The sequence below is a fragment of the Saccostrea echinata genome, unplaced genomic scaffold, assembly GCF_033153115.1.
Source record: "Saccostrea echinata isolate AGI-Se365-2 ecotype Australia unplaced genomic scaffold, CSIRO_AGI_Sech_v1 ptg000033l, whole genome shotgun sequence".
Taxonomy (NCBI): Eukaryota; Metazoa; Mollusca; class Bivalvia; order Ostreida; family Ostreidae; genus Saccostrea; species Saccostrea echinata.
In genome coordinates, this window is record NW_026889782.1 from 30584929 (window position 1) to 30643671 (window position 58743).

The following is a 58743-nucleotide window of genomic DNA, read 5'->3' on the forward strand; positions in this document are numbered from 1 at the left end:
ATTTGATCCTACATAATGGTAACACGTTTACAAATATAAAAGATAAAACTCTCACAATGTAATAGAAACACAAAATTCGAATGAATATTAAAGTATTTTTTTAGGTTCCTTCAAGAGATGATCTTTCCTTTTCATTTCCGTTTAAAATATGTTCCCTAAATTAATATGAATACAATAACTTGTAAAATGGATTGCCAAAGACCAGTTCTAAAAATACTAGCCAGAAGACTTTTCACATATGTATTGACTTTTGTACGAACAGGGCCTATCATTCCATTTTCCATTTGTTAATAGGTCAATACAATCTTTTTCCTCTGCCTGATTAGGATATCCAATGCTTGGTTCACCTTTAGCCCAGTTTGTGAAGGTCATGGACAGGTTACCATCCTTCCATTGATATTTACCTTCAATTCTTCTGTCGTTACCACCAGTCCAAGCGACGCAGACATAAATGTAACTTGGACACGTTTCTGGAATAAATATTTCTTTACAAATGAATTCACGTATATAATGAAATTTAACAAACCAAGTGATTTCAACACATTCAATAAACAGCATATAGATCCTTGTATATAAATCTGGAATTTACGGTCTTGAGTTACACAAGAAAGTCTGCGATCAAAGTTTGTTTGTGTAATGCCATTTTTCATTGAGTAGTTTTTAAAAGATTTTGAGGGTTTACCCGATTTAATTTGTAAATATGTAACTCTCAATTGTATGTGTGAACCAAACACTATGGGATGGACTCAAAAGTAATAACTATGTATATTACAAAAATTGCTAAATTCATTGAATTTTATCCATTATTGCATAAGTTTAAAGCTAGGGGAACCGTCTGATTATTATTTATAAATGTTTTTTTTATAAATTAGCACAAGACTAAATTGGTCTGTTATCTAAAACACTTTTACTCTTTATTGAGGCGATATATTTTGAAAACATAAAAAATGAAAAATCTTCAACAACATTTTGGAATTGAAAAAATGCTTTGGTTGCTGCTTATTATTATAAATAAACTCCTGACTTACTTTTAAGCAGAAATATCTTAGCCAGTCAATCAGACTCTGATTTTACACACAAGTACTCTGGTATTGATATTAAAAGGATGCTTGATATTCATAGACAACATCTTTGTAGTCTTTGGGAGTCTTCCAACATACGGTTGAAATTTCGATGGACACTAAATGTGCTCCATTATTAGCCGATATGTTTTTATATTCCTATGAAGATTGATTGATTGATTGTGTGTTGTTTTACGTCCCGTTCGATTTTTTTTACACATATAGAGACGTAACTATATACCAATGAATGGACTCAAATTTAGACCTTTACTCAGCACTCAGGACCATTGAGCAGTTAGGGTTCTTTATCGTGCAAACGTCTTACTTGACATGGGGCCTAGTTTTTTAAGGTCTCATCCGAAGGACCCGCAACTTTCACTTCAAAGCGCCGAGCACTTGGAGAAAGAACAATTACTACCTATTTTTTATCGACTTAGGTCAGTCTTGATTCGAACACACGACCTTCCGATCACGGAGCGAGCACTCTACCGATCGAGCTTCCCTGCCGACTATTTCTATGAAGAAGAGTTAACTCAAAAACTTCTACAGAAGAAGAAGACATGATGTTTCTTTCAACTCGACATTCAGATCTATATGTTTCGACGTCGTTTAATCAATTAACATTTGTTACATCCATTCCAATTTTGCCTCGACATATCTCATTAAATTTGAAGTACAAGACACCGCAGGGTCTGCCACATCTGCTTCAAAAATTGATATTTTTACTGATGATAGACGATAAAGGTCCAACTAAAAGCTCAACTGTATGACAAACGATATGACTTCAGTCTTTCATCGTCAACTCTTCTTATTACATTTATGTAGAAATATTTCACTATCACCTGCATATGGTGTTTACACATGTATGTCTCCAAACTTACTCGATACTTAAAAGCATGCTCTGATTACAATAAATTTCTCAACCAAGGCGGCCTACTAATAGGTAACTTGATGTTACGGGGATTTCAATAAACTGGTAAAAGGTCGGCATTTCGTTAATTCTGTGGTCGCTATGATGATCTTGTTAGCAAATACAACCTATAATTAGCTCACATGTTGACTGACATATGTCATACCATTGTTAGGCCTTCATTTTTATACAAAATTTGACTACGGGTTACCATGTCTATTTGATCGAAGGACAAATATCCTGGCGGGTGGTGGGCATGGAATGCTTACGCCTCCTTGGCACCAGATCCCACCTCTGAAATTTCAGGGTTCCGTGATTTATGCCCTATCCCAGGATTTGTTTTATTTGTAGGTTTAGTTGAGACCGATCACCGCTAGTTATCTTCACTTTTTTAATTCTTCTGAAGTAAGGAAGGACTTACCTTCAAATGCATACATATATAATCGTCACGGCAGCTCAGTCGGTGGAGCGCTCGCTCCTTGATCGGAAGGTCGTATGTTCGAATCACGGCCGCGACTGACCTAGGTCAATAAAAAAAATAGGTAGCAACTGTTCCTTCGCCAAGCTCTCAGCACATTGGAGTGAAAGTTGCGGGTCTTTCGGATGAGACCTTAAAAACCTAGGCCCAGTGTCACGGTAGGTGTCGGCACGATAAAGATCCCTCACGGCTCAATGACCCTGAGTGCCGATTAAAAGTCTGAATTTGAAGCCCTTCACCGGTTTATGGTAACGTCTCTCTTTGAGTGTAAAATTCTCGAAGGGGACATTAAACAACAAACAATTAATCAAACAATCAATCGAAAGCATATGTTTCAGCCGGTCAGTCAGATTCTTCTTATTTAACAAAGTCATGACTTGCCTTCATGGAGAAAGGGCGGCAAGCAAATAAATAAGTTGATTCACAAAGATTTTAACAATCTTGTTTAAAGTCAGCTTTTAGCAAATTATACGGTTGTTAAAATGACATTGTTTTTAAATACAACTTATGGCTAGCTCGTATTTTCTCTGACATATTTCATACCTTTTCCTGGGTCACTGGTTTTATACTTAATTTGACTCCGGAGTAAACTTCATCAATAATTTGGGCTTACGATTATGTGCCTTGTTGTCAGGGTATGCCTACTCCTCCTTGATATTTGATCCCACGTCTGAGGTGTCCAGAGGTTGATGTTTCTGCCCTATTCACGATTTGTTTTGTTACGCGGATTTATGAGATTGAACATTGTTTGTTATCTTTACTTTTACCTTTAAAGACAACTGTTTCAACCAGTCAATCAGATTCTTCTTTAATAATATATAACTAGCCTTTAAAGAGAAATGTCTCAGCCCGCCAATCAGATTAGTCTTCAGTAACATATGAATAACCTTTTAAAAGGAATGTCTGAGCCAGCCAATCAGATTCTTCTTTAGTTTCTATTTCCACCAGATTTGAACATCTTGTCTCACACTCAGACTACAAAAGAAATTTCTCTTAAATTAAATTTTCTTTTTGTAAAACACTTATTTGCTTTTTTCACACAAGGTTAAGACTTTTTCTTCCTAAAATTAGAAATGGTTGAGTAGCAGTTTGTATGGTAGCCCTCGTGGCACTCTGGTAAGAGCGTTTGTTCTATAGTCGTGAAGAAAAGAGTTGATCCTTACGTCGCAGATTCAAATCCTACTGTGGGACGTGGAGTCCGGTTCTTCGCAGGTGCTGGCACGAAAAAAATCCTTCACAGCTCAATGGCCCTGAGTGTCCAGTATAGGATTAAAATTTGCAACCCTCCAATGCAATGTGTCTTTTTCTTTTCTTTTTTTAAATATATATATATATATATATATATATATATATATATATATATATATATATATATATATATATATATATATATATATATATATATATATATATATATATATATATATATATTAGGGATGTCAATTTGTAACCGGTTAACCGATTAATCGGTCGGAACGATGGTAATCGGTTAGAAAATCTGTAATTGGATAGTCGGAAAAAATAAAATACATGTAGTTTTGAACGCAGTTTTCTTTTTTTTTTAATTTATTTTTTATTTTTAGAACGGTAACCTATGCATCAAAGTTGATAAATTAGTGTTTTTACTCATCTTATTATACAGCTAATTTAGAGGTAATTATGGCTCTCGGATTGAGATCGCGGGGTAATTGGTCAGTTTGTGAAGTGTAAATTAACTTTGTCGTTACCCCGACTGTCCTGTAAATGATGTTCAATAAATCACCATTGAGCACTATTAATTAGTATGTCCGGCTTTTGCCGTTATCTTTTAAATTATATCATTAGAAAAACATTGTAAATAAGTGAATGTTCAAGAACAGTTTTGATTATGGTGACAATGCAGAATGAACTTGTATGATATCTGCACTGGAAAATCCGTGTCGGATTTTTCATGCAAAATTCATGGTTTTCTCAATTTTTTCTTGTCTTTTAAAATTGGAAAAAAAAGGGTACAATATAGTTTCCTGATCAAAGTAATAAACAAAATGTTTCTAACTTCTAAAGTCCTTTTAGCATTCTTGTGAATATGAAACGAGTCATTAAAAATGTGAAACATATGAGTATTTTGATACGATTAACCGGTTAATCGGTCGGAACGTCTTGCGGTTAACCGATTAGCAATTCTGTAATCGATTGCCATCCCTAATATATATATATATATATATATATATATATATATATATATATATATATATATATATATATATATATATATATATATATATATATATATATTACTTGGAAAATATTTTTGGTAAAGGACAGAAAGAGTGGAGATAGAAGAGAAGAAGAAGGGAGATATATAAAGAGAAAAAAAGAAGTATATTTACATTGTTTTAACAATAAAAATTCTCAATCATAATTCTTTCAAAAAAATATTGCTTTTAAAGCCATTGCACTTAAAACTGGGTGGTTTTTATATTAACTTGCAAAAATAAAATGATTGATTATCAGCGAAATTAAATTCTGTACTTTACGAGGGGTTAAATTTTAGCTTGACACGTTGATAATTTGCCAAATTATTCTAAAATTCTGACAACGTGGGTTATTCTGATATCAAATATATGTACATGCATGTTAGTTATTGTAATCATTTATACTTGCGTATAACTTAATGGTTTTCAATACCGGTACCATTGTCATTTATGAATGTTGAAAATGTTTGACACTTTTATGTATAATGACATCTAAATGTTAGCACACCTTTTACGTGAGGATTGATTTTTTACAAATTGTTTTTGAATTTCAGGGACCGTTGAAATATTAATTGGAAATGTATTGAAATAACGTACAAGAATGGCGTAATGTTTTATTCATTTTTACCCGAGGTATAACTAAACGCATGATGCGATATCTTTTATGAAAAAATGATGTTGAAATCCAATGCTATTCTTCATGGTAAATGTGAGGTTATTGGCTATTGATGTGTAAAGAGGATTGCTTATTGACAGATTTGAAAATCCATGGAAGGAACATTTGGGAAAAGAACAGGTTTCCATGAGGCTGTTTTTTTTTTTTTTGCCCCTCAATGAATTTCAAATTGATTTGTTCAGTAATGGCTAGTTATGTGTCCTCTGTTACATTTCATAATTTATTTGCTTAACTAACGTATTATAGTCACGTGACTAAGGAGTATCTAAAGGGCTCTCTTAAAGCGTCCATGAAGGTTATGACGATTAAATTACATATATTAAACTATTCATCGTGAGAAACCAAAGAATTTTTTAACAATAAATCATCAGGGAACATAGAACAGGGCTTAAGTATCACAAAACGCTCATTGTTTCAATAGTTATATGAAACGAAAAATCTTGCATTGTACAGACCCTGAAACGTGCTACTACTGTCCTTCCTGATATACTTTATTTTGACAAATAAAATATAAACATGACTATCTTTAAATTTACATTGAATGGGAAGATGGTTCTAAGACTTGGAAACCAGATCAATGTTTTGACACTAAGGTCTTAGAGATGATAAATCGCAAGTTTACCAAACCTGGCACAGTTAGGAAATTTTGTTTTAAGAGGAATTATTAAGTCTTTAATAAAAAGAGGACAAAGAAAACATTTCAATAAAAAACAAAAGTAATATTTTTTTTTTAATTGCTCAATGCTACTTTACAATACCAAAACTTTTTGTACTGCATTAAGTATTGAGGTAACACTATGTCAAAACTTTTTTTTACTACATAGTGGTTTATATTCTTATTTACGGGCTGGTGTCATTAAAAAAACAACATATGATAAGTTACTGTAAATCAGTTGGTAAAACATGTAGGATTAGCAATTTTTTTTTGTCTCACCATGATAAGCTCCAGATATCTTCTTTTTGTCCCCCGCTTTCACTGAAAGTGGGGGATATTAATTTGGGTCTGTCTGTCCGTCCGCCTGTCCGTCCGTCCGTCCGTCTGTATTTCTGTCTGTCTGTAACACTTTCGTTTCCGCGCGATATCTCGAGAACTCTTTAAGCTTTCGCAATGAAATTTTGCATAGCAACTCCCTATTGCCTAAAGAAGAACTGTATTGATTTTGAGGTCAAAGGTCGAAGGTCAAGGTCATAACTTTATAAATTCTGTCTGTTTTAACACTTTCGTTTCCGCGCGATATCTCGCGAATTCTTTGAGCTTTTGTAATGAAATTTTACATGACAACTCCCTGTGGCCTAAGGAAGACCTCTATAGATTTTGAGGTCAAAAGGTCAAAGTTCAAGGTCATAAATTCATAAATTCCGTCTGTGTGTAACACTTTTGTTTCCGGGCCATATCTGAAGAAGCTTTTGAGCTTTTGCAATGAAATTTTATACCATAACTCCCTATAGCCTCTCTCGCCCCTCTCGAAGTGTCCCACCTCTAGACAGAAAATGATAAATGTCCTACGGACCCGGTTTAACGATAGAATGCGTTTCGTGTATTGTCAATGTAGCAGAAGAAAATACGGGAGATAACTCTAAATCAGTTCATTTACTATGAAAAATCCCAAGTGTTCCGAATGTCAACATGGTGTGTAAATTTGAAACGAGTAAAAAATGTCGGTGAAAAAGTGTTGAATTCTTCCATAATATGGATTAAATTTTTAGATGAAAGGTATTTACAGTCTCAAAAAGGTTTGTTATGATTAATTTGACTGTTATTTTCAATGCAACTTTATTAATTTTCTCCAAAATCGTTTCGGAGCGATTCTGCAATTTTCTGCTACATTACGGGTATATGGAGGGCATTCTAACTGTGGTGAGGGTCATCCCGAGACACAGTTAGATTATTCTAACTACGCACCCCGTTTTTTTTATTTTATTTATTTATTGTATTAAAAGTCGCTTGGAACTATTTTTAGCACAGGGGCATGTGGAGTGTAATAATAATTACGTATAATACAGGTTGTCGGCGGACTTTATATTCTAATTACATATATTAGTTTAGTAAAGGCTAAATAAGACACCATGTATTGACTAAAATTTTGACAATATCGAACGTGAAAATAAACATTATATGTGTATAATCAAGTGTCTCTGTGGTCTAATGGTATGATGTTCGCTTAGCAAGCGAGAGGCCAGGGTTCAATCCCCGGACGATTCTCTTTCTTTTTTAAATGGTTTTTTTTTCCTTTTTTTTCTTTTTTTGGATTTACTCAATGATACTATTCAACATGTGAAATGAAAAAGTTATGATGTCTGGCGTGTACAAACTCATAAAATCATTATTACAGTGTGATAAATATTCTGTATATATTAAAAAATAATCTTCTATGTACACATATTAAAGAATAAGCAATTAAATCTTTATATCCATATTGGCTTTTTTTAAATTTGCTTCAATATACATGTATACATCTAATAATTCTACAAATACGGGGGGGGGGGGGGGGCAGTGTGACCCCCCCCCCCCCCAACTGCGCTTGCTCTTCTTTTTTCCCTAAGTGGGGGACACAAATTCTCTGAATTAGCTTCTTTTTTTTTTTGGTTGGGATTAAACATGTGATGGTCAAATATGTGTGTTGAATTCCTAACGGCTAGCCATAAATTAAATTTTTAATTATTTTGATTAATTTTTTTCTAAATTATTTTCAAAAATTTCGAACAAAGTATTACTGATGTGATGTAGTCACCCCTTTTTTTTTTTTTTTTTTTTTTTTTTTTTTTTTTTTTTTTTTTTGTAAATTTCATTCAGTAATATTAGTGCTAGAAAATTTGAATAACGATCGGTTCATCTTTTCATGACATAATCATCACACCTTTAATAGTCTTTTTTCCATTTTCATGACTTTGTCGGGAGCTTTGGAATTCAACATTATATGATTGGGATATTCATGATGTTATCCTTGTGTATGGTAATGGGCCAAGCAAGTCAAGTGGATCCATCTTCTACCAATGTGGTACAGCGAATTAGCTATGGTGTAATTTTTGAAGAACAGTCGAAAATCATGTTATCTCAAGAATACTGGCTGCATACATTTCATATTCCTTTGCCAAAAAGATTTAAGTTCAAAAAGGTTCCTTTTTATTCACTTAGTAATACTCATAGAATCTCTTCTTGCTTGTTACTAAATGGCTAACTTTATCCATGGTCTGCATGATGAAACTCTTTTACATTTTAATAAAACTATGCAATCTATTCGGAACATGATCCCTCAAACCAAGCTTACAAATAGTCAACGAAAAACACGTGTCCTTTTGCCTTCTATTGGATCTTTGTCAAAAAGTATATTTGGTAAAGCGACCATGGATGACGTTAATATTTTAGTTGGTCATATCAATGCTTTAAATAGGAAAACCGAAACATAAGCTTAAGCGTTAAAACAGCATGATTCCCATCTTTCCTCTTTTATCTCGCTAACAGATAAACGGATGAAAAATTTAGTACATGGAATAAAATCCAAATCTGAATATATAACTAATGTAGCAACTGCCTTTAACAACAAATTGTTCAATCTTGAAGCTGCTTTTACAAATGTCTCAGAAATTCTTGTGAATCAGGTGAATCAAGCTACATTACTTAGATCCAAATTCACTAAGTTAGAAAATGCAGTAGAAAGTCTCTTAGAAGGAAAAATTAGTCCATTTTTAATTCCAAAACACATTTTGTCAAAAGTGATTTCTAATATTCGGCACAAACTTCGAAAGTCATACCAGAAATTTTATTTGGTTCAACTCGATGCCTCATTTTACTATTCAGGTGGATTTTTTTTTTTTTTTTTTTTTGCTAGACATAAAAAATAACCTGTTTATCACAGTAAAATTTCCAATTTCTTCTCAGAGACTTCCACTAAATATATATAAAGTAATCAGTCTGCCTGTACCGACCTCAGAAAATGCTACCTCTAAGATGCAAGCTACACAACTTCTGTCCTTGTCAGATTATTTTGCAATCACTCCTCATCATGATTATTTTTTGTCTTTAATTTCAAAGGATTTGACAGATTGTGTACATGGCACCTCTATTGTGTGTTATTCTAATTGGCCTCAGTCCCCTATTACTGTTCCTGACTGTTCCATAGCCTTATTTGCAAACGATATTCGAAAAATTAAAGAGTTGTACAATTTTAGATATGAGGGGTGATCAAAAAGTTCGCGAACTAATTGAATAACGTCCTTAAAAGAAACAAAATGAGGTTTCATTTTATTTCATTTCTGTGTTTATTATTTTTTAAAGTAGTACTCTCCGATTTTAATGCACATATAATGCATCTGCCATTGTTCTGCCCATGCGCGAATCACGTGATCCAGGCAGTCACGTGACATGCTCCGTAGCAGTCTGTTCAAAGAAGCTAAGAGACTTTTCCGAGTCTTATATTTCTTACCATGCAAGTTATTTTTTATAACAAGAACAGTCCATCTGTCAGAAATGGCCAAATCTCGCAATAGGATGGATGGATAAGGATATCCCTTCCCACGATTAGTATGGTGACCAATCACAATCCGAGTTCTCTGTCTCAGGAGCGTGGTTTATCCAATGTGGATAAAGTATGGGCGCATTCTTTTAATTACAAGAAAACTTTACAGGGCCTGGATATCGAATATCTGAAACATAATCCTTCATCGTGTCCATGTTCTTCTTCGCCCTATAACTATAGTCCTGCTGGACACGTTATTACTGGTGACGTTAATATAGTTAATAATGAGGACCTTAGATCACAAATTTTAAAAGGTCCTAAATTTAGGAAACCCCGATCCTTTAACTGGCGTCGGAATTTCATAAATATTATGGATTCTGTAGAGGACTACGCCAGGCGATTGGCCAGACATGAAAAAGAAGACCTTGACACTTTGTCAGAATGGATTAAATGCATCAGATGTATGTTAAAATCACGCATTAAAAGATTGAGGGGCAATATGAGAACCATCTATCCTTCTGTATTCAATAATCCAGAAGTGAAAAAAGAATTAGATAGATTACATGATCAGTACGTACTGGTCCCTGCTGACAAAGCAGGTAACAACATTGTCTTTGTTTGTAAGGCTCATTATATTAAATGTATTTTAGAGGAACTTGGATTTAATACTACAAGTGGTAATCCAACTTATACTCATAGTTACCTTTCTAAGGAAGAAATTCTTCAAAATCATATGTCAGTTTTGAATACTTTTAATTTTCCAAACAACCAAAATGAATTTGAATTACCATATTTATATTGGATTCCGAAACTTCATAAAATTCCTTAGAAACAAAGATACATAGCGGGTTCCAGAAAATGTTCAACCAAGCCTCTTGCTTTACTCCTCACTAAGATATTAACAGTGGTGAAGGAGAAACTTCAAGAGTACTGTGCAACAATATATTCGAGAAGTGGTGTAAATCAGATGTGGATACTTAATAATTCCAAGGAACTTTTGGAAAATTTGAAATCGCAAGATTTTACAAAAAAATCAACAGCTTAAAAACTTATGACTTTTCTACTGTATACACAACCATTCCCCACGATAAATTAAAGTCCAGGCTTTTTGATATAATTGACAGCTGCTTTTTCAATAAAAATGGAACGCGTAAATATACTTACCTTGTCATTGGTCATTTGCAAAATTATTTTGTTAAAAAACATTCTGATTGTACACACAAGTACTCTGAAGTTGACATTAAAAAGATGCTTGAGTTTCTGATTGACAATATCTATGTGGTTTTTGGAGACCAGGTCTTCCAACAATCTATTGGAAATCCCATAAGTACCAATTGCGCCCCGTTATTAGCAGACCTTTTTTTGTATTCATATGAAGCAGAATTTGTCCAAAATCTTGTACGTGAAAAGAAGAAAACACTTGCTGTGGCCTTCAACTCGACATTTAGATATATCGACGATGTATTGTCAATTAACAATGGCTATTTTCATTCTTATGTCGATACGATATATCCTGGTGAGCTTGAGATAAAAGATACCACAGAGTCTGACACATCTGTTTCATATTTGGATATTTTACTTGAAAAAGACGTTAATGGTAATCTAACAACCAAGCTTTATGATAAACGTGATGACTTTCACTTTTCAATCGTCAACTTCCCTTACTTATGCAGCAATATACCTTCATCACCTGCATACGGGGTATACATCTCTCAGTTGATTCGATACGCAAGAGCATGCTCTACGTATGAACAATTTCTTAAACGAGGTAAATTATTGACAAACAAGTTGATGAAACAAGAATATCAGCTGTCTCGTTTAAAGTCATCATTTCGTACGTTCTGTGGTCGATACAATGACCTTGTCAGCGAATACAATTTATCATTGAGTCAAATGCTGACTGACGTTTTTCATACCAATTGTTAGGCCATTATTTACACACTGAATTGTCGACGGATTTTTCCGTTATTTACCGATCATGACAAGGAGCACACGGCGGGTGGGACCGGTCGGCAGGGGATGCTCACTCCTCCATGGCACCTGATCCCACCTCTGATGTTTAGAGGTCCGTGTTTGCTCTGCTCCTATTTTGTATTGTTTAATGGACTTTTGAGCTTGAATACTGTTCGTTATCTCCATATATTTCATTTTATCATGTCTCATATGTTTTAAGTCTTAAGTAAACGATATTTTTGGGATTTAATTATTAGTATTGTTAAGATATTCAACCATTTTTCTAATTGTAACTTGACGATGTTTAATAATAAATTGCTCAGCTAAGGACACATCTTTTCCCCGGCTTGCTTTCGCTGGGCAACATAACAAACATCATTTTTAACCATCTCCCAGCCTTCATTAAAACAGTCCACCCAGTTAATGATTGAACGTATGGTAAGTCTTTTGTCTTCATAAACCTTGTACAAATTATCATATTCTACAGCAAAGGAATTTCCAAGATATACGTTAAACTTTACAGCCGTTCGTTGCTCGAGTACGACTGAGTCAACCATTTTTTGTCACAAGTGACGTCATTTTCACATTGTCACGTTACAAACACGGAACAAAACATTATTTAACATCTGTTTTTTATAGAACATGTGTATGACTATATGTGTGCCAAATTTGATTCTGATCTGAATTGTGGTTTTGTAAATATATAGCGATAGTTCGCAAACTTTTTGATCACCCCTCGTATCTTCAAAATCTGTGAAAATCTAATATTATGAAATTATCTCCAACTGCTATTCTATTATATAATACCCCCACTGTAGTGCTGGATTGTCCAAAAGAAAAAAAAATTGAAAGGGTGTGCTTTTTGTGTGTTGCATATTCCATGTTATAAAGCATCATCAAATTCCTCTGTTTTTCACCCTGTAAATTTAGCACTGTTACAAGAATTCTTTGATGAGTAAAAATTAAGTCATGTTTTCGGAAATACTTATTTCCCCGCACCTATAAACATGTCCATTCCTGAATTTGTATTCTACAACTATACCATGCATGATGTTTTAGCAAATGATCAAAAGGCTCACTTGAATTTGAAGAAAATAGCCAAAGCTGTGAAAAATGATTAGAATTTTTTTTGAAATCCCTTGCTGAACCTCTGTTAGATGGTCAAATTGAAATTCCTCAAGAATGGCCCAATACCTCTGATATCATAACCTTAGTTCTTTATGCTTAGCAGGTTTATGCTTAGAAGTATGTAACATATTATGTGTCAAGGTCAGAAACATTTGTACCACCTTGTTAATTTTGAAAGAGGTTCAACGGGCATCCTCAAAAGAGATTCCCTCCTTTATCTATAGGAAGCCTATCACTGTGACACCTCCTAATGATACTAGTGACTGGTTGAGAGAGTTCACATTGATACATGCTTCTGTTATAATGTCAGTCATTGTTTTAGTGATTCTTATTATTGTTATGTATTTCCTGTATAAAGCTAGGTCAAAAAAAGGGTCAGTTGTAACACTTGAGTTAACCTCAGGGGGAGACTCTGTGATCATTCCAATTACACAATAATCATTATGTCCATCATACTATACCATCACCAAACCCACCATTACAGATATCTCAGTGTCAAGCTTTCCAACATGCAAAGTATACGCAACATGGTCCAATTTTTCAGTCACAGATACACAAACACAAACAACCATACAAATTCCTTCCAAATTTTTAATAAACTTTTGGTTACATTATAAGTTAAGCCAAATTCTCAAACAACCTTTTAGAGCACATGTCATAATTGTACACAACCAGTATGCATTTCACTTGCAGAAAACAGAGTAAATGCAAAGCTTCTTTCAATGACATAAAAAGAAAAGATTAATGTGACATTTTTTTTGGTTTCATTTGTGATAAAATTTCATTTTTCAAAATTCTAGAAGAAAGCAAACCAGAATCACACAGCTTTGCCAATATGTTTCTAATCATACAACAAGTTTTTTTTTTATTTATCTATTTATTAACATAAATGTTCTTAGGTTCATTCTAACTTTTCATAATTTCATTTGCTTATTTTTTTCTGTCCTGTATTATATTAATGTAGATATCTTTCAAGTAAACACTGTACATATTTTGGTTGTCACAACTAATGTGACTATTAATTCATGAAATTGTTTTTTTTATTTATTTTTTTTTTACTATTTTGATACAATAATGTTTCTTGTACATACTTTACGTAAATGTATTTTTTTTCTTTTCTACCTTTTTTTTATTGTGTTCAATATTGTACATTTGATAAAAGTAGTTTCTATGAATAGAAAATTGAGCTTTCAGGGACGAAGTAATTGGAGCAAGGGGGAAGATAGTCATGTTGTATATTTGTCAAAATGAAGTATATCAGGAAGGACAGTTATGTAGAATGACTAAGTAAATACTATGTTTTTCTTTATTATTCATCAAAATAGTGTAGAACGAGAAAGTAGTAATGTAGTTTTTCGTGTTTGATTATTTTCATTTTCTATATAGTACAGCGGTTTATTTATGTATATTCATGTTTACGAGGTTAGATATTTAAGCTACCACAGTTAAAATAATTTTTGCATTTACGTAAATAAATTGATGCCGATTCAGTTTGCTAAAGCAATGTTGTTGTTTTTTTTTTTTGTTTTTTTTGTTTTTTTTTTTTCAGGACAAATAATTAAATCTGATCAATTTACTTATCAAAACTCAACCTGTTAGGTATGTTTTGTAAGAATGGCACAAAAATGTACAATGGTGTAATTTTTTTTTATTCAGAGATTCAAGTTAATTTGCAGATAGGTGTTAGGTTGTTTGCATTTGTCCTTAAGGGTTTCCTTTCAGTTTTTTTACCTATAGTGTCAAAATCAAGATATACTCAGGTGTCAGTAGATTTTTCTTTGTTAGGGGATTACCCTTGCTAGAGTCAATCAATTGATAATGGTCAGTGTCCGGAGATCATGGTCACGTGATCAGTCAAATTTTAAATTAACGAAGTTATTCAAGAACAAAGAAACTGAATTTTGATTGGCCGAAATCGACCATGGAAGCCCGGGTCTCCGATTAAGGTTGCGTACCCTACCTCGGTCATTCTTATCGGAGACCTGAATAAAGTTGTATCGTTTATTTAGCGCTTCCCTGTGTCTAATTTCAGGTAAAATTATTTGTATGTTTTCTTAATGTTATTGTAAAAGTTTTTTTTTTATTTCTTAAAGTTAGTTAAAGTTTATATTTTGTTTTCTGGAAATTTGAGCTTTCACTTAAAGTATCATTCTATTAAAATTATTAGTTACACAATAATCAGTTTATTCAGTTTTAAGGTTTTTATTGTTTAACCTTATTATCAAACTTGTTCTGGGTCATTATTCATAACTAAACTTGTGTTTATATATATTCATATTATTTGGTTTTAATATTTGGTGATAAACCAGCGAAGTTCGGAAACAATTTGTTCAGTTTAGGTTTTATGTTTTATTGTTATTAAACTGGTTTTTACAACGAATCAACCATCATGCGGCAAGTAACTTTGAGGTTGCACAACAGTATTAAATTTTGCTATATATTCTTACCAAAAATGCGCAACTTTGAGTAGGTGGTATTGATTGAAAACAAACTTTTGAGAAGTTTCCTTTTCAGATCTTGTAAAACTATTCTTTATAAAGATTTTAGTACCAAAAAATACATAGCCATCCAGCAAGACGCGCAAGTTTGTTTCGGTCGAAGTCGAGCAGGTGCTTGAAAATCAAGTCCAGGACCTAATCACTCCCCACTCAAACACAGTACATAGAAAAAATCAGCACGCCCTAAATTACAATGAATCTAGTCAATACAGGAAGTTAACGTATTGTTTTTCATGTCATAGAAAATTCAGCTCCAGTATCGTGTTAAAGAGGGAAGATTCAGGAATTATTTTGCGTCAGCCATGATTTTACGTGAACCTAACCTCAAGTGAAATACTGTTATGACACCTTGATATTGTAAGTTTTGTTAGAGTATTTCTTTGATTGATTAATGTAGTAAGGATGTTTTAGGTAAAATAATTGGTTTTATGATTTTTCATATTCTGAGTTAAAGTTATTCATATTGATAAGGTTAACGTAACCTTGTCTACACTTTTTCAGTTCGAATTTCCTTACTAAATGTTTACAGTATTTTTGTATAGTTTGATCACTCTATCAGTCACCAGAGTTAGGTAAGTTAGGGTACCGACCTTTGTAACGTTTATGCAGTTGTAATAAAAATTTAATTATGCCTGGTGACTAAATATATTGTACATTCTTATCGGAGACCTGAATAAAGTAGTATCGTTTATTTAGCGCTTCCCTGTGTCTAATTTCAGAGTAATCGTCCCAAACCTATTTGGACCATACATTACTTCATTAAAGGGTCCTCTCCACTGCGAGCGAGTCAAATCCCCAAACTCAGATCGTACCAAAAAGGCGACAAGATACTACCCCAAAAAAGAGAGTAACTTTCGTGCGCTTTTTGTTTCGTGCAAACCGTGTAGCGTTTCATGTAAACCGTGCAGCGTTTCGTGCAAACCGTGTAGCGTTTCTTGTAAACCGTGTAGCATTTCTTGTAAGATCCAAAGCTTTTCGTGCAAGCCGTGTAGCGAGCGTGCGAGAAGCGTGTGAGAAACGTGTGACTCTCCTGTAAGAAGCGTGTGAGAAACGTGAGACTTTCGTGCAAGAATCGTGTGAGAAACGTGTAGGATTCATTCCGAAGTCATTTCATTTTAAATATGGATATCGATCGATCAGGATGTCAAATAGTATTGTTTATAGCTGATATTATTCGGATATATTACACTAGAAGTATTTTAAGAGTGAAAATAAAAAAAAAAGGATGTGAGTAGCAAAATAAAATTACAGGGTAATGTATATATAATTTGTTTTTCTTTTCTTCTCAAAATAAAGACGGACAGTGAATTTATTCAAGTTAATTGATTACAGTGTATGGACAACAATTTTAATGAATTGATTTATGTGTACTATCGGAGTGATTACAGCTTCTTTTTTTTTAATTTTCCAAAGAAAGCAACAAATGTATGTTCAAACTAAATTTTATCGAGACTCTGCTCTTGTCTATTTGTTACCAGATTGCATTGAATAATTTTAATTAAAACGGTGTGTCATTAATAGTCTTGTAATACATAGCATTGGTTGATTAATAATTGAAAAATATATGAGTTATAATTCACCTGCATTTACGAACGCACGATTAGATAATTCCAAGGGGGCGCATTTTAAAAAGGCAAGCTTTAAATTTCAATTTTTGTCGGTACCGGATGTTAAAAAGCATAATTAATTTTCTTTTGTATAAAGAAATGAATACTTTATTTATGTGGTGCATATCGGATGTACCACCTAAAATATATTATTGGAATATTTAAACCTTCAACTTCCTTCTTGCAATGTAGGACTGTGATCAAAGTGATTTACAACAGCAACCAGGGGGGGCGTGTGGAGGGAACTGAATATCTTTTTATAATCATGGTTAAAATACACCCGAGAAAAACGATTGAGTTTAAATTTGTGATATTAAATACGTATTTTTTATTATTATTATTATTATTATTAAATGGGTACACATAATACCCGTGGATTCTATTTTTAATCGATCCAATTTCCGTGAACAGTGGATTGTTTTGCAGTCAGAAAAAAAAGAGTTTAGATATAAATTATAAATAATTACATATTAGTTGTTTTATAAATCAAGCAGCATTGATTTGTAATTTTTAAAATATTTGAGTTTTCATGTAATGTACTGGACATGTATACACGAACATTGCATGGATAGCAGAGTGCCGTGACTATTTGTAAATTACATAAAATTTCCCTTCTAGCCGAGTTTTATAATGTAGGAATTAACAAGGTGATGGGTATATTGTTGTTATTTTATGTACATGTAGAGATGTAGACATGTAGAGCTAAAGAATTTAATCGCTTATTTCTTTATCGTTTATATCTCCCCCGGGAGATGGGGGGGGGGGGAGGGGGGTTTCTTCCATTCTTCCATATAGAATTCTAATGTTAAATCAAACTCTGTAATAGAACGTTAATGTAACTTAATAAAATATCTTCATTTACAGTCGGCGGCTTACTTTTACACTGGGATAATATACAGTAGCTGCAATAATGTAGCCCTCTCCGATTTTTTTTTAATCTAATATTTTCATGAGAGGGCTACAATTCCACTGCATCTCCGTAATGGTGCAAATATATTTTTTTAGATACGGGCGACTGCAGGCATTCAACTTGCTTCCAATGAGACAGAATTTTCATTCACTATCAACATCATAGCCCTTTATACGCGAAAACCAAGTAAAATAAATCTGCTTGTTTACCAGTCGTTCTCCTCAGCAGCCATGACAGTTCTCGCGTGATGTACTGAGACTCACGCTTGAAATTTAGAATCACTTGATAAAGTAAATGTCGGTGTTGATAAATGTTTGTGTTGTATGATATCACTAAACATCGATAAATAAAAGCATTCCGTGGGATATTTTCGTCATAAACAGTGATATTTATGCTTAAAATAAGGGAAATCCTAAACGATCCGCTCCCTTAGATCCCGAACTCTCATTGGTTGTTCCAAAATAAAATGATCAAGGTCAGTAAACATGGCGGATAAATTCAAGTTGTGATGTTGACATACACGAAAAATAACCGATATACGGATTGTTCTGTATATTTGTGGAATAATTCATGTCTTGCATAACTACATTTTATAAGTTCAGGTAAGATATGTTAATAAAATATCCACTTACTGATAATTTAAGCCGAAATTTGTGCGGTAGTAAATCACTCCCGCACTTGCACCATTACGGAGATCCTAAGGAGTTGTAGCCCTCTCCAAAAAAAAAAAAAAAAAAACAAAAAAAAAAATCGGAGAGGGCTACATTATTGCAGCTAAATATACAGAAGCTCTTTTGTGATATAAATATTTAGCTGAACAGTTAATTAAAAGATAATAATAGGTCGTTTTAAAACACATAGGAAGGGAACTGCAACCACCCTATCCTCAACTTTTAAGTTATGTTATTCTGCCTCCCATCATACCTTGTGTTGAGAGTATAATCGTGTTATAATTACACGGTAAATCGTGTTAGAGTCCCTAACACCTATAAGTATTAATGTTTTTATTCTGCCTGGTGCAGGCAGATAGCTAACCATTGACATTGTAAAACACATGAGAAGTCAAAGTCACATGAAATAAATCTATTCTTATTGTTGTGTGGATCATGAGTGTACACAGTATGAGTATGAGTGCGCGAGTTTGTTTGGTAAAAAGCTACAAAAAAATATAAACAAATGCTTACAAATAAAGTACAAAAAATAGTTCAAACAGATAGAGTATTTAAACACAAGTAAAAAAAAAAGTATTACAAAATTAGTGACCAAAATGGCATGCCATACTTTAGAGAATGTTCTAACCTTAAGAAAAACTTTTTATCTAGATAGAAACTTTATAAAATACGTTCAAATAATGTGAAAATATAGCTCAAAAATAATATAAAAAGACTTACATAGTGGTTTTAGGCACTCAAAATATCTGATGCATTAGAATTTCTAATAAAGAAATAGCCACACCAGGGCTGGTCAAGCAGGTCAACAGGAAGTGAGTAACATTGGAGTTAACTCATACCAAAAATAGATACATAATCATAGTAGTTAAGTTGTACCAGAGATTTTCCATGTAAGTTTCAACAACAATATGATAATAGACAACACAGTTTTCTTATCTATTATTAATTCTGTACCTCTGTACACAACGCAGGTTTAAATGTCAAAGTAAGCCGTCGACTGTAAAAGTCAGCGCTTCTCGCAAAAGTCAATTAGAATGATGGTAAATCTTTTCTATAGAATTCTAACTTTCATTAACAAAATAGAATGATCAGGTAAATTAAAAAACGGCCTTTTCCTATGGATGTAATGATAATGTCGATAGTGTTGCAAATCGTTCCAGTCCACAGTGTAACAATGTAAATGTGATGGGACTTTTTAACCATACACAGAGACGTAAGCGTAGTCATGGGCATCGGTCTTACAATAAACCTTTAATACATGATGTCTCTTTTGATTCATTACTACCTTACGTATATCAACAGTTAGGTCTACATCATATTCGCACCAAACTTTACTCTGTCCCTTTGAAACTTTTGAATAGTCTTCTTGAAAAGGTCAAGGAAAATCCATTTTTTGATTCCTCGACACCAGGATATAGGCTCGGATCTGTGATTATGGATATTGCAAATCATAGGCTTTTTAAACTCCCACGTTTTACTGAAGAAAATGCAGCTAAAACAATCCGTTTTTTCCCTTAAACTTCAATATGCCAACAAAGGAATTGACGCGGTTAATATAAGTAATATTCTTAATCACAAAAGGGTCCAGTCTTTTATTCCACCATATTTCAAGTTAAAGACTACACCTTGTATTTCCTACAAATATACATCGACTATTTCTTCCAAACTTTTTAATTACAAGAAAACTTTACAGGGCTTGGATATCGAATATCTGCAACATAATCCTCCATCGTGTTCATGTTCTTCTTCACCCTATAACCTTAGTTCTGCTGGACTCGTTATTACTGGTGACGTAAACATAGTTAATAATGAAGACCTTAGATCACTAATTTTAAAGGTCCTAAATATAGGGAACCCCGATCCTTCAACTGGCGTTGGAATTTCATAAATATTATGGATTCTGTAGAGGATTACGCCAGGCGATAGGCCAGACATGAAAAAGAAGACCTTGACACTTTGTCAGAATGGATTAAATGTATCAGATGTATGTTAAAATCGCGCATTAAAAGATTGAGGGGCAATATGAGAACCATCTATCCTTCTGTATTCAATAATCCAGAAGTGAAAAAAGAATTAGATAGATTACATGATCAGTACGTACTGGTCCCTGCTGACAAAGCAGGTAACAACATTGTCTTTGTTTGTAAGGCTCATTATATTAAATGAATTTTAGAGGAACTTGGATTTAATTCTACAACTGGTAATCCAACTTATTCTCATAGTTCCCTTTGTAAGGAAGAAATTCTTCAAAATCATATGTCAGTTTTGAATATTTTTAATATTCCAAACAACCAAAATGAATTTGAATTACCATATCTATATTGGATTCCGAAACTTCATAAAAATCCTTACAAGCAAAGATACATAGCGGGTTCCAGTAAATGTTCAACCAAGCCTCTTTCTTTACTCTTCACTAAGATATTAACAGTAGTGAAGGAGAAACTTCAAGAGTACTGTGCAACAATATATTCAAGAAGTGGTGTAAATCAGATGTGGATACTTAAAAATTCCAAGGAACTTTTGGAAAATTTGAAATCACAAGATTTTACCAAAATCAACAGCTTAAAAACTTACGACTTTTCAACTCTATACACAACCATTCCCCACTATTAATTAAAGTCCAGGCTTTTTGATATTATTGACAGCTGTTTCTTCAATAAAAATGGAACGCGTAAATTTACTTACCTTGTCATTGATCATTTGCAAAATTATTTTGTTAAAAAACATTCTGATTGTACACACAAGTACAAGTACATTAAAAAGATGCATGAGTTTCTGATTGACAATATCTATGTGGTTTTTGGAGACCAGGTCTTCCAACAATCTATTGGAATTTCCATAAGTACCAATTGCGCCCCGTTATTAGCAGACCTTTTTTTGTATTCATAAAGAGCGAATTTGTCCAAAATCTTATACGTGAAAAGAAGAAAACACTTGCTGTGGCCTTCAAATCGACATTTAGATATATCGGCGACGTATTGTCAATTAACAATGGTTATTTCCATTCTTATATCGATACGATATATCCCGGTGAGCTTGAGATAAAAGATACCACAGAGTCTGACACATCTGTTTCATATTTGGATATTTTACTTGAAAAAGACGTTAATGGTAATCTAACAACCAAGCTTTATGATAAACGTGATGACTTTAACTTTTCAATCGTCAACTTCCCTTACTTATGCAGCAATATACCTTCATCACCTACATACGGGATTTATATCTCCCAGTTGATTCGATACGCGAGAGCATGCTCTACGTATGTACAATTTCTAAAATGAGCTAAATTATTGACAAACAAGTTGATCAAACAAGAATATCAGCTGTCTCGTTTGAAGTCATCATTTCGTAAGTTCTATGGTCGATACAATGACCTTGTCAGCAAATACAATTTATCATTGAGTCAAATGCTGACTGACGTTTTTCATACTAATTGTTAGGCCATTATTTACACAATGAATTGTCGACGGATTTTTCGTTATTTCCCGATCATGACAAGGAGCACACGGCGAGTGTGACCGGTCGGCAGGGGATGCTCACTCCTCCATGGCACCTGATCCCACATCTGATGTTTTGGAGGTCCGTGTTTGCTCTTCTCCTATTTTGTATTGTTTAATGGGCTTTTGAGATTGAATACTGTTCGTTATCTCCATATATTTCATGTATAAGGTTTAGGAGGAGAAAGTGAAAAACAGTCACAGTACAGTTAAGGTGCCAAATGGAAACATCGGCGAATTTTTTAGATAGAAAATACATTCTTTACAAGGATGGACGGGTTTCTTTTTTGGACTTTACTATTATCGGACAAATGTAATGTGGTTGAAAACTACATGTTGAGGACGATTAGATTTCTTATGTAGACTTGTCACGTGATGTGGCAGTCACGTGATTTTAGCAAATGTACCTGAAGTATTGAGGTCATCTATAAATTCTAATATTACAAGGGCATAACCAAGTTAAAAATCTAAGTTTAACAAATAATTATTTTCAACACTCTTTGTAGTTTGTGAAAAGTGCTGCGAACCTATATAGATTCTACTATCTAATTGATAAAATTACATTTGTTAGAGCGTATGTTGAATATTTTGCTGGTCAAGCACATTAAATATAGATATAATTAATTCATTTGCAAGATTTCAACAGGTTCGCAGCACTTTTCAAATATCTTCATACTTCTTGAGTTTAGGTGTAAAAGCTTGTCTTAATTCATTGAGGGTATGCCCTTGCAATATATCGATTTATTACGACCCTTCTATTACCCTTCAATGAATCTGCATACAAATATACGACAGTATCGCTTGTCTAGGGAATGTACGGGAAGTATATGAATAAAATCATAAAATAGACATCACATCCAAGTTAATGGCCTCTTATATATCTACAATTTATATTTAATTCAATTACAAAATACATTTTTCATTGTATGAATATAACTTGATCCGCCTCTCACTGCTTACAAACTGCGTCAAATTTTCCGATATGACGTCATATTGACAAGTGCATTGCGATCAGTGAATTGTTTATATATTGCTGTGTGGGATTTAACCAACGACAATAATGCATGCACTAGTTAGTATTGATGTAGTTTAAAGCTATTCAACAGTTTAAAATAACAAATCATTTCATTTTGTGGTAATTTGAAGAACTTATAATTTTGTGTGATGTCATAGTAAGCATTTCCCGTATAAATTAGGCCCCGCCTACTTACTACATCCTTAACTGTGCTGCGGTATTTATTATTTTTGACTACATAAGAAATGTGGATGGTGTGAGTGAGTGAGCTTTTGGGTATCTCATAAATGTAAAGATGTTTATTTACAATTACTTTGTTTCCTATGAGAAAAAATATAATAAATAAAAGTGAGGGTCCCACAGGTTTTCAAATAAAAGTGAGGGTCCCACAGGTTTTCACAAATCAAACTGAATTGTACATTTTAGCTCTGGAATAGAAATAGGACAATTTATATATTTAAGAACTTTGAAAACAATTTTAGTTTGCCTCTATAGTGTAATGATAACTATCATTTTTTCATTAGGCGTAAACTATATTGCAGTCTATTCATATCTATTGAAAAATCTGTACTTGAATGTGTAGTGTAAAATTAATTCCAATTTATTTCTCATATCATTTTTTTTTCAATTTGACAGGGTGTTTTTCTAAGTTTTCTTTATAATAAAAAAATGATGCTGAAATTTACTACTTATTTATAAGTAATTGGAGACTGCCTTCTAGTATATCGAGAATAATTATTGATCAAATCATATGTGGACAATTGTTCACGTTGTGGTCAACAGAGGATGCTTATTTCTCAATGGCACCTGATCCTACCCCTGATGTTTTCAGAGCTCTGTGTTTGCTTTGCTCAAAACTTCTATAGTTCCAATGCATGGACTTAAAATTTGAGCTTGATTTCTGTTCGTTATCTTTATATTTCACTTTCCGTGCAAGGACAGAAGGGATGAACATATTATATGATGTCTAGATTTCATTTTCTTACGCCTTGAATATAATTTTCACCTTTCGACATTTTGTTTAGAACTTATAAGCATAAATATTGTCGTCCTGAACATACTGCCCTGTATTTGCCCCTAACCGCTGAAAAAATACTCATGTACATATTCATGATATTGTCGCCGGCGACAATATGTGTCTGCTCTTATTGCATATATTGTCGCCAGAAATTTAGGGTTGTTCAGATTTTTTGGTAGTTTTGTGAAGGTAATTGGTTTGTTAATCACACAGACTTGTTACAAAAGCACATTTCATGAAGTGCGATATAGCGCAATAGTCTGACCTTCTATGCGTATATTGATATACGTGAGTTTAGACAAAATTATCTTCAAATCATAAAAGGAAAAAAATGGTTTTAACATAAAACTGTCATTTTTAGATCACCTGAGCCGAAGGCTCAGTTGAGCTTTTCTGATTAAAGAGTGTCCGGAGTCCGTCTGTCGTCTGTAAACTTTTCACATTTTCGACTTCTTCTCAAGAACCACTGGGCCAATTTCAACCAAACTTGCCACGAAGCGCCCTAGGGTGAATGGGGATTTAAGTTTGTTCACAGGAAGTGCTGCGCCCTCTTTCAAGGAGAGATAATTAAGAATTCGTGAAAATTTTGGTGGCATCTTTTAAAAATCTTCTTCTCAAGAACCACTGGGCAAGAAAAGATGAAACTTTTTGTGAAAGCTTCATTACATACTCTAGATTCAAATTAGTTCATATCATAACCCCCGGGGTGGGCGGGGACACAAGAGGGGGTCGAAATTTTACATAGGAATATATAGGAAATGTCTTTAAAAATCTTCTCGAGAACAGCAAAGCCATGATTAGTCATATTATAATAGATGTATCCTCAGGTAGTGTGGATTCAAGTTTGTTCCAATCATGACCCCTGGGGGTAGGACAGGGGCACAACAGGGGGGGGTCAAAGTCTACATAGGAATATATAGGAAATATCTTTAAAAAATCTTCTCAAGAACAGCTAGCCATTATTAGTCATGTTAATATAGAAGTATCCTCAGGTAGTGAAGATTCAAGTTTGTTCAAATCATGACCCCCGGAGATAGGGCAGGGCCAAAACAGACCTGACAATGACAACCTGATAAAAATGACGTGACAACCCTTGAAATGGACTAGCCAAATCAAAGGGTATATATAAGGCCAAGCTTTCGGAAAGTCAGGCATTCAGAAACAAGCTGAAGAAGTTGAATTAGCAATAAAGAAGTTAAGATATTCCTTCCCTAATAGTAAAAGATTCAATGAAATTAAATACATAAGAGATATGTAGGGGGTTGAGAGACATAATTCCCATTTATTACTATTAACATGTATGGGTGGGATGTGTCCTAATTTATTATCTTGAATTTTGGTAGGAGTTGTCTCCCTCTGTTTTTAATTAATAAAAAAATTAATTTAATAAAAACCTCCGGTAAAAAAAAATCGTTTTCAATTGTCATTCTATTTCTAATGTTTTAGTGCATCTTTCCACCACAGGATTTATTGATATTATTATTTGAATTTTGATTTTTTAAAAAATCGCTTTTCCCCATAGACTTCAAAACAATCTTTGTTAATTAATTACTGCTTAGTTAATTACATTTTTTAAACTTTCTCTTGGTAAACATTTTTCTACTGTAAAATGCTTTAACTTAATATCAGAGTATAATGTACGTGATGCACATTTAAGGATAGAGAATTTGGTCCTATTAGGGATGGAAAACCTTAAAGGTAAGAGCAAAATAAGTATAAACTTTATAAACACCAGTTTCAAGGATCCTAAGGAATCGATAAGTTCTTGTTGAAGTAAATCTGAAGAAGATTGAGACATCCGATTCTTACTTATCAATGGAAACCTAGGGGAGAAACACGGTGCAAGTAGTACCTAACCCCAGTCCCCGTCTCTAGATAAGAGAAAATGTAAGTACCGTGTGATATATCCTCAGACATAGATGTCCTAATAATCACTCCAATCATTATATCTTTTAAATCTTTTTCTCTAGAACAACTAAGCCACTATTAGTCATATTTATACAGAAGCAACCTTAGGTATTGTAGAATCAATTTAATTGTTCAAACTATGACCCTCAGGGGTTTAGGGGAGGGGGGTGTAACAGAGGGTCAAATTTTTGCATAAGAATATATAGGAATCATCTTGAAAAAATCTTCTGCTCAAGAACAGCAAAGCCATGATTGGTCATATTATTATAGAAGCATCCTCAGGTAGTGTAGATTCAAATTTATTCAAATTTAGGTAGGTATGTGGGTAGGGTGGGACCACAATGAGAGATCAGAGTTTTACATTGGAAAACATAAGAAAAAATATCTTTAAAATTCTTCTGTTTAAGAACAGCAAAGCCATGATTTGTACTATTGATATGAAAGCATCCTGAGCAGGGGATGCTTACTCCTCCATGACACCTGATCCCTCCTCTAAATTTTGAGGTCCGTGTTTGCTCTGCTACAAAATTGTATAGTTTCATTGGACTTTCCAGATTGAATACTGTTCGTTATCTTCAGATTTCATTAGTGTGAATTACCCCCCCCCCCCCCCCCGTTCAATACTGAACTGATTTCTGCTTTTTCCTAGCAAATGTGCTCAGGTGAGCAATGTGGCCCATGGTCCTCTTGTTAATTCTAATGAAAGAATTGCAATGAAATACAATCTTTAAAACACGATTAATATCAATTCATTTAAAATACTATCATAACAAAAATCGCACAAGATTATGCAAAAAGCTCAACATGATTTTAGAAGTGCAATCAAAAATTAAAGAGTGAAGACGGAATAATAAAACAAATTTAGATCTGTACTCGGCACTTACGGCCTTTGAGCAACTATGGATCTCTTTAGTGCTAGCACCTACTGCAACGTTGGACCTCAGTTTATACGGTCTCATCCGAAGGACCAGTCTCCACGTCACACAGTGGGTTCGAACCCGCAACGTTAGGATCAACTTAATCGCGACTCTAAACGCCACTGCACCACGCGGGCACCCAAACACAGGGTGAAATAAATAATTAATAAGAACGAATCTTTATCAGCCCATAACATTTTCTTTTAAAGTGAAGTTTCCCAAGTATTTAAGGACCCAGCGCTTGGGGGGGGGGGGGGGGGGGGGTAATTAGTTGTCAACTTGGTCAGAAAGCAACCTCATTTATTAAGGTCTTCCGAAATCAGGGTCAAGGGAGATACAATTTGGCCACGCGACTTGTGTCCCAAAACTTAAAACTATGACGTGTCTGAAGGTCAAATACAAGTCCTCAAAGGATAAAGCAGGAAATAGACTCTAAATTTGTTTGTAATGCAGAGGTCAAACATTCCGACTTTTTTTCCAAGATAACTTCAACAGAGTGCCTTTACTTTCAAATTTGAATATCAGTCGACCGACCATATATATTTTACGATGACTGAGCCTTGACTTTGTCCATTTCATCCCATGGGAATGATTTTGTTTTCCATTTTTGATACAAAAAAATTATAAAACAGTATACATTGTATTGTTTTATTGTGTTTGTTCTGTTTCAATCATAAAAAGGTGGTTTTATTGCACATATAAGAAGACACAGTGAATTTGAGGAAATTTTGAATTTGTATTTTAAACAGAAAAAAATAATAAACACACAACTATAAGAAGTCCTACACAAATGCTGAACTTATGAAATTATTCACCAATCATGAGTTTTCCTAAAGAAATGAAAGAGGAAAAATCATACCGTGTTTATTTCAACCACCTACCATAATATCCTGTTTTAAAAAGTTTGCATTTCCTGTCAAAAATAAAACACCTTTCTTTGGGAGGGGGATATGTCAGTACCAAAATGAGGTTCAAATTAGAATGCAGGAAAATTAGTGTGTAGCAAAATTTTTTCCCCCATATTCTTGGACAATTTAATTTAATACAAAAAGTAACCCTTCTTTCTATATGGAAATGAACATCCTTAACAGGTAAATTATAATCCATCATACCTGTGTGATTATTTACCTGTTTGACTTTTATATCTATCTGACTTTTTTTATCTACAGGACTTTCTGTCTTAAATATTGACAATCTTATTAAGCAATAGCCACTGTGCATAACTTCAGGTAAAAGTGTTATCCCTGATTCTGACAAAAAATAAAGTTAACAAAATAAATAAGGAATTCAAATACATAAATACTAGAACTTATGCATTAAATGGGACTATACATTAGCAATCATTTAAATTCATCATTTACATTATTAATGATAAAGACGGAAATAATTTTCATATGATGACTTTGTAATTCTAAACTTAGTCTATTTTAATCCTAATATTTAATCCAACAAAATACTTCCTGAATTGTCAAAAGACGTAGAATTGATTATAACAAAACAAACTCTCGTCTTTTTTTTTTTAAATTTCTCTCATTTGGGTGTACTATTCTCCACAAACAAAATCTTACAGAAATGTTAACTTTCAAAGATAAAATTAAAAGCCACTCTAGTCCTTTGTTCAATATCATAGCTGCTAGGCTAGAAATCCAGTTCTGTTGAATGCTCTAACATAATTTTTATGGCTAGGCAAGCATACTGTTCAACATCAAACCTTAATGTAGAGCTATGTAGCCACTATGAACTTTAACACATCCCACGACTCTATGACAATGCAACATCTATATGCAATAAAATAATTTCACCATTTTATTTGAAGTGCATTAACATTTGCAAAATACATTCTGAGCACCATTTTATTAATATAAAAAAATTCAAACATTACACAGAGAGAGAAAAAAATTGAAGCACTGTGAAATTAAATAGGACAATACAATAATAAAAAAATCATATTAATGAATGTTTACCCACATTTCTTGAACTGGATAAAAGAAATCTTTCTAGATGGGACTTCAGTGCAAAAAAAAAGCATGTCAAAAACAAATTCCTGAACTAGGTAAAACACAATCTATGTGTCAAAAAACAAAACCAAAAATAACAAACAAACACATTCACACGTGTATAATTTAACACCAATCATACAATAGACTAGGAAGAGAAGTCTGGGAAAATCCCTGTCCAGTATTAAATGCCATTTTAAACAGTGATTTCTAATCCGGAAAAGGCTACTAATATTATAATCAAAATTCAAACGGGTTTCCATTTTGCCATCATGATTTATCTACATGCCATGTTTGGATTATCTCTCTTTAAGTTAAGGTAGATAGATACTCTCGTTTATACGTTTTAAATAGAAATGATATGCCATTTTCAAACAATTTCTTCTCCTGAACTTTATGGAGATAAAAATAAATTTGAATACCTCTTAAAGGGAAGTCAATGAGAAGTAACTCCTGTTGTGAAAAGCTCCTCAAGCACTACAAAGTTATTGATACAAGTTATTGTGTTGGATACTTTTCCCATTCTCTTCTATATATAAAAAAAGTTCTGTCAAGGTAGGTAATTCAAAAAATGACCCATTCCCTGTCATATTATCTGCTATATTTACACAAATCCAAACACAATACCTTTTTATAATTTGATGAATACTTCTGATATATATGAACTAATAGGTTTAGCTAAGTTTTGTAAAACTGTTCTTAAATTATTTCATGCCTGAACTTCGTACAATGTAAACATTTAACGATTTTTTTTATACAACCATCAGTACTGTCCAAATCAAAGTTCTCTTTGTGGTTCATTATGTTAACTGTTCACATGTTGATTTCTTCAATTGTTAAACTCTTATTGTACTAACATACCCCATGATGGGGCTTAATTGAAAATAAAAGTTTCAAGTATACTGTATATTACAAAAGTCACCCCCTCTAAACAAAAAAAAAGTTAACATCTTAAGATTATCATCCCCGGTTCTTGGTATGAGGCAATGATTATTACCTACTTTTAATATATTTTTCCCCAAAACCCAAAAAACTGCCTGTTTATTATATAAAATGCAAATAATTTGAAGATAAAACAAATTACTCTTCATTACCCATGTTATCACACATTCACACAAAATGAAAATAAATACAAACACACTGACTATCAAATCACATAGGCAAACACCTCTCTTTGATCCTCCCCAGTACTTTCACTTTCAGAGACTACTATATATAGCCTCCTACTGTATCTCTGTCTAACACCTTACTATATATTTTTTTTATTTTCTTACTCCAGCATCTGAAAAACTGCCCACAGTAGTTTTTCAGCTTTAGAAATTACAAATTGCTGCCATTTTATTCCTTCTTGACTTTAAGTCCTGACTTTACACCCTCCCTTTCTTCAGACTCTATCCTTTCTTTTAACCTAAGTTTACCTATGCCTTAGGGAGGTACGGTGAACATAGATCTGTTTATATACTCCACAACATTTGGTAGCCAGTCCCGCAGAAAGGTCATGACCCTCATACTGAGGTAGGGATGATAGATTTCTCTCTGTCTCCTGGCCCCTCCTTTTATTATAGCCAAGGCTGTGTCACTGGGGGTTTCCGCTGGTAACTTGGCTAGAAGGAAGTGTTGTCCATAGTCACGGAGGCCACGAATCGCATTCTCTGTACCTGTTATCAAATGAAGTATAAAACATTACCAGTGTAATTACAGTAAAACTTGTCTAATTCTGACATATAAATATTTAATTATGCTGATTTTTTAAAATGTAATAGTGAAACCACAAAATCTGTTCTTTGATTTTAGAAAAGAGAGGTCAAGGTCAAAGGGAAAGTCAAAGCAGACGATGTTAATGCAGTGAATAGCCATCATTAATATTTTTGAGCTTAAGAAGCTTGTTAAAAATGTCTTTAAACTTAGCTAAATGCAAAGTGTGATGGACAAACAGACAGAAAACTAGAAAGAAGGAAGACTGCTTGTTTGTTTGCACATTTCAACAAAATAAATATTTTTCATGTGCAATTTTTTTCTGATTCATTGCACAAAATGTCTGCTTATTTCTTTTATTGAATGAAAAAAATGCATTTTCTATCAAGAGGCCCATGGGCCACATCGCTCACCTGAGTAACTTTTGCCCTGCTGTTCTTCACCAGATTTTCCCCCTTGTAATACCTATTGTGGCCCCATCCTACTGCCGGGGGTCATGATTTGAACAATTTAGAATCTATACTATCCCAGGATGCTTCCATTTAAGTTTCAGCTTTTCTGGCCAAGTGGTTCTTGAGAAGAAGATTTTCTAATGACCCCATCCTATTTTTGTCTTTTCCTGATTATCTCCCCTTTTAAGGGGATTAAGCCCTTCTTTTTTATAATTTTAACCCCCCTTCAGCTAAGGTTGCTTTGTACTAAGTTTGATTAAAATTGGCCCAGTGGTTCTTAAGAAGAAGTTGAAAATGTGAAAAGTTTACAGACGGACAGATGGATAATGGGTGATCAGAAAAACTCACTTGAGCTTTCAGCTCAGTTGAGCTAAAAAAAAAACTGAAAAAATTGATTAATATCAGCTAGATCAAATGAAACTTGAAATATATCCAAGTAAAATATAAAGTTAAATCAAACTATTTCATCCTTTGAACAAATTTAATTTAAATTTAATAAGATCAATAAGAATAAAATAAAGTTGTTTTTTTTTAAGAAAAAAAGATTTCTGTTCAACTGAATGTAAAATATTATATAAAAAATCATTATTGTACAGGTTGACAATAATATAATTTTGCTTCAATTAAAGGCTTATAAATAGTTCTTCCATAATTGCAAATATGAACAACGAAAGATTATAAATGTTCCTTTTTCTGTCATTGAAATAGTTTACTTACAATATTGCAACAAAAATTTCCAACATCAGAGTTGCAGCTCATATTGCTTTTACAAGTTTAATAATTCTTATTTTTTTTTCAAAATGACTTACCAACAAGACCAATTACACACAGAGTAATGGAGACATCACATCCCTTGAGTTTAAATTCCTGACGGAGAGCACCAAAGAATCCGTCCAGAGCAAATTTAGTAGCGGAGTATACAGCGGTGAAGGGCTGTCCTATCTTCCCTAAAAATAAGACAAACAGTATTGTACCATTATTTATTACAGAAAAAAAGTCAAGAGTGCCTAAACACTGAATTCCTTTAGCTGACAAAACTAATATGTGCTCCAACTAGAATTCTCCTAATGGAAACTAATAATCATAATGCAAACTGGAAATTATCTTTAAAAACAACACGTTTATCTGATATTAAAAATTATATTGCAAATTCCTGTGACCCTTAAAATATTAATTCTAAAATTATTTGGTTAAAGTTTGTCTATGACCTCTGACACCTAGACATAAGTTTACAGAAGGAGGGTAGGAACTTTCACAATCATAGGATTAAAAATGTCTTAGTAGAAGCAAGGTTAACATTTCTGAACAATGTGACCTTGACCATATACAACTAGACAGATGTTTGGTCAAGGGTTATCTTTGTGCCAAGTATGATCCTCTCACGAACCTACAGAGCACTGTTTTTAGACTTTTAACCTTTGGAGCCTTTAGAATTTAACATTTCTGAGCTAATGACCTTGACTAAATACTTCTTAAAAACAGGTGAGAACCTTCTTCTACCTTTCAGCTTATCACAGTTATTTCTTTACATGCTAAATAAATTAATTCGCATAGCATTTGGAGTACTTTTTATAAATGGCCTTAGCTGCCACAAAGAGGATGCCGTTTGTGGCTGATATGATGTAGAGAAAAAAGGTGAGATCTTTACTTGACAGTGAAGACACCACAATGGGGCTGCCATTAGAGGCCACCAGATGAGGTGAAACATGAGAGGTGAGGCCCTTACCTGGCACCTGATGACGCAGAGCCTGAGAGGTAAGTTTCTTACCTGCCAGAAAAGACACCAGCCTTTTGAGGTCACCAGGTGAGGAAGAACATGAAGGGTGATGACCTTGCTAGTGAAGACACCACAATGTTGCTGCCATTAGAGGCCACCAAATGAGGTAGGACTCATACCTGCGAGTGAGGACACCACAGACAGATTGCCATTAGAGGCCACCAGATGAGGTAGGACCCTTACCTGCCAGTGAAGACACCACAATGAGGCTGCCATTAGAAGCCACGAGATGAGGTAGAGCATGAGAGGTGAGGTGGACGTAAGCCTTGAAGTTGACGTCCACAATTTTATCCGTCAGGGAGAGGTTTTGTGGGGACCCGTCCCACATACCCAGGGGGATGGGCAGTATGTGGTTCAGAATCAGAATGTCTATACCACCAAGTCTGTCATAAGCTTCCTAATTAAGAAATAAAAACAAAAATGGATCCTTCATTCACATTAATTGGCAGTTAAGCATTATTTTCTCTATACCAGTTAAAAAGAAACATTTCAATTTCCAACATGAGAACATCTTTTTTCAATACAGTAGAACATATTTTATTAGTGAGAACAATGTCAAAGACTCTGAGACCATTTCTTCAGAGCCGTAATGTTAGAGGGTGCAGGGTGTTACAATTCATTATCCCAAATGCCTGACTAAAGTCCTTAATAAAGTCACCAAATATTAAACATGAATTCAAATGGGTTTTTCTTAACTTTTCCATTTTTCTTTTCAATAAATAATACAATAAAATTATAGAACATTGCTGATTTTCTTATGTAGTGATTATAAATAACTATATTTTTGACTGTAAAATCTTTTTAATACACTACTATGGAGATGACAATACAAGAGGCCCATGGGCCACAGCGCTCACCTGAGTAACTTTGGCCTTGCTGTTTTTCACCCGATTTCTCTCTCCCCCCCCCCCCCCCCCCCCGTAGTACTTATTGTGGCCCCACCCTATCCCCAGAGGTCATAATTTGAACAATTGGAATCTACACTACCCCAGCATGCTTCCAAGTAAGTTTCAGCTTATCTGGTCCAGTGGTTCTTGAGAAGAAGATTTTTCCTATATATTTCAATGTAAAATTTGGATTCCCTATTGTGGTCCCGCCCTACCCCCGGGGGTCATGATTTGAACAATTTAGAATCTACACTACCCCAGCATGCTTCCACATAAGTTTCAGCTTTTCTGGCTCAGTGGTTCTTGAGAAGAAGATTTTAAAAGATTTTTCCTATATATTTCAATGTAAAATTTGGATTCCCTATTATGGCCCCGCCCTACCCCCTGGGGTCATGATTTGAACAATTTAGAATCTACACTACCCCAGCATGCTTCCACATAAGTTTCAGCTTTTCTGGCTCAGTGGTTCTTGAGAAGAAGATTTTTAAAGATTTTTCCTATATATTTCAATGTAAAATTTGGATTCCCTATTGTGGCCCCGCCCTACCCCCAGGGGTCATGATTTGAACAATTTAGAATCTACACTACCCCAGCATGCTTCCAGATAAGTTTCAGCTTTTCTGGCTCAGTGGTTCTTGAGAAGAAGATTTTAAAAGATTTTTCCTATGTATTTCAATGTAAAACTTGGATTCCCTATTATGGCCCCGCCCTACCCCCGGGGGTCATGATTTGAACAATTTAGAATCTACACTACCCCAGCATGCTTCCACATAAGTTTCAGCTTTTCAGGTCCAGTGGTTCTTGAGAAGAAGATTTTTAAAGATTTTTCCTATATATTTCAATGTAAAACTTGGATTCCCTATTGTGGCCCCGCCCTACCCCCAGGGGTCATGATTTGAACAATTTAGAATCTACACTACCCCAGCATGCTTCCAGATAAGTTTCAGCTTTTCTGGCTCAGTGGTTCTTGAGAAGAAGATTTTAAAAGATTTTTCCTATGTATTTCAATGTAAAACTTGGATTCCCTATTATGGCCCCGCCCTACCCCCGGGGGTCATGATTTGAACAATTTAGAATCTACACTACCCCAGCATGCTTCCACATAAGTTTCAGCTTTTCAGGTCCAGTGGTTCTTGAGAAGAAGATTTTTAAAGATTTTTCCTATATATTTCAATGTAAAACTTGGATTTTCTATTGTGGCCCCGCCCTACCCCCAGGGGTCATGATTTGAACAATTTAGAATCTACACTACCCCAGCATGCTTCCACATAAGTTTCAGCTTTTCAGGCCCAGTTGTTCTTGAGGAGAAGATTTTAAAAGATTTTTCCTATATATTTCAATGTAAAACTTGGATTCCCTATTATGGCCCCGCCCTACCCCCGGGGGTCATGATTTGAACAATTTAGAATCTACACTACCCCAGGATGCTTCCATATAATTTTCAGCTTTACTGGCCCTGTGGTTCTTGAGAAGAAGATTTTTTAATGACCCCACCCTATTTTTGTCTTCTCTTGATTATCTCCCCTTGTGAGGGGACTTGGCCCTTCATTTAAAAATTTAAATTCCCCTTCACCCAAGGATGCTTTGTACCAAGTTTGGTCAAAATTGGCCCAGTGGCTCTTGAGAAGAAGTCAAAAATGTGAAAAGTTTACAGACGGACGGACAGACAGACAGACGGACAGACAGACGGATGGACGACGGACAAAATGTGATCAGAAAGCTCACTTGAGCCTTCTGCTCAGGTGAGCTAAAAAATGATAGTGATAAATAGTGTTACAGGTATTTAAAGTTACTTAGTATTGGTGAATTATATAGGTACTTTAGATTTGAAACCTGTATAACATCTTTTGTTGCGGACATGTTGACCATGTCTGCTGCTTTGTAGAAATATTTGCCATCCTTGGGTCCGAGTTCTTTACAGCGAGCCACAACCTGAAACAGATGTCATTGAATAATAATTATGTAGAAAGTCGATCACCTTGTATAATGCCACAATCTAGAAACATGTACAGATACGGTAATAATTAATGAAGAAAGTTTGTCATGTTCTATGTACCCAGTTTTGAGGTTTTTAATCTCAGTGGAAATTCAATTGGCTGATTATTGTTCACATACCTCAGAATCAGACATTGTTAGTAGCAACCTAAAGGGTGTACACCTATTGAAACATTACAGAGTCAGACACTGTAGCAACCTAAAGGGTGTACACCTATTGAAACATTACAGAGTCAGACTCTGTAGCAACCTAAAGGGTGTACATCTATTGAAACATTACAGAGTCAGACTCTGTAGCAACCTTAAGGGTGTACACCTACTGAAACATTACAGAGTCAGACTCTGTAGCAACCTAAAGGGTGTACACCTACTGAAACATTACAGAGTCAGACACTGTAGCAACCTAAAGGGTGTACACCTATTGAAACATTACAGAGTCAGACCTCTGTAGCAACCTAAAGGATGTACACCTATTGAAACATTACAGAGTCAGACTCTGTAGCAACCTAAAGTGTGTACACCTACTGGAACATTACAGAGTCAGACTCTGTAGCAACCTGAAGTGTGTACACCTATTGAAACATTACAGAGTCAGACTCTGTAGCAACCTAAAGTGTGTACACCTACTGAAACATTACAGAGTCAGACACTGTAGCAACCTAAAGGGTGTACACCTACTGAAACATTACAGAGTCAGACTCTGTAGCAACCTAAAGGGTGTACACCTATTGAAACATTACAGAGTCAGACACTGTAGCAACCTAAAGGGTGTACACCTACTGAAACATTACAGGGTCAGACACTGTAGCAACCTAAAGAGTGTACACCTACTGAAACATTACAGAGTCAGACACTGTAGCAACCTAAAGGGTGTACACCTACTGAAACATTACAGAGTCAGACTCTGTACCTACCCCAAGCTTGTACTCCAGTTCAAACATTTCATAGTCAGACATTAGTTACCAATCACAAACATCACAAAATCAAATATTGTTGCAACATAGATGGCCTACTCCTGTTCAAACACCACAGATTCTCATGTTATTTAGGTGGTGCCATGTTGTTTAGGTGGTGTTATGTTGTTTAGGTGGTGTCATGTTTAAATGGTGTCATGTTGTTTAAGTGGTGTCACGTTGTTTAGGTGGTGTCATGTTGTTTAGGTGGTGTTATTCCTTGTGCTAGCTTTGGAACTGTAGCTCTCTAGTTTGTCTGTCTGAACATTCTCAGAGAGCTACAGTTCTACAGCTCTCCCTGTCCCACCATATATTCATTACGTCCAAATTTTCTCTGACTTTAAAATCATTCAAACAGTTGTAGGCACAAAATAAAACTTACTTACATATGTAAATACAAATTAATTAATATCGGATGAATTATACTATTTGATAAAAATCTTTTTCATGTAAAAATTGTAAGAATTGAAGGAAGTTGGGAATGAAAGCAATTTTGGTTTGATTTGAAAGTTTAGACATTATATATTTAATTTAGATTTAATGACAGTGTTTGGCAGAAACAACTGTCCGAGACTATAATGAATTTGGAACGATTCAACTTCAAAATCTGTGTGCATGGTGTCCAAGTATCTTCTAAATCAATGGGAAACACAGTACATCTAACAGCACTCTAATTACATTTTTCAGATTTTCTTGCCACTTAACAAATTTGGCATAAAACTTGCAGACAAGGCAAACCCAGAGATCCTTTTCCACTTAAGGTAGCTAACCACAGGAAATTAACAGTTATTAGACAACAATGCTAAGAGGGTCAAATATTAAGTAAAGTACATTCTTCAGATTATGTTGAAGGTGTAGACAGTTTTTTCATGACTTGACAATTCACACAGTTCCGGAAGACCAAAGCATGTTCTACTCTAAATGAATTACAAGACTTGTGGGCATATATGCTTTATCATGATAAAATCATATTTTTCAATATTTAATATAATTTACTTTCATGAAGCATTACCCAGAATTCTTTTCTCAAAGAAAATGGGATTGGGCAGCAGACACAGCTTATTGAAGGTTCAATTGATCCCTTTCGTCACTCAAATATTTTTTTTCTTTAAACACTAATGAAAAACATAAGTAATCAGAGATTACAGAGCTCACCTCAATGTAGTCACACACTAGACTAATATTCTAGTAGTGTGCATCCTAGATACAACATTTATGCAATTTTGGTCTGATAGGGCTTGCAGTTACTTGGGAATGGACTTACCTAAAAATTTTAAACTAGTCACTCATCTGGAAAATGTAAGTCTGATCCAGCATCCCAAGCACGTCCAGTAGAGTGTATTCTTAGATGTATTATCCATTCAAGTTTGTCTATATAGGGCTTAGAGTTGCTTGGAAGTGAGACCTACTCCTAAAACTTTAACCTGGTCACTTGTCTGGAAAATGTAGGTCAGATCCAGCATCTGAAGCATGCCTGGTAGTGTGCATCCTTAGATGTATCATCCATGCAAGTTTGGTCAATGTAGGGCTTTATAGCTACTTGGAAATGAGACCCGCTCCAAAAAAACTTTAACCTGCTCCTAAAACATTACCTGGTCATTCTTTAGCTGAAATTGCAGCATCTGAAACCTTGACTGGTACAATGAAACTTACTAGGAGATTCTTTTATGCATCTCCGAATAATTTAATTTTAGTTGTTACACGTCATTTGATTGGATAAAAGATTTAATTCATATTGTATAACATAAGTTGCCTACGTTACAATGAGTTACCTCAAACACGTATTACTCCGCTTGATGTCACTTTTAAATTATGCTAAATTTGAAGCCATTTTTGGAGGAAAATTGTCTTATTGTCTACACTGAAATTAAATTATAAGGAACGAAGCTTATTTAAACCTATGTTATACAATATAACATAACTTGGGGCAGTTTACGCTTTTTTTATAAACGCGAAATAAAGCGTTAACTGTCCCAAGTTATTTTATATCATATAACATAGGTTAAAATAAGCTTCATTCCTTAATTAAAATAGGGCATAGAAGTAACTAAAAAGAAATCTGCTACAAAAGCTTAACCCTAGGACACCAACACCAACGCTGAGGGTATTACATAAGTACTTGTACTCATATTACCCGTACTTTGTTGAGTTGAGCTAAAAATTCTAATTTATTATTGAAAAGCATGAAATTTCAGCAAACACTTGCGAGTTAAATTTGACAGAAATGACATTCTAACTTGGGGATTTCATTAAAGAAATATTAGACATATATCCTAGTCAGAGTTATCTCTCTTATCAGAGTACCCATGAACCTTAAACACTCTCTCTAACAAAAGTTTTCAAAAACTCTACTGAGTATTCTATTGTATCATGTTTATGACTGATCGAGACGTCACAAATGTACCTGTTTAAGTATGTTCTCCCTTCGTGCTGTTACCAGTACCTGGGCCCCCATACGCGCATAGTGATACGCAATCTGTTCCCCAATTCCTGTGGAGGAGCCTGTCACAACAACTCTCTTTCCCTTTAGTACATCTAGATGAAACACAATTGTTCTGTACGTTTGATAAATAAATAAATATTTGTCAATTTAAATTCAAATTGTCTACTATTCACACATTACTGATGGGGTGGTGATCAATTTAAGTAAAAACTTGGATCATTCTGTCAATTCTGATTCTTAGAATCAATTACAAATTTTTACAATCAAAAGTAAAACTTAATGCAAAAAATTCTTAAAATGCCTTGAAAGTCCCCTTTGTACCCTAGTTTGGCAAACGAACCCCAAAATCTTGAACCTATATTTTGTGATTTCCAGAAGTTGGTAGAGGACTATTGTTCTTTTCCATATTGCAATAAGACTGTCTCCTAGATGTTCTAGGCAATAGCAGATTTTTTAATAGATAAAATCTATTTCCAGTATGTGATAAATGATAAACTGTGATCCCAAGCATTATGGGTCTGAACCGTCTGGACCAGAATTTTACAATTTGGTATAGGTCTCACAGTTTATTGTCATCATGCTTAGAATGTCCTGTTCAGGAGTAAAAAAAAAATTGAATGCATAAATTTTCAATATTTTACACAAATTAATAGCCTCAGCTTTAGGGCCTGCACCATGACATCAACATGCATGGATGTCAAGGAGCAATTAAAAGGGGGGCAGAAAACATCAAGAGGGATAAAAGTAAAAACAAACAATGGCATAGATAAAAATTTTTGAAGATGACACGGTTTTTGAGGTTATTGGCCCCTGAAGCTTTGGGGATGGTGGGAGCCATGACATTCATTTTTTTACCTCCTTCATTCTGAAACAGCCATTTCATTTCAGAAATTGAAAATGCTTCAAACCTAGCACACAGCGATGTACAGGAACATGTAGTTACAATTAAGTCACCGTTGTGACTAAGGTGAAATGATGAGAGAAATCAAATCTTACCTGGATTAAAGTCATCAATCAACCAGTACCCTACCAGGACCCCAATAAACAGGGCAAAGATCTTTTTCCACATAGTACCACCGCGTCACTCTGGAATATAAAAGCTTTAATGTTAGTACTCCAGTCACAATTTTACAGAGTACCACCAAGTCACTCTGGAATACAAAAGCTTTAATGTTAGTACACCAGTCACAATTTTACATAGTACCACCATGTCACTCTGGAATATAAAAGCTTTAAGGTTAGTACACCAGTCACAATTTTACATAGTACCACCATGTCACTCTGGAATATAAAAGCTTTAAGGTTAGTACACCAGTCACAATTTTACTGCACTGCAAGGTTACTTCATAACCAAACTAAACTTTTAACCACCATTTTTTTTCTCCTTAATTGCAGAGCATTTTACTGTCTTAATTAAGTCATACTAGCAGATCAGATCATAATTTAATCCCAAACCTGTACCCATCAATGGAAAAATAATTATTGCTTGTAAATTAAAGACCAAAATGTACTTAAAATCTAAAATAATGCCCATCCAATCCAAAATATGGTAAATTTTAAAGGTTGCAAAGTTTGTACTTGACCTTTAGACATGTAAGAATAACTGTGCCCTTGACCTGATGTGAATTTGCACTTCAATTAAACATCATACAACTAAATCAAAGAAGGTCACCTGAACAAAATACAGTCTAAATATTGTGTAGAAAACAGCATCATTATATCAAAGCTGTAAAAATAAAAACCAATGAAATAAACGCGTGGAAAAAAAAATTCTAGTCCCAAGTCTTCAATAGTATGGTCAATAAAAAATACAACCAAACCTGTTATTTAATGCTTCAGTCCACCAAAGTCCCTTTGATATAAAGTTTATCAGTCAGAAATTCAATATTCAGGAGACGTCTTAATTCAGTATGTGTGTTCGCATTGTTTATTGGAGAGGGGTAGACATAAATAGATATGAAGCATGGTAAATGTACAGTGTAGATATACATAAGTAAATTTAGACACCTAGACGAAAACTGTGTCATCATCTGATCCTGGATGTTTACCCTGAAGTCCATGAGAGAGGTTCAATTTACTGATAAAAACTAAATCCACCATTTAAACACGACATCGTCAAGGACAGACTGATATTGACTGTTCTTTTACAAGTAGTTCTTCAGGGCCTTAGTAACTTACACACAGATTGTCTATTCCTCAGATTTTAGACAAGAGTTCTTCTGAACTTACAAGTTGAGGGATCTAGGTCCTGGATATTGCTGATTTATTTAAAACAAAGTCCATATCTAGTCATGGATGAGAACCATATCCTACTGTCCATGATCATGATTTTTCCTTAAATTTTTTTAACCTTGGTTAAAGTAATAAGAGAGATTTTATTTTTTCTATCTACAGCAAAAATTATATCTATGATAACGTTAACAATCTGCAATTGTATCCACTTGAAGGTTTAGTTAGCCTAGCAGAATTATGTGCTATAAACCTTTTACATATTGAACAGGAAGTAAAGTCTGTTTTAAGTCTTAATATTTAATCACAGGTAAAAATAAATTACAGGTAAAAAATGAAATAATCCTTTACATAAGTAATCTGAGACTTAGACATTCTTAGGTAAAGAACAAATTTAATTCAAAACATACCACTTGTTCAGTCAAGGTCATAACCTTGATTAAGGTTACAACCTTGACCTGTAAAAGTTTTTAAGATTTGAAATACTCACTTATGAATTTTAATCTCCTCTTTAGCTTTCTCAAAAATTCCATAAATCATTCCATAAATCAGCATAAGAAATATCTAAATTCACAAAATTCCTTTACCTGGGCAAAATTTATATCAAGGACACTTTTTACTGTGTATCAAGGTCACTTCTTTCTATCCTAAAGAAAAACTGCTCACATTCAGACTTGGAGGTTTCCAGAACTTTTTTGGAGAACAATTCTCAAAACTTTCAATTATTAATATAGACATGTAATTCAAAAATTCTTCCTCCACAGAGGAACAAATCCTTGGGGCCCATTAAATTTTTACAGTGTCAATCAAAGGCAATCTGCTACTAAAACGATCATAAAACTAACATAAAAAAATTCCACTCCAAATCTGACAATTTCTGGAATTATTGAAACACTTAATTCCCTGTTTAATGAGGCATTAACAAGAATTCTTAAGGAGTCTAAACACATTCCTGTCCTACAGTTGTTAGATCCACCTATTCACAGCCAGTTCTGCAGTCATACAAATTTACCGCAGTGTTTCCACATGCGACTTCATTGAAAATATTACAAAATTTATTGTCCTTTTTTCTAATGTAGATATCTATTGTTTAAATACTTCCTCTTTGATGAAATGAGTATTTTATCATGTCATTTTTAAATGTGGCAATTAAGCTTTGACTGGAGACCCCTCTTAAAGCAAGAATAAAGGAGAAGTGGTGGGTAAGGAATCCAGTTATTTTTGTTTATGAATCTTAATTTCCTACACAGGATTTTTTTAAAGCATAATATGTATCTTTATAATGATCTTTCAAATTGAACTGTTATTGGAAAAAAAATGTCCCAGTTGATGATTTATTAAATAAACAATGAACAGGTAAATACACCTCTCGTTTGTCAACATAACACGGATTTTTGACAATATTTGAAGGACTTTCACACAGGTAGGTATATGACTTACCGGAGTTACCTGTATCAATATTTGTCAGACTTCATCAATGTTCATGTGTCCGGATCTTTAAATTTCATACTTGTGTTTATAACCAGTTTAAGTGTTAACAACAATTTATATTACATATCAGAAATTGGTCTTCATTTTTCCTAGTAAGTAAAAACAAAAATCCCACTGCTTCAGAGAGTCTCTGAGACTATTTATATTAATGTTTTACTGTAACACACAGTCAAACCTTGATATTCGGAACTCAATGGGACAGAGAAAAAAAATTGAGATATCCATGAATTCATTATATCAGGGGTAAAACACTTAAAGAATTAGTGGTTGGGAATTTCAAATCACTTAAACATTATCCATGGTGTTCGAGATCAGTGTCGAGATTCGGTATCAGTGTTTGAGAAACCAAAGTACTGTATAACAGCATATATGTCACAGTTGTAACTTAATTATTATTATTATTAAATAATTATACACTTTGTGCATTATTAAGTACTGTATTCTGGTTGGCGTGCTTAACCAGTGGAATACGACTGGTTTTTCACTTAGAGGACAAGTAGCATAAAAGATGCTCAAATATGATAACTTCAAAAACAAGTACTTTTACAGTGAATTATTTTTTCTAAAAGGTTTCTGAATCTCATTAAATATGTGTAATTCAGACTGAAGGAACACATTGGTTGGTCACTTCTACTTTAAACTTAAACAAAATATCAATCTCATCTTCTAATTAATCAATTCTTTTTCTCATAAAACACTTCTTCAATGTAAGAAAATAGAAATCAGTCGAGTACAACTCCACCATATTAAAGATTAGAATGAACTTTCTGGTCAAGCAATAAGTCATTACTTAAAATTCCAAAATGCCAGAGTCAGCACCATGGCCACCTGATCAAAGTATATAAGAAGCTGGCTTTGAAGTTATAAAACATTTTCTTCTAATGAAACAATTATTTACTTTTCAAAAATTATTGGAGAGATTGACAGCAAAAATTTTATAGGAGAGAATGATAGACTGAGATCTTCAGAGAGTGAGACATGTACAGAGAAATGAAGAGGAAGAAACGGAAAAACATAAAAAAGGAAGAGGGAGACAGATTGATACAGAGTGGGAGTTGAAATAGACAAAGAGGACGAGATACAGAAATATATATAGATATATAGAGAGAGAGAGAGAGAGAGAGAGAGAGAGAGAAAATGGCATACATAAGAAAATACAAGGAAGGAAAGAGAGATTGATAGAGTGACACACAGAAAGATTGAGCGTGTGTGTGTGTGTGTGAGAGAAAAACAGAGGCATTGACAGAGAGAGGGGGGGGAGTGACTGGACAGATAAAGAGAATGACAGAAATATGACAGAGAGAGAGAGAGAGGGGCAAAAAGGAAAAAGTGACAGCTAGGACAGAGAGAATGACATAAAAATAAGAGAGAGAGAGATTTTAATAACTTCATATAAGTAAACAGCATACCAGTCAAACAGAAAATCTCCATACACTGCTATATCTCACATTACAATGTCCCCCCGTGTGTCAACATAAAAATGGACCCATAATGTAACAACAAAATTATGTCTAATATTAAAAAAAATTAGACTTTATATCTTACATCCAGAGAGATTTAATTATTACCTATATATATATACTTTATATATTATAATACCCATTACTCAGGAACTCAATACAGATTTCAAAATTAACAATTCCATCTTTATAGAGAAGTAAAAATTTAAATTCCCCTTTCATTCATTTCAGTTCATTAGATCTCTGCTGGGGCATTTATTGAGTATATCAATAAACCTGTGGTGTATATCGCTATGTATGTAAAGTACTTTAAATCTCAGAGGAACTGAATGGAGCACAGCACATATTGTCAATACAAGTAATACGTCACCGTAACTTTCACTGTTCATACAACACCAAAACCTTGTATGTTAATGCAATGTTTAAATTACATATATGTGGTCTAAGTTTTAATTGCCATTTCTTCACCATGCTTGAACATTAAAATAATTCATAAGGTGTGTGTGTGTGGGGGGGGGGGGGGGGGTTGAAAGTGAGGGGGGGAGGGAGGGAATTGCTTAATATTTATAGTTTCATAAGGATAAACATTTAACTTGTAGGGGTATTTCTTGTTAAAAATACTCATTTAAACCTGATCATTTTTTTGAAAAGTTAACTTTCCACAATAACTAAATAGAATATTACAGCAAGCAATTTTCTAATTATCTTCTTTCTTAAAACTATATATTCTTAAATTTAAAACAGACAGAAGAAATCTAAATGCTGTAAATTATGTTTGATAATTATTCTTCTAAACAGGGGATAAAAGACGAATTGAGAATACATTACGCCTAAGAATAGAAGCACATACGATTTAAATAGTCTACACCTGGGAGGAATTTCCTGAACACTATCCTCTCCGATAGCCTGACCGCCCCTTTAATACAGAGATGGAGAGAGCTGGTTTTATTTTTTGCGATCAATGGCCTGTCCCGCTGGTAACAGGCTTATCTCCTTAATGGGCTGACTACAGGGGTAATTTACTGTGGTATACACCTTTATCAACAGAAGATTCTTACACAAGCATCTTAAGGAACCTTCTCTAGGTGCTCCTGAATTTTTTTTATCTCCTAACACAAAAGATTCTGAGTCAATGTTAATTAATCTGCTTCATCATTTAATGGGCTAATGTTACAAGCATTTACAGTGGAATTCCTTATTTTAAGCATGTCTGTATGAAACAGCCTTTTTTTTACCTATTCAACCTCCACTGGTATTTTATGCACATGCATAGCACTTTTTTCACTGATCAAGGGTTTTTTTTTTCCAATTTTTTTTTATGACAATCAAAAAATCAGAATTATATTGACATATTTGTATTTCAAACTTTCTATCAAACAATGAATTTCTCTTCACTTAGCTATTAATAAGGTGTGTTAAAATAGAAATTATCACACCAAAAAAATGGAAAACTGCCCTTTGCACCAAAGCAGCAGTCAGAAATTAAGCAATTTAAAATGGAAAGAACTGTAAAAGTTGCAATCAGAGATACATAAAATATCAAATATACCAATCATTCATGTGCATCTAGATAAATTCAATGTGGTCCTTCAATTTTTTTTTTTCATTTTTTCAAAAATAACAAAGTTAAAATGTCCTTTTCATTCCCTTGAAATCTCAATGACTGCACGATTTGACTTAGTGATTTCTCTAGGATATCTAACAGCACGCACTGCTCACTAAACTTGAGGCTCCTTTATCAGTGCAGGAAACATAAAGTGATTAGACTCCACCTTAAAGCAGCTTATAGCTGAAATAATGTTATGCTGACACAGGGTGGTGACCATATGCCATACATTGCCTACTGTGCAGAAAATTCTGCAAGACATTACAATGTTACACAATCAAGTTGAATGTACTCTATCTATAATTATTATATAGGCTAAAAATATAAATAAAATAGAAGTTTTATATATTTTTATGCCCCAGTAATCGAAAATTCGGGGGTATATAGTTTTTTACCTCTCCATCCGTCCGTCCGTCTAGCTGTCTGTTTGTCAGCAAAAACTTAAACATTGTCCATGAATTTTGATTGGTTGGAGCTATGGCTTTCATATTTAACATGTGTATTCCTTGTATTCTTTGGGTACCACCATATTTGTCCTTTTGACCTTGACCTTGGAGTTTGACCAAGTTTTGCAAAATTTTACCCAACTTTAACCTTGGCCATAACTTTTGAACAATTGGTGCTAGGACTTTCATACTTCACATCTGTAATCCTTGTGACAAGACATTCCTTTGGATACCAACAACTTTGACCTTGACGTACTTTTGAGAAACTTAAACCTTTGCTGTATTTATGAACAGTTGGTGCTAGGCCTTTCATATTCACTTGTATTTCTGGTCAGAAGGCCTCTCTTTGGGCACCACTAATTTTGACCATTTGACCTTGACCTTGATGTTTGACTTAATTTTGAAAAACTTTAACCTTTTCCATATCTATTCAATAGTTGCTGCTGGGGCTTTCATATTTCACAGGTATATTCCTACAGACAAGACCTTACTTTGGGTACCAACATATTTGAATTGCATTTGAGAAAGTTTAACCTTTGCTTTAAGTTGCCATACAAGGGCATCAGTGTTTCACAAACACATCTTGTTTTGTTTGTTTATTGACTTTATGTACCTTCATGATTGTTTCACTTATTTTAGAATGACACCTGATTCATATGTAGGTGGAGGTCTGAAAATTCAGATCAGTGCTCAGTCCTTAATTAATGAAGGCCATTAATTGAGCAGTGTGAGAGATTTTTCGCACTCTTGTGACACAGGACCTCATGTCATCACCTACTCTAACACAGGACCTCGTGTCATCAGTTACTTTAACAGAGGACCTCATATATTAGCACCTACTGTAACACAGGACCTAATGTCTGCACCTACTTTGACATAGGACCTTGTGTCAGCCACTTCTGTGACACAGGACCTAGTGTCAACACCTACTGTGACACAGGACCTTATGTCAGCACCTACTGTAACACAGGACCTCATGTCAACACCTACTGTAACACAGGACCTTATGTCAACACCTTCTGTAACACAGGACATCATGTCAACACCTATTGTGACACAGGACCTAATGTCAGCATCTACCATGACACAGGACATCATGTCAACACCTACTGTAACACAGGACCTCATCTCATCACCTACTGTAACACAGGACCTCATGTCAACACCTATTGTGACACAGGACCTAATGTCAGCACCTACTGTGACACAGGACCTCATGTCAACACCTACTGTAACACAGGACCTCATCTCATCACCTACTGTAACACAGGACCTCAAGTCAACATCTACTGTAACACAGGACCGTGTGTCAGCACCTATTGTAACATAGGATCTTGTGTAAGCACCTACTGTGACACAGGACCTCGTGTCAACACCTATTGTGACACAGGACCTAATGTCAGCACCTACTGTGACACAGGACCTCATGTCAACACCTACTGTAACACAGGACCTCATCTCATCACCTACTGTAACAAAGGACCTCATGTCAACACCTATTGTGACACAGGACCTAATGTCAACACCTACTGTGACACAGGACCTCATGTCAACACCTACTATGACACAGGACCTAATGTCAGCACCTACTGTGACACAGGACCTCATGTCAACACCTACTATGACATAGGACCACATGTCATCACCTACTCAAGGCTAGAAATAATTATTTTTGTTTACTGGTCACTCGGGCTATTACCTTAAATTTTTACTTGTCAGCTTAGTACTTTCACTGTCCCACTGGGCCAGTAGATTTTAAAAAGACTGGCCCAAAAAACATATTAATAATACTAGTAATATTTTTTTTATATTTCATACTTAGAAGTGCAACTTAACAAAACAAGAAACAGTAGAAGTTGGGACACACAACCCTGTCAAGTTAACTAGCCCCACCGTGAATGAATTTCATTATGCATAAAAAAAATGCTGACCCAAAGGGCACATGCCCTTTGCAATGTACTAGCCCAGATTGAAAATTCACTGGCCCCAGACCAGCAGGCCATCAATTATTTTGAGGCCTGCTACTGTGACACAGGACCTCATGTCATCACTACTGTGACACAAAACTATATATATTAAGTTTCAACTGATTCAGAAGACCATAATAAATTGAACCCCTCCTCTTTTTTGTTATCTTGTAAACCTTAATTCTTAGCCTCAGTATATTTCTTCAGAATTTTTCATTTTAGTTTCCAAGTGGATGAAATGGGAAAGCAGGGCTAATATGTGTTATGGTATTAAGTTGAAATATTCCACACTTTATTTATTCAATCAGTATGTAAGTTACTTTCTCCAGTTACCTCTTCATGTTTTATCATGTTGGTTTACAACTTGAAGATAACAAAACTCTCTGGTTGGGACTTTAAAAAAAATGAATGGACAATCAACTCCTTCTAATTTCCAAGGATTGACAGTACTAAAAAAGAAGGTGTGATTTTGAAACAGATTCTTCAAAATGGAGAAAAAGAAAAAGCCAAAAAGATACTTCAGACATTCTTGAAATTAATAATGAATTCAGACAGATGAAAAATATAGAGAGGAGTGATGATAAAAGAGAATCATAACCAGGCACCTGATGCTGGAATCTTATGTAACATATGCCATTTCTAAGTCACTAAACACAAATAAATTTTTTTTTAATTTGATGAAAGAAAATTTTTTTGATTTTGGAAGAGAGGAATTTAAATAGACAATAACTGTGGCACAGCTCTTTTGCAGGGCAAAATGATATTTTTTGGTGAAATATGATGTAAAAGCAATTGTTTAATATTATGATACATCATTTAATTATCTGTAATCAAAAAAAAGAGCAGTATCACAGTTGTCGTGAAAAAGCTAATTGTGCAATGTTAAAACATTATGAAATTATTAAAAGGTTTTATTATTTCAACATAATAGTTCTTGAAACTTACTTTTTTTTCCACATAAGAATAAATTCATATGATTTTATGCTTGCCCTAAAAATTACAATTTTTAATTTTTTTCTGTTTTTAAAATACATAGCTTTCTGTATTGTCTTAATTGAAATATTTGCAAATATTAATTAGTTCAGGACAATGAGTAATTACAAGTTTAAAATTCTTTTGCCTTGGTAAATAGTTTATATATCATCTGTCAGTTATTTCTAAAATACCGTATATACTCGCCTACAAGTCGGTTTTTTGGGAGTTAAACTTTGGTGCAAAACTCTTTTTCTGACTTACACGCGAGTTATAAAAAGATTTATATTTTAGCGAGTCAATCCCTCTAATTTAAGCTTTAAAAATACAACAGACTTATAGGCGGACCGACTTATAGGCGAGTATATACGGTACTTTGAAGTAAGATTACTCTATTTCCATAACAGCAGGGATATTAAAAACATTCATAATAATAGAATAATTATTATCTCATATTTCACACCAACTCCTAGAACAAACATAATTTTTACCTCTTCTTGCATACGAAACATTGAATTTCCAAATTCTTTGCAACATCACCTTAAAACACGGGCTTAAAATCACTAGATCATTAATTAATCATTGATGTTACTTTTAAGACTTCTCATTAGACCATTAATTAAGGATCAGTCTTCACACTTCCTTACGGATTACCTTCAATCAATAAACACTTCACCGAATCAAGCATTGTGAAGACACAGAGTCCACATCAGGAATGCTCTTTGACTTTGCTTATATTTCAAGGAAGTGTCCTAACTATGATAATTAACCTTGTCGAAATTTACCTCAAATCAATAATTCTCTCTCAATCAAGTGAAAAAGAAAGAAAAGAAAAATCAGGTCCCAACTCTGTATATAATATAGTATAAGATTTGACTCCTGCATGCTTATTTTTGTCTCTTCCAATTTTGTTCATAACTTATATGTAACAAACAATTGCAGCAGCTTTTCATGAGGTATGTTTAGAATTGTTAGGTCAGCATGTCAGTCAAAATATGACCGACGAAAAAAAATTACCTATATTAATAAAATATGACAGTGAAGACTTGGTCATATGATAAAAATGTATTTTCTCCAAATTTTTCAGTGCGGACACAATGGCAGCAATATGGAGGAACAAAACACATTTGGTATCTGTGGTAAATATGATAGGTGGACACAAGATCATGTCAGAAGTGTCCACTGTGTAATAACTGTCAATGCATGCTATTTCACATGTATCTGAGAATCGTTAAGTTGTCAGTGTCTAACGAGGGTGTCCTCGTTAACAAATAATCAACAATAATAATTAATTACTTTACCCTTGTTTGTACTGTATGAGACCAGGTCATGACCAAATTCCTAGAACACGAATTCCAAACAGAATTAAGCATTTTAGTTTTGTTTTTTCTCCACCCCATATAAATTTTTAAATCAAATAAATGAAATTTTATTCCAGGATGCTTATTAAGATAAATCATTTGAACAAGTCCTTATAGTCATACAAAAGTTTGCATCCTAGATGTCCAGACATCACATAGTTGTAATAAAGGTAAAATTAGAGTCATTTATTTTTCAAAACAAAGTTTTAATTACTAATTGTTAATTTTCAGGAGCCTATGGGGGCTTCACCACTAAGACCCCCCCAACCAGATACTACCCTTGACCCACCTAAAATGCCCCAAGGACTGATGCTGGCATCATGAAAATTTGTCTACCACTTTGACTTAGATGATATATATATATACATATATATATATATATATATATATATATATATATATACCGGTATTAGAATCCATTGAAATTTTATATTGTTCATTTCAGAAAAGAATCTGAATTCGTTCTCTCATTTTCACGAACCATAAATAAATAAAAAAGTGACTTATAAATAGATAATTCAATACAATTATTTAGGCTTACCAGAAATTCCCAGCAGTGTCTCTAAATACCAGAGTAGTCTCCCTTTGTGAAACTCTCCACAATAAATTCCTTCTTTAAAATCTGTATCACATCCTTCATTCCTGTTGGAGAAAAATTAGGTAATAAAAATGGCTGGATAATCATTCTTCATCCCAAATGTAAACATATTTAAGATTTTGAAATATGTTTTTTTTTTTTATTTGAATTATTTTCAAACAGAAAATGCATCTTATTACAACCTGTATAAAAAATGTTTGCAATGATAAAAATCTCTGTCGTAACAGTGCGACATAAAATACTTAAGAGGCAGCAAGTGCCTGCCCTAAGATCATCTTTACTGAAAGGAAGTTCTCTTCAGCAAGTCATGGAATGTGATTCAAAGCTGACCAAGATATTAAGTACTATGTCTGTAACACGACGTCGACTTTATGAAATGACTGATGGAAGGACATACCGGTACTTAAAATGATCCTTACTTTGTTAAGAGATGACTTTTCTGACAATAAAACGTGTAATATTACACAAAGGGCTTTATTGAAAGATGTTTAAAGCTACCTTAATGTCAGATAAAATATGTTCATACCTTCATTTTCAATATATCAAATATGAGTAGATTTAAATACATTTTTCATCTCTCTCTTCCTCTGCTAAATGGACTTCTTGTAAAATTTTGAATTAAGAAGTAATTAACATGACCTTGTAAATCAAGGTCTTTTCAGAAGTAATTAACATGACCTTGTAAATCAAGGTCTTTTCAAAAGTAATTAACATGACCTTGTGAATCAAGATGTCCTCAGAAGTTTAAGAGATAAATTTTAATTTTTGAGAATTCATGAGAACATGAACAACGCCTCACACAGGCATATTTCACGAAGCGTGTTAGCACTTCATGATAAATATGCAGGCATGAAGCATTGTAGTTCATGTACCTCATGAATTTTCAAAAATTAAATTCATATCTTATATTTACATTATTTTTCTGATGACTCGCCACATATATTTGTCATTCAACGATCATTTTTGAAAAGAAAAAGAAGTTTGCACTTTTTTTTTTACTTCAATCACATCTTAATAAACAAATGTCTAAAATAATCTTTACAGTTTGTGTGTAACAATATTCTCCCCGATTGTTCCCAACAGTGATATCCCTGTCCGACATCTACAGTGATTTCCCGAGTCTGATATCTTAAGTGATCTCCCCCTGATTACAATCTACAGTGGTCTCCCCTGTCAGATTTCTAGAGTTGTCTCCCCTGTCAGATGTCTAGAGTTGTCTCCCATGTCAGATGTCTAGAGTTGTCTCCCATGTCTGATGTCTAGAGTGGTCTCCCCTCATCTGATTGATTCCCAGATCTTTCTACATTTACATGTCAATTCTTATCATTATCTTTTACCTATTATTTATCTTAAAACTTCAAAATTATAATTTTTGCTTCTTAAATTTAGTTCCTAAAAATGCCAAAAATGGGGGACATACGTTACCTTGAAACTGCTTTATAATCTGTAGTACAGAATCTCACAAAAGTTGCCTCCTATTTTTGATCATCTTTGTAATCCTCTCTGCAACAACATCAAGTTCAACTGAAAATCACTGCAGTGACAGTGCTGGCCAAAAGTTCTCAGCAAAGCTCGATCAGTTCCTTAAAAATCATGAAATATTACAATTTAGTCATTGTCTTCACATTGCTACATAGTAAGAGTGTTCAGATGGATTTTAAAGAAATAATTATAATTAGACTTATACAGAAATATATACCCTTGTTTTTCATTGAAACAACCTCCTTGATACAAAAGTCTAAGCTCTTAAGCTAAAATTTACATCAGTAAAACATCAAACAATCAGGTCTGCATTATCACTTACATGTTTATCAATTTAGCCACTCAATGATATCTATATTTTAAAGGAATTTCTAGGTCAAAATATATATCAACATTCATTAAAAGCCATAAGGGTTAAAATTTTCTTACGTCTAATACCTTAACATATGTACCTAATCAAAACTCGACATCAAAGGAAAATTAAATCCCCAGACCTCAAAGGAGAAAAGTGGGAGTAAACTTGCACTCAATGACCTTTCTGCTAGCGCACATATGGTCATGACTTCGGGGTAGGGGGGATGTTTAATTCAGATAATTAACTCGGGACTCCAAAGAGAGTCAACGGAGTGTAAAAATAGCACAAATTAAGTGACAGTCAATCTCACTAATGCCCATAAGGGATGACTTTTTAAACCTTTCAGCAAAGAAGAGCTATGATGAGAAATCACTATCAACAAGGTGTTTTCCTTCAACGTTTTTTACAAGTACATCTAATAAATGAATATTTATTAATGAAGCTGATTTTACTCATGGGAAAATGAATAGGGCAATTAATTAAAAACCTTCAGGTGACCCTTTAAGTCTTAGATTATCTGATATCGGATTGACATATTTAACCACTGTCAAAATTTTAAATGATCAGGAATATTTAACAGAAAGCCAAAAATGCACAAGTATTAAAAGTCCATTTATACATATGAGAATTAAAAAAAATTAAATTCTTAACAGATAGATTTTTTAAAAAACTGAAATTAAAAGTTGATCTTTGTATTCCTATATAGAAAATAATAAGTGATTGTAGCTGAGATAAAAACTTGACGGGTAGATTAAAACTCTAAAAATCTGACAGGTCTCCATTCAGCCTATTGTGTGTGTGGAAATTAAGAAATTAAAATATCAAACAACCTGGGTGAAACAGAGGAAGAAAAGAGAGAGGGGGAGGGGGGGAGAAAGAGAGACAGAAAGACACTTGGAGGAACAACAGTCGGGATGGAGAAGTAAGCATTTCCTGTACTGTGTACTGAAACATTCATAATCTGACAGGGTAAATTAACAAAATATTTTCAACCCGGGTGAAATGGCAGCCTTAAGCCTAGCAGAAAGAGAGGTAGATGGAAAGAAAAGGAGAGAGGGGGTGGTTATTGAGAGTTCCCTGTATATCTATGATTAACATTGAATTTCAAACAAAACAGGTTCTCCATATCAATGCAAATAAAAGAAAAACCAAAAAGCAACAAGAAAAGATGAGAAATCAGAAGACGTGACAGGCACCTGTCAGTTGTCATACCTTAATAAGAGGTGAAGAAAAGTCATCCAAAGTGAAAACACAGTAAAACTCCTGAAACACCACAGAAATCACCAATGTAACAGCGCTGGATTAACTTCATTTAAATCGCTTCTATTCACTTCTACCCTACGACTGAGTGACTCTGAATTAAACACGGCTGTTAATACAAATTGTTCTGTTTCGTTCAGGCTCGGGAGAAACAATAGTATTTGTTTACGTTTGACCCTTTGTACATGAGAAAACATCGAGGCCCTGTATTGTTCTCCCTCGTAAGGAAATGTTCAGGATATCCTTTTATAAATACATACAGGGTTTACCCAGGTTTTATACCCAGTTATACCTTAAATAATTATTTTTTATTAATATAACTTTCTTTGTATAAAAGGATGAAAAATTTGATTCTGGTCTACAAGACATTAATTGAACGGGGTACACTGGATATTCCTCCTCAGACTCTTTACATTTTTAATTATAAATTTAAACAAATAATACAACCTTAAAACTATAACAGAAAAGGAGAAAATGTATGGCTGGACTTGGAATCTTACCCGGACAGATCAGTAGGTGGAGCACCTGACTAGTGATGCAGGGTTCCCAGGTATGATTCCCGTTCCAACCATACATTTTTTCCTTTCCGGTTACAAAAAAAAATAATAATAATCTAACCTTCCAAACCACTGCTACAATTATCAATACATACTATTGCTGAGTTATAACATCATTCATCATTCAAATTTTGTAACAATACTGTAACAGTTATAATTTCATTCAATATAACTACAATTTTATCAAATTACCCTAAGCCCCTGTTACAAATCATTTACCTGTGTTTCTTGTCCTGACTGTATATACATCTATTTTACTTGATATGTATATAACAGGGAAGACAAACACCTGTAAATGTTGTCCTCTTTAGGACACACACCATTAGTTCTACAGGGAATTACCCATCTAACTGACTGATCATGCAACTCAATCAAAAGTGTACATACTATAATACAGCTGAAATTGGGTATCTTGAACACTGATATCTTGAATACCATGCATGGATATGTCGAAGTGATTTGGAAGTCCCAACCCCATATTCTTTTATTAAGTAATATACCCTTAGATATCTCGAATCCTAGGATATCTCAAAGTTTTTTCTCGGTCACACTGAGTTCGAGATAACGAGGTTTAATTGATTGCAGTTAATTTGACATTAATTACTGGTAAAATTCTGTTAATTAAAAATATCTTAATTAACATCAAAAGCTTTTATTTAGCACAGACATAGCTTTCAACATTATGAAACTTATTTATGAAATAAAATTGTAGGAATTTCATTTTATTAACTCAAGTTTAAAAATAACCCTGACTGCATGTACTAAAGTAAATGTAAACTTTGTTTTATCCTAATAATGATTTTCGAAAAATGCATATAATTTCATGATACCTTTGTGAGCAAAATTTGTCAGAAATTGTTTGTTTAAACTTCATTCACCACTACATAAAGAAATGATAGTTAATTATTTAAGTGAGAGTTATCTTTCTTCTCAGGTAGTCAATGAGCCTTAATTAATTAAATTATCATGTTTCAGCAGATGGAATACTAAAATATATATTACACATTATTCTGTTAATTCATGTCCTAACAAAGAACACATAAACCTAACACATCAAATGATCATGGAACACTTCAGAACTGGTAGCGACACACCAGTGCAAAATGTCCCGATTTTTATGAATTTTATGATTCATCCATGAACAGCTAAGGCCCAGATTAACTTTAGTCACTTCTCCTGGAAACCAACAGAAGTCGTAAACTTCCCAGAAAGGCGTCATGGTGTTAGACAATTAGGATTTAGTTTCGCTTTTCTTTATTGATTTGGAATAAACCACTGCTAACATTGCGGAGTCCATTTCTTTTTACGACTGATGCTTATTGCAAAAGTATCACCTACACGGCTAAAAGCAGAGACTTTATTCTGCGTATTAATATGGCAAATTTTTTACCTCCTGCTTAGGACATTAGAATCCAACTTCAGTTTGCACATTAATATAGTTAAGATAGAAAGAAGGTACTTTTTACCCCTGCCAATGAAATCTAAAAGTATGTTGTCTGTTCGCCTAAATGCATGGATAATACCACATTACAATACTTTATGATACATATATATATATTAGTACTATAGTACACCAAGTCAAATATAAAAATTTGGAACAGATCCATCCAATTCAGTTAGTCTAGATCAAATCAGATAAAAATACTCCTAACTCATATTTTGGGTGAAGTTAAATTAAGACCAAATTTTGGGTTTACTTAATCAAGAGTCTATTAGCAGATCCATTTGGGGGGGAGGGGGGGGGCTGAACCCCCCCCCCTCGTCACCCACCACCACCACCACCACCCACCCACCCCGATGTGCAAAATTATTGAATTCAGATTAATAGAATTGTAGCCAAGAATTGGAATCTCAGGTACTCCCTCATAACAGGTATGGACCCCCCTCCTCCTCTTGAAAAATTTCCTGGATCCTACCTAGCATGTGTCACATTTAAGGGTACAGTAAAATACACTTATTACGAAGTCCCAGGGATGAACAATTGTCCTTTATCTGATAAATCTGTTTAGTATACAATATATTTCAAAGCAACAGGGAAGGAATATCACTTTACTGTAAGAGTCAATTCATTATAAGCATAAGCAAATTAATTTGGCCTGGCTTGAAGTTATCTTCATAAGTAGACTTCATGCTAATGAATTGAATACTCTTTAGGTATGCTAAAAATTAATTTGACCTGGCCTGAAGTTTTCATTGTAAGCAGACTTCATGCTCCATGAATTGAATATTTTGGGTATGCTAAAAATTAATTTGGCCTGGCCTGAAGTTATCATCTTTAGCAGACTTCATGCTCCATGAATTGATAATACTCATGAAATTCCCCAACTTTACAGATCATTTCCTACAGTTTTAAAAGATAATGAAGTAATTCCAGGAATTCTGTAACTCTGGGTGATTTATAGGATGTAAAACACGGGAGAAATCGCAGGAAGTAGAGACCAGATGTAACGTCATGGTGGGAACAGAATGTGTATCCATCCCATAACGTACTCTGACCTTAATAAATTAGTGCTGATCTTACATCATACTACACAGGAAAAAGAATACCGGTCTTAAAATCTCAGATTTGTCCCATAAGAGATCATGTCAAAATTAAGTGCAGTTGCATAAGTTTAAGAGTTTGAAGAGATATCACAATTACACTTCATACATTATGAGTGTATATCATTGATAGAGAATTAAGATTAATCCCTTGGGTTCCTGCCTCTCTGCCTCTCCTATTCTATGTGTGAACACTTCGCTGACAGGATAGCCAAGAGGAGCACAGTACCTCGCAGTGATCCCTTTTATCAACATATATATATATCCATATCCTCAATACAGTCGTGAATTCAAGAAAAACTAAATATTAAATAAATTAATTTTAAAGTTCTTATACATACAAATTTAAAATTTCATGAAGCTTAAAATTAAGTGTTAAGAGAAAAATCAGTGAATTATAATGGACTTGAATGATCTTGGAATATGCCTATACTGTAACATATTATTAAAAAAAATATAGTATTCAAAACCACTGAAAACATAAATTCACCCATGCGAGATCTTGATAGACTGTGTATTTGACAATCAAATCATAAGCTAATTAATTTGATAAAATTTTTAATGACCATGAATTACAATCATATAATAAGAAATTAGATATTCTAATTCTTTTTAATAAATTTGAAATCATAATAGACAGCAAAATTCCTCAACATTTGAACTGTCCTTGCAGAAGAAAAAAAAAATTTATAAAATTAAAAATGAGCATTTTATTTTTTTTTTTAATAATAATAATATTAGAACATGCACAGGAGAAAAAAATTAACAAATTACTATTAGAAATAAAAATTGTATGCATCCATTAAATGATTATTTTTTTTTTTGCAGGGGATGATATGATTTGATTTCTAAATCATCAGTTGAGATTTTTTTCCCCTCTAAAGTCAATAATCTAAGTGTTACTCAAAATACTTACTAATGTTAATGGGATATACCCTCCTTAGTCTGTTTACAATAAGTCAAGGTTTGGCTGCATGAAATGTTTCTACACTGGGAGGAAGCGAGATGCTTATCACTAATAAAAGAGATTCCTGCCATCAAACTACATCAATCTGTACAGGTCTGTCCAAAAGTAACCTCCTCTAATCAAACATCAGTCTGTACTGGACTGTCCAAAAGTAACCTCCTCTAATAAAACATCAATCTGTACTGGTCTGTCCAAAAGCAACTTCCTCTAATCAAACACCAATCTATACTGGACTGTCTAAAAGTATCATCCTCTAATCAAACATCAGTCTGTACTGGACTATCCAAAAGTAACATTCTTTAATCAAACATCAG

General features: G+C 33.9%; 2 protein-coding genes across 2 annotated transcripts; both read right to left on the minus strand.

Moving 5' to 3' along the window:
- Window positions 1–216: 216 nt before the first annotated feature.
- Window positions 217–5332, minus strand: LOC133198402 (hepatic lectin-like). Its single transcript, XM_061334497.1, has 3 exons — window positions 5312–5332; window positions 3337–3424; window positions 217–470 (listed from the first exon to the last, which is right to left on the minus strand). The coding sequence occupies exons 1-3, from the start codon at window positions 5330–5332 to the stop codon at window positions 217–219; spliced, it is 363 nt and encodes a 120-aa protein (XP_061190481.1).
- A 25010-nt stretch (window positions 5333–30342) lies between these two features.
- Window positions 30343–58486, minus strand: LOC133199118 (hydroxysteroid 11-beta-dehydrogenase 1-like protein). Its single transcript, XM_061334992.1, has 9 exons — window positions 58379–58486; window positions 52693–52850; window positions 51211–51311; window positions 40134–40223; window positions 39099–39229; window positions 35580–35678; window positions 33043–33256; window positions 31892–32029; window positions 30343–30593 (listed from the first exon to the last, which is right to left on the minus strand). The coding sequence occupies exons 4-9, from the start codon at window positions 40204–40206 to the stop codon at window positions 30361–30363; spliced, it is 888 nt and encodes a 295-aa protein (XP_061190976.1). The 5' UTR covers window positions 40207–40223; window positions 51211–51311; window positions 52693–52850; window positions 58379–58486; the 3' UTR covers window positions 30343–30360.
- Between the last annotated feature and the right edge of the window lie 257 nt (window positions 58487–58743).

Bases quoted from the DNA above. Each gene is read 5' to 3' on its own strand.
- LOC133199118 (XM_061334992.1), bottom strand. From the start codon at position 40,206: ATGTGGAAAAAGATCTTTGCCCTGTTTATTGGGGTCCTGGTAGGGTAC. The intron at 39,230-40,133 runs GTAAGATTTGAT...TGTTTCATCTAG, and splicing joins GATTGATGACTTTAATCCAG to ATGTACTAAAGGGAAAGAGA. The intron at 30,594-31,891 runs GTAAGTCATTTT...ATTTGATAACAG, and splicing joins GTGTGTAATTGGTCTTGTTG to GTACAGAGAATGCGATTCGT.
- LOC133198402 (XM_061334497.1), bottom strand. From the start codon at position 5,332: ATGCGTTTAGTTATACCTCGG. The intron at 3,425-5,311 runs GTAAAAATGAAT...TTTCTTTTGTAG, and splicing joins TGCGTTTAGTTATACCTCGG to TCTGAGTGTGAGACAAGATG. The intron at 471-3,336 runs GTTATTCATATG...TATTTATTCCAG, and splicing joins TCAGACATTCCTTTTAAAAG to AAACGTGTCCAAGTTACATT.